Here is a 72,089-nt window from a genome sequence, read left to right on the forward strand (position 1 = left end):
TCGATTATTCAACGGGGACAAGCTACTTATTTTTCTATTAGCGGTTTTCGTATTTGTCTTATTAAAAAAAAGCAAATCGACAAGAAAAAAAAACAACAACAGAAAAAATCACCCTCGGGCTTATTTTCCTTATTTCCGCTATGCCTTTCTTAATTTTCATGGCAAATTACGTCCGAAAATATCTCTCGATTTTGCTAACAAGACAATCTGTCCATCTGGCATTATTTTCTTTTCGAACCGTTCTAGAAACGTCAGGCATTAAATTTAAATTAAACATTAAGGGGAAAAAAATAAAAGCGGACGACCAATTATTGCAATGTCAATGCAAGAGACAGGGGGGGATAATCATCTGTTAAAAAGGTGGGGGACGGGGACTTTTTTAAACTGCTGCAATTCAGTCATTATTACGTTTCTATGGTAAGTGAGCATATTTGCAGAAATCATAGCACTATTGGTAAAAAAGAAGCAACTACCTGTATCACCCACGAACTAGTAGAAAAATATACCAAGGAACTAAAAAACAGAAAAACCCCAGGAATCGACAAATTGAACAACGAACTGAAAAAGTACCTAGGTCTTTGCCAGAAGATCTTAAATGAAACAACTATACCAACCGACTGGAAGAAAAGCATCACTATCCTTATCTTCAAAAAAGGCGACAAAAAACAACCAGGAGACTACAGAGGAATAACTCTCCTAAGCGCCGTGATGAAACTATTCACGAAAGTCATATGCGGTATCATCTCAGAAGAAATACTCATAATGGGAGAACAACAGGGATTCAGGAAAAACAGGTCTACCACCGACGCCATATTTATCATTCGACAAATAGTCGAGAAATCAATCGAATACGAGATATGTGCTTCATAGATCTGAGCAAAGCGTTTGATCGAGTGAGGCTAAATGACATCACACCCATATTGAGACGGGGCAGCATTCCGGAAGAAATAGTTAGAATTATTGAAAACTTGAACACCAATACAATGACCAGAATACTTGTGAACAGCAGCCTGATCCAAGAAGTGCCCATATCAACAGGAATAAGACAGGGAGACTCTCTAAGCCCGGTACTCTAACCTAACCATGAACGAAATAATAAAAACGTTAAAAACTGTGCTATGCGGATGACGCAGTAATTATATCAGAAAACGAAGATGAGCTGCAGAGAATCAATTCTACCTGACAGCGAAACGCTACAATATGTCGATTGCTATAAACAAGACAAAATCAGTAGTTGTAGCAAAAGAACCTAGCTGTTAACGACGAAATAGTAGAACAGGTGATGTCTTTCAGATACTTAGGAGTAGAAATAACCGCCCATCAAGACAGGAGATCTGAGGTAAAGAATCAAATAGATAAGGCCTCTAGAATAGCCGGATGTTTGAAAGACATTATCTGGAAAAACAGGCAGAAAGCCTATTTCAAGAAGAAGAAGAATTTTTCGGGGGTAATATCCCTAGTGCATTTAATTTTTCCGGAAAAACGAGTTTCTAAGTAATTTGTTTTAACAAATAGCATGAGCGAGAGTGGTTTTAAAACTCATCCGAGTCGAAGACGAGAAAATTTACATTTGTTATACTAATTCTTGATAGCGATTGGTCAAAATTGATAGGAAGGAAATAATCATTTTTAATATCTTTGAAACTTAATTAAATCCACCCTGTATATCTAATAAGTTCAAAGATCTCCCATGCTTACAGTCGAAATTGGGACTCCCTTTGTTGTATTATAAATCTACTAATTGAATCAGTTTGAATGTATTAGTTTAGCAGACAAACTGAAAAATGTTCAGAAGTGACAAACTTAAAAAGTCAAATGTTTATTATTCATAATTCTGTGCATCTTCAACATGAATAAGTTCATAATAAAACTTTATAACCTCTATAGGTAAATCACTTCCTCTAAAATACTTGTAGAGAAAAATTCAGATGTCACTAAATTTACTTTAACAAAAACTGGCAACCGTGTATAAATAAAGCCGGTACTACTTCGAACAAATCTAAAACCACATTATTAAAAGATCGTACCGATATAGTTGTGGAAAACAATATTTTTCAGTATCTAACAGTACAACCAAGATGGATGGTGGCATGGTACAATGAGACTTTTCGTGTGCGGATACGCTTGGAAACGACTTTTTTTTTAACTTGTGGCATTTGGAAGCGCAGAAAAACGAGGAAAACGGGCATTTTATTTGCTTATTCGTCCGTTCGCTCACACAATTTAAATAAAATTAACTGATTAAGTTTGTGAGATTGCCCGGTTGGCGTAGGCAGTACTGAAACAGATAAGTAGGTGCTAGATTTTGTTGGGTACTAGTCAACTGCTCATGTAGTGATTTGGTCCAAATTTTGTTTATCAAAGTAGCCTTTATAAGTGAATTTTCATGTTAATCTTTTAGTGATGATTTTTGCTTAAAATTTTTCAGTTTAAAAGAAAGTATACGCAAAAATTTAATATTTTAGTTTCCAGTTAAGACTAGTTAACTGGGAGTCGTCCAACTTAAATAATTAAAGGCTGTTAAACTTGAAGAAATACAGTTAATTGTTAAAAATAATATCCTTTTGTTTCGATAGGATTTTACCAGGCCTGGTTTGCACAATCAGCGTTAAGCCATCTCGAAAATGTTTGATGGCAGTTGAACAAGAAAATTAAGCAATAAAAAACGTTTAATTATTGTTTTGTGCCGGATCCAGTCCCGGTTTCGTGAATTTGTCATTTCCAAGGCAATTGTTTGTCTGGTTTTTGAATTAGTACAATGCACACCTACGTATATCACTACTTGTCTAGAATCCATTTTATTAATTTTTGTGATGCAATACTGTGTTGCGTCATATAAAACATTCGTAATGATTATTTGTCAGAGGCAAAAAGGAATAAACGATGGCAGGAAAATTCACATTTCCATCTTTTGAAGTTGCCTATCCAGACGGCAATATAAAGTTTGCCTGATACAAACTTAGGAAATATAACTACTTTCGGAGAAATACGGAATCCATATCTCGCGACCGAACTTGTGTATTTGATATTTGTTATCCGGAACGCCCGAAGCGCAATTGTCTCTTATACTCTTGATGCAGAATACTTTGAAATTCGGAATTCAAAATTAATATTTGGAAGACGGATTTCGGGATTATTAAAATTTTAATTCGTGTTTGCCGACGTTACGGTTACCCGGGAACGGTTTAATATACAAGAGAATTTCAGCTACGCCTAGCCGCAACTATAAAAATTCGTGTGGTCCTTCGAGCCGGAAATGCACCTTGGTAATTCCGTTCTATAACGGCTAATTACCCATTTGCGGGGCGGTTTTTATTTATACATTTTTTGCTCAAATGAGCGCCGCCATAACGAAAGTGGATCTAGTTTGCATTCGGCTATATTTCGCGCTACTGTTGCTCGTTAGCCCGAAGAAACATTAAACATAACTTACCTGTAGAAAAGGGCTAATAGCGACATAAACGTTAAAAAATTACCTCATATATCACGAATACTGTTGCTGTCTCTGTCTTTTTCTCTCTCAAGGGCGTCTTTTTCACATCAATGAAAATAAACTACAAATTGAGAATAGCAATACATAAATCAAAAGCAAAGTCCATTTTCATTAAAGATGTAATATTATGATTCTCAGATTTTTTAAATATGTTCTAAGTCTACTGAACTTTTTTTTGAAGAATTTTTAAGAACTTCACTAATTAAATTTGATTTTTTTTGACATAAAGTAAAAATTACCCATAATATATGCTATTAAATCTAGGAGCCAACTTGAGTAACATAACCCAACTTTTGTACCTATCAGATTATTTCCATTTATACATTACATTAAAATTTTCACAATCAACAACTATCATCATCATAAAAATAGTAAGTAATTTAATTTTAGAAATACGAGAAACATGAAGAAAAAATTTAATTGATCACACGATCAAATAGGTATGATTATTTTGGGTATGATGCAATATTTATGAAGTAAAACATTGACTTGATTTCAAAAATCAAATCATTTTAAGAAATTTGATCATTGCTTTAATTTATTATAGCATATAGTATATTTAATTAACACTTACTTTATAACGGCAACTACCATGCTAACATGCTAAGTGATATGTGATTTGAATGAAGGATGTCAATTAATTGTTACAACAATTAGATTCTAGTTAATTCATCAAAATACCAAGTGGCCAACTAAAAAACAACTTAGACATTGACTAGGAGACAGGGACAAAATGCAGGGCTAAGATTGACATAGTTAGCTATTAAGTAAAATATAAACAATCACCCTGTATATTATATTTAAAAATGTTTCTCTCAAAAAAATTAAATTAAATTATTTCCATGACCACTATAAAAAGCAATCAAATAAATTGAAAAACAATTAAAACTGCAAGTTAAACATGCCTTTTAGTAAAAATTCAACTAATATCGATTTTACTACAAACTAAATTTCTATAAATAAGTAAAATCATAATAATAACAATATCATCAGTAACATCTTCTGTATGATAAGAACTTAAATATAAAAATAATAATACAAATCCTGTTTTTGGTCCAAACCGAGAAATTAAAACTATAATGTGCTACTAAAATGTTACACGCCCTATTGCTGCTAAAAAAGTATAAATAAATCGCAGACTATTAATATTAGATATATGACATATTTAATAAAAGTTAAAGTGTTTCCTAAAAGCTGTCAGAAGAAAAAATATGCACAGGGTGTTCCATTTAAAAAAGGCGAAGATTTCTCAAGTGTAATTAGACAAAGCATGTTTTAAAAAATTGAGCACGCTGTATATCCAAAAGTAATTTTAAACTATGCATCTTAATATTCTCTAAAACTTTTGTATTTAACATTTTTTTTTTGTATTTTTCAAAACTAATGAGATAATGAACTTTGTTCTATCGTTGATCTTAACTTCAGCAAAATTAGTCTCAAAGCATTAACAGGATTTCTAACGGGTCATTGTCGACTCAGAGAACACCTAAGGAAGCTAGGTCTAGAAGAGGACAGTACCTGCAGGTTCTGCGGAGAAGAACCAGAAACACCCCACCACACTTGCTGGAGTGTTATGCTGTACACCACAGAAGATTAAACACACTAGAATTACACCAGCTGGCTGTGGAAGAAATACCTCAAACAGACCCACTCAAGATCCTGAAATTCCTGAAAGGGTACTAAATCTTGAGGGGCTGCTATGAACAAGGAAACCTTGAGATAGCAGAAGAAAATGGGGTACAATAGATCTAATCAGGTCGTAGTACATCTGTCACCATCAACACCTATCATTACATTACAATATACATAAAAATACATGCTGCTCATAAACATATTAACTATCCAGTCTTACATTCGTGGTTGTATAATTAATGTAAATAGAAAGTAATGTAGTGTCAATCATATAATAAGACGTCACTGAAACGTTATCTTTGACAGACTTTAGTTTTATGCCTGCTTTATACCTCTCAATTAACAATTAAACTAAACTTTCATTTAAACTAAAATTAATTTATCAAAGCTGAAAGTGAACTTACAAGCGAGCCCATTTATACTTTCAATTTACTCTAAACTAAAATTAATTTTAAATTAAAGTTAAACCAACTTTATTAAAGTTCGGATTAATTCGTTTAAATTCGTTGACTTTCGGAACTATCACTGTCATACTTGTCATCACTCATGATGTAAATTGCTGTCTTCTATTGCGATACGTAGTCTAATAGACTTGAATCGTCTATTTCCATAATTGGATTTTTTACCGAAAAAGTGGTTTAAGAACAAATTTTTTAAATTATTTTAATAAAAATTTTCTTTATCCACAAAACCCGCGTAATGACGATGACAATAGAAACGTCAACGTCAAACATCAACGTCGAACGTTCAGTAAGTCAAAACAGTCAATTATTTTTCTAATTATTAATTTGTAGTATAAACCTAAACCAGATTTCTTAGTTTAAATATTAATTTTAGTGGAAATTTAAATTTAATTTAATTCTTAAATGGGAGGTATAAAGCAGGCATTAATTTCGATATACATATTTGACATCGCATAGTAGAAATTTGTTACTATTATTTTAATTTTGCTACACAAATTTATCACACAAGAAGACGAATTAAAAAACGGATAGCAGATTTATCTCATTCGTATATTAATCACTTTTTCGATGTAGGTACTATTCAATTTACTCCACAGTTTGAAATAAATAGGTCAAGTTTTTCAAATGCTTAAAAATGTCCACTATATTCGTTTTTGCCCTACGCTTTTTACTAGGAAAAAATAACTGACCCCAACGAGCAGATTTGGCGCTTGTTTTGACAGGACCATATGGTATTAAAAGTAAGCTTTAAATTCCATTATCAATAGTGCCATAAATTCCATATTTACGGGCTTAAAGACGGGTCCATAAGGTCATAAATAACAATTATTAGTTTAAAAAAATCCGGCCGTCTTTATATTCTTTTATTCAAGACGCCTTTCTTATACTTTCGATTTTTTTCTTTTCTTTCACCGTGGATCGAACACTCAGTTTATGCTTAAGAAATCGAAACGCAGAACCGTATTGTGGGTTTTCCATTTAGTGCAAAAAATCATTGAACGTTACCTAAATGCCTCTAAAAATAAATATGTAACAATGTCCAGAAATGGGACAAGTAGTGGAGTGTTGTACACTTTTTTTAAGAACATCTGGATGTGGGACGATTAAAAAATCCGTCTCTGTAAATATCGAAGAAATCCGCGTCGCGTCCCAACGATACACAAACCGAAGTTAATCTTAATAAATGATTGGGCCCATCATAAATTCCGATTCAGGTAGCCCAAAGGCACAACGCATCAGCATAATGAACATCCTGTGCATTGTACGGGGCAGAATAAATGTTTTTATTGAAAGTCACGGACTCGCCGAGGTGATGATAATTATCGAACTACTGTATTTTTAATCGAACATCTTCAAATGGTCCCGCTGAATCCGGCTTAATTCCTTTGATTGATTCATTAAGGCCGTTTTCAATTAAACCAAAGACATGGCTACCGATTTTATACGGTGTGTCCATAAAGTATAAGACAAAAATTTAGGGAATTATGTTTTACAAAAATTCTCGGACACGTATGTTATGATTTATTAAAAGTTTGATAAAATTATGATAAATGGTTGAAAATAAAATAGTATACAAACCACGGTGGAAAGTTTAATTTCTGTCTCGAGATAAAGTTCCTACCTAATATCTCTACAGAAATCAAACACTTTTCACCCTTTTGAGATAAAAATTAGATATACATAGTCCCAAAATTTAAATACAACTTTCCAGTTGACATTTCACCCCCATTTTTTGTTGCATTTATGGATTCTACGTAAATTTCTGGATATTTTTTGTATAGCATATCCTATGTTGATAATCAGCTGTCTTCGAAAATTAAACATAAACATAAATTGTCAACAACTTTAAAAGGTGGTACCTTTGAATTGATTTAGAACAAATTTTGGAATTTTTAAAATAAACTTCCACTGCCTAAATTCCTTCAGGTTAATGATACAAAAATGACGTAAACTGTCATTTGTAAAAGTGTAATTTTTTTAGTCCCAGTTGTACTACCGTGTTTCAATCATTAAACCTGGTTCAAGTCAGAAACGTCACTTTAACAGCAATGAATTTTATATGGGAAAGTTCAACTATCAGTCGCAGTTCAACTGAACCGGTCTTTGAACTGTGATTGTACAACTGAGCCTAAGGGTGCCACACATTGAAAACCGTCAAAATTGACATCATTTCCAGGTCATTCCCAAAACCGTGACAGTTAAGGAAAAATTAATGTCAAGGTGATACAAGGTGTTTCAGATTAGCGGCTGAGTACAGGGTGTTTCAAAAAAGTGAAAAACAATTTTTAGTTTCCGGGAATTATCTCAAAAACTGTGTTAAAAGCAAACGTGGTTAAATCAATTTAAAGGTTTGTGAAGCTTGACTTTGACGCCCTCTAGCGGCCAAACGGTGCCACTGATTATCTTAAATGGGCATATTTTTGGAAAGCTTACGATCTGAGCTATTTTTTAATTTCAATCACTTTTGGTCGTCAACTGTAAAATAAGCAAGTTAAGAACAATTTTTGGAAAAAATGCACGAACATTTTCCTAAAAATAATATGAAAGGGAATTGAAAGAACACACTGAATATACGTTATAATAACAATATAAATGTAATGTGCGATATAAAAGTAAATATTAACATTCAGCTCTTGTACGAGGCGTGAATATCGCTGTCCGGGACAACAATTTTGCATTTTGCATACACACCCGGTCTCTTATTTGATTTATAGAATAGAGTAAATCCTAGGTTTTGGGGTTGGATGGTGTGTAGGCAGAGCACGATGCAGGATTAAAATTTCTTTAAATTAGCTTTCAGGATTTTTTTTTGTTTTGAAATGGGTTTAGCTTTATAATTTGTTCAGCTTCAACCACAACCAAATATTAATACAAACCACACTAAAGAAAAAATGTTATTGTGGTCAGGAAGAAAAAAATTACAAATAATCTCAACATTTAGATTATTATTGTTATTAAATTACATGTTCCATTTATATTCTAAGTTTGTCTAAGGAATTTTTGTAAAATGGTTCTTACAGCACTAGTTACGTAATATACTCTTTTGTAATAAGTGTCAACGCTACCATCTGTCTTCTAACCTATATCTCCAAACGGAGCTCCGAACACCCTGCATACAACGGTTAGGCTTGTAATATGTTAAGTAAGGTTTTATATGGAACCATTCTTAATTGGAGCTAAAAATTAACTAAAACATATAAATAAACAATCATGCAAATGTAATTAAAAAATAATAATAAAAACATTATAAATTAATCAGAATACAGAAATGAATCGTACTAGAAACGGTATTGACAAACCTATTGATTTATTTAGATTTCTTTTTTTTTGGTTTATATACAGGTGTGGTAAAACTAAAACTGGCCGTAGAAAAACCATGTAACTGATAATTGCATGCGCGACAAAAAGACAGAAAACCTAAAACAAAAAATCCAATTTCACTGCCTAAATTTGAATTTAATTTTGTGACTGTTTTGACAGGTGCCAACTGGTCTTTACAGTGTTTCAAACTGGAAAATTGGATTATCAAAGTCACGTGACCTGTCTCTTACAATGTTCAACATTTGCAACTGTCTAAATTTAATTTATACCAAATTTTCACCGTTAAAACTACATTCTGAAAGTCACGTGACTGATTTTGACAGGTGCCAATAGCCTTTACGATGTTGCAAGCTCAGAACTTCATTATCAACGTCACGTGACGTGTATATTACAATTTCAGACGGTCTAAGTTTCACAACGGTCTAAATTTGATTTAGCAATCTTTTACAGGTCAAACTATACTTTACGATCACGTGACTGATTTCACAGGTCAATCAATAGTATCTCAATCAATAGATAATCTGATTGCTTATGGAATATGTAACAGGAAGCTATACCATTGCATTTGATTTTTTCAAGATACCTAAGATAAAAGTGCAATTTTTGTCAAAACGTTCTCTATCGAAAAGACCGAAAACTAAATGAAACATTGTTTTGGGACACTCTACAGGACAGAAAATGCTCTTTAAAATGCCGCAAAAATAAAGTCTTTACGATTAGCCGTTTTCGAGATATTTCATTTCTTTCAAAGCAAACTTTGGACTACTCCCACCACTTACTACTAATAGGAAATTTCTTCGTAGAGAATAGGGGATACTTTTATGAGATTTTTACTATACCTTTCCATTTAAATTTTCAGAGTTTTTGGACCTTTTTTATTTTAGTAGTAGGTATCGAAACGCCCCCTAGCGGTGGATTTAGAAAGCTGACAATTATTTCCAGCATTTTCCCTTGGCGACATTTACTAATAAAAAAAATTCTTGTAGCCATACTACGTATATTTTCCGAGGAACAGCCGCGTGACGGGACACTGTATGTTACATGTACCAGCTGGCAAGCATTTGTTTGATTTCTAGGATTGAAAGAAATCAAATAAATGACGATTATTGGAAAATTGGGTGTTAGTTGTTGTGTAAGAAGTTGGCGCATAATGTGGGGACTGTATAATAATTGCAGTTTGTACTTATTAAAGATGTGGTTGTTTTGAGAGGAAAAATTATTATATTTATAGAAAGTAAGAATAAAGCAACGCATTATTGTCTAAGCTAAGTAAAGATTTCAGAGTTAAAAATAAAACAAAAGAGATTGCTAATTTTAGCTGACAAACACATTGAACATTATTTTGAAGGTTAATGTAACAAATAATAAACCAAGACTATATTAGTAATATTTACAATAACAATAAAGTCGTTTTGTGGTCAGGGTCAGAACATAGACACATCAACAAGACAATAATCTTTTATGACCACCTAATTTGTGAATAACCAAATGGATGCTTAATTCAAACTAGTTGATCTTGGCTACAACCGAAAGCATTAAAATCAACATTACCTACATAAATTTATAGTTTCAATTCCTGGTGTCTTTTCTCAGTGTGCGTGAAACTCATTGGGTGCCATAAAATATGATTTATGACGGCCACACACAGGTACGTGAATTCACTTTTCAGTGGTTAAAAATCGGCACCCGCATCCTTTTAGTTTAGATTAATTGAACCCAGATCTAGGCTAAATCCATCCAAATTGATAAAGGGATTGTGAAAACCCGTTCTATTCCTAAACGAAATACAGACATTGAGGATTTAAGACTTTCAAGTGGATTATGCCAGCTCGGTTATGTGACGTTTTCAGATAATTAATTATTGTATTCCACTATACTAAATACTAAACTAGATTTTATTCAGTTAGCATATTGAGGAAAATGGTCCTGAATGTTTTATCGTAGTACGAATTTCCACTCGAAATAACCAAACCAGGAATAAAAGATAATTTACTAGTATTTATTTATGTCTTTCCAGAGGTAATGGGGGACGCGGGTTTTTTTGTTGCTTTTATTGGTCGAAACAAAACGTATAAAAATAAAATATTAGCATTTGAGAGTTATATTTTTAAAAGGTATACGGTACGCGCGCACGGTGCATCGCCGAACAAATATAAAAGCAAATCCTTTGAAATTTATTTCGCCATATCCCCGGATATGATAAAAATAAAATAAGTCTTTTTGCATTGGATTTTTATATTTTTGCATTTTTATGCGATTTAATAAAGAATAAGGAGAATTACCAGAGGCGTCGTGCAATGCAACGCAATACACTTCACTTCAGCTGCCACTTGAAAATTTACTTTTTGGCTTGCTGCTTTGACTGACTATTTCGCTAATAACAGCTAAACGTTAAATAATGACATTTAAGCAAGGTTGCCAATAATGCAACTAAGAAAAACACTCCGCCAATGGTAGCAACTCCATTTTACTCGTTAAACACATATGCACGGATCTCTTTCTGCAAAAATGTCTCCATAACGAACGAGCGTTGGGTATTTCCAGTTTGTCGTTGTTTTATTTTTCGTTTCAATTACATCTCGACTTGTAATCTTCCAATTTTAAAGCAGTTTATAAAAAGTTGTACTTCTTAGATTATTATTATGGCTAAAGCCTAAACCATGTCGTTACCATAACAGTGTTGTGGTTGTTTCGAACCAATAAACTGTAAAAGTTACAGCAAATTTGGACGGGTTTATAATGATTATTAAAATTTAAATGTGACCACCGGTTTTTAATCTTTAAAACACAAAGTTAACCAAACTTTATTAGTTTCAAACACATTTATTGTTTTGTTTTGATTAGAAAAATCAACGTTCAGTAGTACCAAATGAGAAAAACAACGGTAAATGTTATTTTATATTTAAGTAAGATTAGTGAAAAATAGCAAATTTGCCAAATTGCTACTTGATCATCCAACTCACAAATTAGTCTGCTTTGAACTGATTAACAATATTCATAATACAAATAAAACTAAATAAAATTAGTTAAAAATGTATGTCATTTTGTGAGATCATAGGTAAAAGAAGCTGAGTATGTATTATACCTTGGCTCAATGGCATAAGTAACTTTTAATTGATTAGAATTTTTTGAATAAAAAAATTACGATTTGATATAAATATGGTTAAGAAAAAATGACTGCGAAACACAAAATACCATAATACAAATCATCAGGGAACAGGCGATATACCAGGTGTCCAAGAGCACCCTGGACATAGGAGATTAACATGGGAAAACGGTTTTGATTTTTTTGCGCCTGTACGGTTCATTTAATGGAAAAACGCTTTAGATAAAAGTTGTAGAGCACATTTTCAGCTATCTACTTGTAATTTTTTCAATACCGTAGATTTGACCATTAAGACGAAAAATGGATCTGAAATTCGGAAATTTTAAATCTCCCGCCAAGCGGTCGTTAAGGAAAGTTTATATCCGGTCGTGCTACCAACCTTTCAAAATCATAACAAATCGTTGTCAGTCATTCTGTAATCAAAACATTCAAAACAAGTTTATTTAGTAATAATTTTGAGTTACTACCCATATACTGCGAAGAAAATACAAATAAATCATGATAAAAACACTTTATCAGGAGCCACAGTCCAAAAATCTGGTAAGTTGCGTTCATAACCTCATTCAATGTCTGTACTAAACTTAGTTACTTTGTAGTAAAATTCTTTAAGAAAACACTGGTTTTGCTTGCAAATATTTAATGAGGATGACCGAATCACCTATCTCAAGCCTCTTTGTAACACTACCAAACGATTTAAAGTGATAAAAACAATGGACTAGGAAGGCCTGCAGATGTTTGAAGATCAGTTGCTTTACTATACAGGGACCAAAAGAGGGTAAATACTTCCCTCAAAAGTGGTGCAATTTAGTGACTGATAGTTTTATTGTATCCTTCTGTTTTGTAGTGTTATCAACACACCATAGTGTTTAAGTGGTTTTACATTGTATGATGTTAATAAAAAGGCATTTTTCATAACTGATTGTCAATGTTTTTTCCCATCTCTTCAGGGTAAGGTAAGTACTGATATTTAATTATCTCCATTAGTTAACTTGAACATCATTCACCTACAAGGATACTTGTAAAATGTCTACTAATCAAACATAGTTTATTTGCAAGTAATGTGTAACTCGAGTTCACATTTGATTAGTAAAGGTATGTCCTGTGACATGGTGTATTGAATTAGAAGCAAATTGTTTCTCTTTAGAGACTTTCAATCACTACATTTCACCACCTACCTTTGCGAATTTGGAACTCCACTATTATCCAAACAAACATTAGGTTAGTAAGACAAAGTTGTTTTTAGCATAGCTTGTATGGTGAAAGGTTCACCCACTCACACTCAATCTGTGGAACAATCACTGTTTATGTGGTAAGACCAGTTTTCTTTGTCACCTATTGTACCTAAGTTTTTCACTTGAAGAAAATGTATACTGTACCTTGAACTGTGAATAAATAATTAATACAAACGTTCAGTGTACAAAGTTTTATTTGGAACAATTGAGTGTGTGGAAAAAAGAACACAATTATAATGTTAATACCTAAACCTAGAATAGAACAGCTCATGTAGATAGCTCAATTGAAAAGTTGGTTTTTCGACAATACCTACCCATATACAAAAAGTTTTGTCACCTGACTGATAATTTGACTGTGTAAGTCCATATTCTCTTCTTAGAAGGGGTTTCTCAGAGGTTTTATAGCCAGTTTAAGATTATTCACATTTCACAGGCACATCAAATTTTGAGATTTAAGTCAGATATCAACACTGAATCATTTTAAGTTTTAGTTGCAACACTGGTGAAGACCCTCGCTGATGATAGTCCATGAGGTTAAGCACATTGAAACTAAATCACACCACTTTTGAAGGAAGTATTTGGCCCCTTTGTTGTTGTCCCTGTACAGTAGGAAACTTATCTTCAAAGATCTTCATTGTCCACTGTTTTCATCACTTTAAATCGTTTGGTAGTTATGAAGAGGCTTGAGATAGGTGATTCGGTCATCCTCATTAAATATTTGCAAGCAAAACCAGTGTTTTCTTTAAGAATTTTGCTACAAAGTAAATAAGTTTAATAGAGACATTGAATGAGGTTATGAATGCAACTTACCAGATTTTTGGGCTGTGGCTACTGATAAAGTGTTTTTATCACGATTTACTTGTATTTTCTTCGCAGTATGTGGGTAGTAACTCAAAATTATTACTAAATAAACGTGTTTTGAATGTTTTGATTACAGAATGACTGACAGCGATTTGTTATGATTTTGAAAGGTTGGTAGCACGGCCGGATATAAACTTTCCTTAACGACCGCTTGGCGGGAGATTTAAAATTTCCGAATTTTAGATCCGTTTTTTGTCTTAATGGTCAAATCTACGGTATTGAAAAAATTACGAGTTGATAGCCGAAAATGTGCTCTACAACTTTTATCTAAAGCGTTTTTCCATTAATTGAACCGTACAGGCGCAAAAAATTCAAAACCATTTTCCCATGTTAATCTCCTATGTCCAGGGTGCTCTTGGACACCTGGTATACTTTACATAACATATTGTTCGTTTGATCATTCTGGCAGTAAATTCGACCAAGTTTCTTCTACTTCAAATGATACTTTGGTTGGAAGAATGACAAAATCTTCCAAATTTTTGATGTCACTTAAATTTTTCTTCCCTTTTATCAATTTCATTTTATTGACTAAAACAAGTATTTGATAATGGTTAAGGTTTGTACCGATTTTTGTTTAGTGATACATTTCACTGCTAATCAATTTCCTTCAATTAAATATCTGTGAACTTTCAGAGTCTTCTTCTTTCAGCACTCTACACGTAAATAACTGTTTTAGCATAAAATAAAAAGTTAAAGATTTAATTTTGGTTGCAGATCTAGTCTTGTAAAAAAAAACAAAATGTTTTGGCCACTTTTGCTGCACAAATTGAATCTTTCTTTTGATGATAGTCTGCATAGTTGTTACTTTTGAGCCATTCTACGTCTGTTGGGATAATATTGGACTCTGAATTTGGTTTGTTCATGGACAATCTGTGCCATATTCTTTTGTGTCAAAACCGGCAAAGACCGATTTCAATGTTGTTCTAGTCCGCATAATTATGTTCTTCAACAAAATTCACTTTCAGGACAATACTAAAACCCTCGAGTTGCTTATAGTTGTAGGTTAAAATCAAATTCGGTTAAGAGAACCATGAGGCATATTAAATCAATTATTTATCAGTGGCTTAATCCATAATGAACGTCTACCGAAAGGGCAGTAAATTCAAAAATGACACCCGCCATATTTTACGATCTGTTACTCGAACGCCGGGTGTCCTGCCTCGAAGATTTGTGGCGGTTTAATACATTGTATTTTATTTTTTCGAACCAACTTTTAATAATATATGGGTCCGTTCCGAATTTTTCCCCGCTTTATCTGATATACTCAGACCGGATCATCTTCTATGGATGGAATGTAATAAATCCTCCTAAAGTGTCTCTCTATGCCATTATTGTAAGGTAAATTTAGGCCCAGATTTTATTACGTCTTCTATGTTTAGAGCATGTGGCAAACAAACAGTAATTACCGCAGCCACTAATCAATTTCTTGCCGACCTGTACGGTTAGACTGGAAATTACTTCGTACCAGCAAAGTACCATCTTCTGCTTGTATTATCGATTAGTAAAGGCTTCGGTAATTTTAGTGTTGGTATCGATTAAGTATCAGTTGCGATTGATTCCAAGTGTCTGAAATTGGTTCTGGTGCGTTTTCGATTACCCAGACGCCTCCAGCTCTACAAAATGCCTCACATGTTAGCGGCCTATAAAATAAAACTCAGATAAATCCTAGTCACAATAAGAAATCGGCTATTAGCGTTCATTCCCATTCTTTTTTATGGCTTTTTATTCGGTTTACGCGTTCCTATACCATTCGCGAAAAGACGGAAGTAATAATCGTATTTCTGCATTACTTAGGTATATCATCGAGTTGCGATTGTCAGCCACCTACCAGGGTAAACCATATGGTTCAACTACTCTAAAAACAACTTTTCATTCGTCTTCACTTCAAATATTTCTGCCCACGTCACATATTTTCCAGTCCAGTTTGAGCCTAAGGAACCTAAAGAGTCTTAAGTCACTATAATGTGAACGACAAGAAGCTTTTCCAAACTTTTTGCTCGTCTCCAGTATCTTTTCGGGTGAAAAGAGCAAGGCGCGAATCCGAGGCAATATTAATAAATTTATTAGATTGAATGGTAGAATGGGTTTTTGGAATCGCAAGAAAGTGGAAAGATGCTCTTTCCCTCTTTCCAGGACGATATTAATGGTCCGACATCTATAGCGGCCCGAAAGGAAATAATCATTCGTCGGAATGGTTATGGCGGTTTTTCGGAAATTAGAAAGTTTTCCGATTGAAACGGGATGGAAATTTCAGTCCTGCAAAAATTCTTTATGTTTTTGTTCAGGTTCGTTAACGGTGAGAGTATGTCAGAACTTTAATCATAAGAAGTCTGAAAAAAATGCAAGTTGTTAGTTCAATGCGTTAATGAAAACATTTTTTGAAACTACCGAAATTAAAACTTTTGAATAGTTTTATTAATGTTTATTTCTGAAGGTTTACAATATTAATTTATTTGAACTAGCATTAGACATTAGAAAAATTAATATTCCAAAAGCAAATTATATTCTGGTATAAAAATTAATATGTTGACACTTTGTATCTTAAAACAAAAGCATTTTTATTGTTTTGAGAAGTTTGGTTAAATCGGCAAAGGTAACATGCAAAATGAATATCATGAAGTTCTGTTTCCAAATTTTGTACGGTTTCGTACTGGATATATTGAAAAAAAAACAAATTTGGTCTAAAACGTTTTTATATTAATAAACCGAAAACCATTCGAGACATTTTTTCATAATTTTAAATGCAAATTTTACTCAAGTACCACTGGAGGATGATTTGTTTGTGCAAGATTGATCGTGTTTGTTGATTCGAATTCATTCTATATTTTGTGTATTCCAATTCCTGCTTGAATTTTATTGTCCATATTCTCTTGAGTTTTGTTGCTCAGCTATGGGTCTAAATCTACACATTTTCGGAAAATTGATTTTCTAGCACTTTTGACAGAATGTTTCATAAGCAGCTCACTTTTCTCGCCTTTGGTCATAATCGCATTGTGTACACTTGAATTCTATTCTATTCTATTTTCTATGGTTACTGGATATTATATAAAATTTACAAAAATGTCTACTTGGATTAAATTAAAATAGTTCAAACGGATTCAAATCTGGTCATCTGTGAGGTTTGCGACTTAATTTTTGACACTTAAAATAGTAAAAAAAACAGGATTTTTGGTGTAATTTTTACTGGCGTTCAATTGTTTAGACTATACGTAGTGTAAAACTGATCATTCAAGACTTGTGAGAGTCCAAATTTGTACTGAATAGTCTAAAAACTTGTGATTTACTACTAGGAATAGTTTTAAAATTCGTTTTTTTCAGACTGCAATCCATTGTCGAGTGTCTGAAACTGAATTTCAAGCACTAAAAACAGTCCGGAAATCAATACAACGACTGTCAATTCAAAAACTCATTTTTTGATACTAAAAATAGCCTAAAAGTTAACTTTTAAGGCTAGAAATGACTTTACTAAGATTAAAGAGAGTTCAAAAGTCTATTTTAATTGGTGTACAACCCAATTTTCTGGATTAAAACAAGTCTAGAATTCAATTAAACACTGGTAACAGTACAAATAAAATTTTCGGACTAATTCAATTCTAAAAATTAGTGTTGAAGACTAATATTGTAGCATTCAGTACCAAAATTTTTTACTTACTACTAACACTGATGAAGAGTCTGAAACTTAACTTTTACTATTATAAATAGTTTTAAACTCGATTTTTCAGTCTTAAAGCACTAAAAACAGTCCGAATTTCTTAGAAATGCTCCAATTTCTTGCACCGATGAGCGTATAAGTCAATTTAATAGTGAGAGCTTGAAATTACATTTTCAAGACTATGGACAGTGTATAAACTGGCTGTCCGGCCTGATAGTCAAAAACTTTGTGAAGATGACTGAAAACAGCCTTAAAGCACTAAAAGCACCTTAGATTTTGAAGAAATACTCGAATTTTTAACACAGAAGTGTCTAGAAGTCAATTTAATAGTGACAATACTTGAATTCCATTTTTAAGCCTATGAAAAATGTAAAAATTGTTTTTTAAGTCTGCTATGTGAAAAACTTGGTGAAGATAGCCTTGAAACTCCATTTTCCAAGCTGAAAGCAGTTTTAAAGCCCCAAAAATAGTCCATAGTTCTAAGAAAATGAAAATCAAAGTCAAAAGACTTGAAAAGTTATTCTTCAAGTCAATTATCATGGATCTAATGTCAATATCCTATTTTCAAGACTAAAATATTGAAAACTTACTTCAAATACAAATTTTAAGCTTATGATATCACTTTTCATTCAGAATCACTGAGGTTCAGAGTCACTTTTCGGTGTCCAGGTCAGGTTTAACATGTGTGAATTTGTAGTCAAAAATTTTAATGAAAGTAGTTTTTGTCTACAAGTCAATTTTTAATATTAAAGTTTTTCAACTTCTGAAAACTTAAAAAGGCAGTTTTTAAGTCAAGTCCCCTCTCAAGTCAATTTTCACCGTTTGAAAGTAAATTTACTGGTTTCTAAGTCAATTTTCAAGACTAAAGTCTTTGAATTTGCCGGAAACTATAAAAATTCGATACAACGACATTTTTTAAGCTTCTTAAATCAATTTTCACTGTTTACAAGACAATTTTTGCTGAATTGCAATAGTGCTGAATTTTGTCTAAACACAATTTAGTTTACGAAGCAGTTTTTGTTGTAAGTTCTTGTCATTAAAATTAGGATGATTCTGTCTTTATGAAAGATCTTTCGTATAAACAGTTAAATTGACATGTGGCAGCTTGTTTTTTCACTTCGGTAATGAATTTGTCTAGTTCTTTTACTTGCTTTACATTATTAAATTTTACTGTTGTTATGGGTGAAAAAACGGTTTAAAACACTAAAGGACTTCATCCAGTTTTTCACTTGTGTATTTCTCAAAGGTACCCCCATTATATTTAACAAAAAATATCGCAAAAAAACTCTGAGTAGAAAGCAGCTGAAAATATCAATTTAGAAATTTAGACTGGATTTAAAATTAGTGGTTTTCTAAGCAATTTCTGATAACATTTTACAGCGCTTTACCTGAAAAAAAAAATTAAATCTGCAATCCAAAAAGAAAAGCGGAAATCGTCCCCCGTTTTTTTATAGACGCCACCCTGGGGTAACAAGTGTATTTAAACTTTGAAATAGAATCTAAAATTTATGACTTTTCGGGCCGGTGGTCGCCTCTGTTTTTACCCCTTTTTTTAATTTAGGACCCCTTTTGTAAGTTCAAGAAGTCGTTCCTCGTATTGGCTTTAGTCGGAGCGTAAATCCGCCACTGTCTCGTTACAATCACTCCAAATATTGTTTACTTAGTTCAATTAGTTTGGGTTGGAAGTTGCTCCTTTACTAAATGCTTTACTTCAACCCCCTTATCGCTACCTTTATAAGGAGGAAAAAAACCACTTAATTTGTGATTTATACTCCGGTTTCCGTCCCTCCAACATAAGAAACTTTTTTAACCCTTTATTTAAACTCCAAATTACTGGCTATAATTCAATTTGTAGCCGATATTATTTTTTTAATTAGACGCTTCGACGCTCAAGAAGAAAGAGTTAAAGCCGCGTTGCCAAGTTGCAACCACCCTCTTTTGATTACCACTTCCAGTATATAAATTCCTTAGTACCTCACAATTTATTTTTATTATTTTTAGTAATCTTGTAGGTTCTACTACTCAAAAAGTGGATGGGAACTATATATCATCACTTGGTGTGGTTTTTGTGGCTAAAATTTGGCAAGTCTGGATTCTTTCCGGTTCTTGATAATTTGATTTGCAACTTTGAGAGGGTCCAGTTACTCTCTCCACTAATTGAGCGGAAGTCTTATTTAACTTTGGGTATTTTTATTGCACTTACACCCCTTTACTTATTACGTATTCACGTACAATACTTCTTGCCCGACATCTTTTTAATGGTTATGCTCGAATGAGCCGAAACAATTAAAGATAGTTTTCCCACAATTTGAAAAGGCATAGTACGCGGGTCAGTGGACCCACAGGTGACCACATACGACCCCTAATGACCATAATTAATAATAATAAAATTACGGACTAGGAAAAATTCAGACACATGTCATGCTAGACTACGTTTTCAACTTTGTTCAATTAGTTTTAAAAGTATACGGGGGAAGTAACAATCTTGACCGGTCCCGAGTTGCTTTAGAGTTTTGCTACTGGTTTTAAGTCAGTACTTTTGTACTGTATCCGGTATAACTACAATAAACTAACAGAACAAGCGTTAACAGGTCTTAAAGCAGGAAATGCTCGTCAGTTTATAGTCTCATTATTGCTTGTTCCTTTTCTTGGTAAAAAATACAATACATAATATTATTAATGATCATTTCCTTCAAAAGTAGAAGTTAGTTAAAAGGTCGTCTACTGCTGTTTTTGTAGTAAAAGTGCTTTATTTTATTGTCGGTAGTCAAAACTCCAACAAAATTAAAAGAGCGTAATAGCCGCAAACATTTGTGGTTAAAGTGTAGAATGATCTAAAATAGTTATTTACCTAACAAGTGCGGAAAATGGTACTTTCCTGCACGAGACTGCAGGTGAAAGGCAAGCAGTTAAAGGGCAGGAAAAACGCTTTCCGCATGTGTTAGGTAGAACATTTTTCCTACGAGTATCATTTTTCATTTAATTGAACGAAAATGTATAGTAAAATTACTGAAATGCAAGCCTCTGTTTGCAAAGATGATTAAAAGTGTATTCTTAACTGACAAATCAAATAAACACTTATGGTTTTTTTGATTTAAATGTGTTTTTTTAAATAAAATGAGTGCGGAAAAGTGCACTTTACCGCACCAGAGAAGGAAAAATAAACCAACTATTTAAATAATAAAAAAATCTAAATCTAAAAAAATAATATTCTACCAACTATTTGTTAACTAACCCAGACACTTTTAATATTTGCTAGTTGCTTCCAGAATCGTTTTGAAATTGCCAGAAGCCTCTAAAATTCCTCAAACTATCCAAGAATGTTTTAATATTAGCAGATGACTCAACAATCATTTACACAGTCAAACTTCTAGTTAGTGTTCTGTTAAGGAACTGTTTAAACATTTAACTATAGCCTATACAACCGACCCTAACGAGGTTAAATTGGCATGACTATGTCTAAATGTGTATATGAAAATCGTGTTGATAACGTTCAAATGTGCTTGAAACAAACCTGTTGTACAACATATTCTGGTACCTCAAGAGTGACTATAAAATGTTACTAAAATAATGTCAATAACGCAAGCATTACACAAAGTAAATATTTGCTTAAAATCAAAGCAAATAATTGCTTGTCCGTGTAATAATAAAATATTTGCTTTGATTATTTATTGAAACATGTCTGGTCACTGAAAACTGTCAGGTCACGTTAATTTCACCTTAAAAATAGTCACGTGATTCAGTGTTTAAAACTAAAAAAAGGGTCACGTAACCTCTCAAATACGATTTCGCCATTTAAAACAGTTACATGACTTTTATGATTACGTTTTGACGTTAAAAAAAGAGTCATTAGACCTTTTTTAAAAATTGATGTAAAAAAGCATTAGGTGTCTTTAAAAATATCAGTTAAACTGAAAAGCTGTCACGTGATCTTCAGAATCGGTTTTGACGTTAAAAAAAGAGTCACATGATTTTCAGGTCAAACTGAAAAATGGTCACGTAACCCTTCAAATAATATTTTGAGATTTAAAACAATCAGGTGACCTTTAGGATTTCGTTTTGGTGTTAAAAAAGTGTCGCTAAACCTTTCAAAATTACTTTGATGATTGAAAATCGTCACCTCAGCATTTGCACCTTAACAAGAGTTACGTGATTCAGTGTATCAGTTTAAAACTTAAGAACGGTCATATGACCTTCAGGATTCTGTTTTGACGTTAAAAAAGAGTCACGTGACTTTGAAAATGTCAGTTTAAACTGAAAAGTGTGACGTGACCCTTCAAGTAATATTTCGAAATTTAAAAATCACGTGACATTATAAATTCCATTTTTAAGACGCGTGACCTTTAAAATTAACTTTGATGATTGAAAATATCACACAACCATTTTTACTTTGAAAACAGTTAGGTGACTTTAAAAATATCAGTTTAAATTTGAAAAGGCCACGTAACCTTTCAAATTAATTCAAATACGATTTCGTCATTTCAAACAGTTACATGACTTTTATGATTACGTTTTGACGTTAAAAAAGAGTCACTAGACCTTTTTTAAAAATTGATAATTGAAAATCGTCACGTGACCATTTTCACTGTAAAAAGCGTTAGGTGACTTTAAAAATATCAGTAAAACTGAAAAGCAGTAACGTGATCTTCAGAATCGGTTTTGACGTTAAAAAAGAGTCACCTGATTGTAAAATTAAATTTGATGATTGAAAATAGTCAAGTGACCGTTTGCACCTTAAAAGGAGTCACATGATTTTCAGGTCAAACTGAAAAATGGTCACGTAACCCTTCAAATAATATTTTGAGATTTAAAACAATCAGGTGATTTTTAGGATTTCGTTTTGGCGTTAAAAAAGTGTCGCTAAACCTTTCAAAATTACTTTGATGATTGAAAATCGTCACCTCAGCATTTGCACCTTAAAAAGAGTTACGTGATTCAGTGTATCAGTTTAAAACTTAAGAACGGTCATATGACCTTCAGGATTCTGTTTTGACGTTAAAAAAGAGTCACGTGACTTTAAAAATGTCAGTTTAAACTGAAAAGTGTGACGTTACCCTTCAAGTAATATTTCGAAATTTAAAAATCACGTGACATTATAAATTCAGTTTTTAAGACGCGTGACCATTAAAATTAACTTTGATGATTGAAAATATGACACAACCAATTTTACTTTGAAAACAGTTAGGTGACTTTAAAAATATCAGTTTAAATTTGAAAAGGCCACGTAACCTTTCAAATTAATTCAAATACGATTTCGTCATTTCAAACAGTTACATGACTTTTATGATTACGTTTTGACGTTAAAAAAGTTACTAGACCTTTTTAAAAATAAATTGATAATTGAAAATCGTTGCGTGACTATTTTCACTGTAAAAGGAGTTGGGTGATTTTAAAAATATCAGTTAAACTGAAAAGCAGTAACGTGATCTTCAGAATCGGTTTTGACGTTAAAAAAGGGTCACATGATTGTAAAATTAAATTTGATGATTGAAAATAATCACGTGACCGTTTGCAACTTAAAAGGAGTCGCATGATTTTCAAAATACAAGCTCACACTGAAAAATGGTCACGTAACCCTTCAAATAATATTTTTCACGTGACATTATAAATTCCATTTTTAAGACGTGACCTTTAAAATTAACTTTGATGATTGAAAATGTCACGCACCCATTTTTACTTTGAAAAGAGTCACGTGATCTTGAGGATTCCGTTTTGACGTTAAAAAAAGTGTAACGTGAACTTTAAAAAATAAATTTGTTGATTGAAAATATGTCACCTGGCAGTTTTCGCTGTAAAGAGAAGTCACGTGACATTGAAGATATTAGTTTAAACTTAAAAACGGTTACGTGACCCTTCAAAAAATATTTTGACATTTACAACAGTTACACTTTTTTGAACTACATAACTCTATTTCGACTGAGCGTAGCTCCGTTATTTAAAGAGCTACTTAAAAGTGTAATTAAAGTTGTAGGAAGTTTCATCCTCTACAAGATTGTTAAGTTTTTTTTCCCTTAAGGACCTCCCTAAGGAGTTATATGGCAAAAAGTGACAGGGTGTACCAAACTGGTTTTTTTAAACTAACGCCATTTCGACCGAAAATGTATGGCTTAGTGTATTTTCGCCTGTTTTTCCGCTTCATACCGCATTCAAAAATTTACTGCTTTTAGTACTACCAGCACCCCCCTAAATTTGGCACTGATTACAAGAAGCAGGAAAACAAACTATAGTTACAGTTGAAGAACTGGACGTCTTACGACCAATCTTCATTTGTCAAAATTAGAAAAATATGTGCGTAGCAATGAAATACGCATAACATCCTCATTGATTATCAAACATTTTAAAATTCAGTTTCATCTTCTAATTTGAATGTGACCTTCATCAGCACACCAGCCTTTTAAGTATTAATAAATGTATTGTTTCATTATCTCGACAGTCGACAAGCCTACACGTCACTTATCGATTAAAATGGCCGCCCAAGTAGTCGTTTATAATTAATATACACGGCGTTAAATGCGTAGGCGATGTCGCGATTTATTAGCACCGAAGATTTTTCGGCACCGCATCAACACTCGTCAAACTGTCAGTCCCAGACAAAGCGAGAGGAAACTGGCAGCTTAACAAAAAACAATAAAACTCCAATCACCTCTGATATTCATAACAACAGCCCTACCGTCTTCTTGTGCTTTGCCGATCTTACTAAACATCAATCTTAATTACTAGCTGTCAAAAAGTTCAGGGGATGATCAGTGACGACTCGTTATTTATCAGTTTTTTCATAGACATTATGTAATATATGAATTCACTCCGTACCGGAGAAATACATTTTTGAAGTTACTAAACTACAACTCTAAACACAATCAAACAGAACTAGAGTTTTATGACGGTTTAATTCGGTAGTGGAACGCCACTGGTAGAATTCCTTAATATAACAAAATTTCAAAGTATCAGGATTTATCAGCAGGCTCCCTTTATTAACCGCCATCTTGATTGATTGTAATTAGCTCCCAACGATGTTTGTTTTTGATGCGCGCCTCAAAAGCTTGCATGTTTTGTTCCCCAAGACGTTCGGCTAAAGGCTTAAGAAGCCCCTTTCTTACACCCTTTATTTCTCTTTCTAGCCTCCATTTATACCGCATATAGCCTATTTAGCTAGTTACTCACCAACCAAAAATTGTGAATTAAATCACTAAAGTAACAAATGAAAACCTCTACAAATTTTTCCTCGCAAAAATTAAACGTAAATGCTAATTAAAGTGTGGGGTATTTTAGGGACGTAAGTCTTGACTAACTTCCTAGCTTTAGGGAAAATTTGTAACAAGTTTTGTTGCCTATATTAATACTCGCTAAAAGTTTAGTCATGCATAGACTGAAGTTTTAACGATTATATGGAAAATAATAATACTTCTTATAGGATGAGAGACGAGGAAGACGGAGCCCGCTTTTAAAGATGGCGGACGGCTTTTAGTTAATTATTTAATTAAAAGCAAATGTGCAGGAAAAATTTGTAATTAATCACGAGGATTTTCCTGAAAGGAGTTTTCCTATTTTATAGTATACGGTTTAATAAAGGCAATCAAACGCATTCACCGAGTGGTAAACTAGCTATAAAGTACGCAACGCGGAAAAATAAATAATTTATTCGCTATCAACGTATAAGATCTGGAGGAAGTACCACGTATTTTTATGTAGGTACTGGTTTAAATGCGAAGCGAAACAATGCCTAGAGTAAACTAAATGCTGAAAGCGCGATCCGTATCAATAAAAGTAAATTGCGTTTAGGCGATGATTAGTTAACGTCGCTTGTTTGACATGAAAACAAAAGCAACAACGAAACATTGTAAAAATTAACCAATTGCGATGAATTTTTAATTTTTGATATAATTACATGTTGCACTTTACGAGGTTTGTCTTCATGTTCATTTGCAGCACATCAAAGTTAATATAGTTATAATTATGAGTACCCAACTGAAAAATTATATACAGAAAACCAAACCAAATTAACAATAGATTTAATAAAAACCCAAAACACATATTTTCATGAAAATTATATTTACTTAAGGTCATATTCAATTTAACTTGATTCTGAACTGTTCCTTAACATACCACTATACTCTGTTCAGTGACTGTGACTGTTGCGTCACATCCCTTATCTCATTTCATTAGACAAATATCGAACAAGAATATGTGTTGTGAAAAAGGAACCTTTCTTGTGTGTGTCAAAGAGTTATACGTGTAAGTGTCTTAAACCTTTCCAGATTGCCAGAGGCCTCTAGGACCATTTTGAATGTACCAAAGACCTCTAAATGCTACTGAAAACCTTTTAAAAAATGCCATGGCCTTCTACAAGTGTCTTAAACGTTTCCATCACTGTTTTAAATTTCCAGAGGCCTCTATAACTATTTTGAAAGTGTCAGAGGCCTCTAAATTCTACCGAAAACTTTCTAAAAAGTGCCAAGTGTTTTAAACCATTCCAGAATTATTTTAAATTTCCAAATGACTCTAGGACCATTTTGAATGTGCCAGAACCCTCTAAATGCTATTAAGAACATTTTAAAAAGTAGCAGAACCCTCTACAAGTGTCTTAAACCTTCCCATAACGCTTTTAAATTGCTAGAAGCCTCCAAAACCATTTTGAAACTCTCAGAAGCCTCTAAACTCTACCGAAAACCTTCTGAAAAGTGCCCTAGTCTTCTATAAGTGTTTTAAGCCATCCTAGATTTACTTTATGTTGCCAGATGCTTCTAGGACCATTTTGAATGTGCCAGAGACCTCTAAATGATATTAAGAACCTTCTAAAATGTGCTAGAGCCCTTTACAAGTGTCTTAAACCTTCCCATAACGCTTTTAAATTGCTAGAAGCCTCCATAACCATTTTGAAACTGTCAGAACCTTCTAAATCCTACCGAAAACTTTCTGAAAAGTGGTACAGTCCTCTACAGGTGTTTTAAACCATCTTAGAATTCTTTTAAATTGCCAGACGCCTCTAGGACCTCCTTAAAAGTGCCAGAGTCCTCTACAAGTGTCTTAAACCTTTGCATAACTGTTTTAAATTACCAGAGCCTTTTTATATTATACCGAAAATCTTCTGAAAAGTGTCCAGACGCCTCTAGGACGATTTTGAAAGTTCCATAGACTTCTAAATGCTACTGAAAACCTTCTTGAAAGTGCCAAAGGCTTCTACAAGTGTGTTAACCTTTCCTAGAATAGTTTTATTGCCAGAAGCCTCTAAAAGTGTTCTAAACCTTCTAAGAATTGTATAATTTTTGGTATATGAAGATTGATTTGTTTGGTCATATAATATATAATTTATTGTAGCCTCTGCCTCAATTTGACAATCAATCCATATGACATTTAATCACCGACATACGTTTTTTTGCTGGTCAACAGACTATAACTAGTGGTTTGACTGTGTAAATTGGCACATACCCAGTTTTAAACAATGTAAATCAGATTTGACTTTGCTTCTCATCACTGTTCGTTACAATGGAAAATCTCGTTTTGCCAGTGATGCGTTTTCAACTAAATTTGTCCTTATTGACATGATTTTAGTAAAATTTAACAGCCTTTCTGTTTGTTTTTTTTTTCTTGAGGGTTCCTTTTCTTTCCTTTCGTGATAATTTGTATGTTTTTTTCTTGTTTTTCAATTAAAGTAACTTTCTAAATATCTTTTAGTAGCTCTTCGATAACCTTCAGTACCTTCGGTACCTTTTGGGCTGTACTAGACCTTCCATCAATGGTGATTTAATTTTCAAGTTTCACTACACTTTCAGGTTGCTTACCTTCTTGTTCTGTTGTAATAATTGTGCTATTTTTTTCTCATTTTTAGTAGTTTTGAAACGCGCTTTCGTTTTATCTTTTTTACAGACACCCTGTACTTCTTCAGGTAGTTTTACTACAGTGCAAATACTGCCTCAACTGCTATCTTTTCTTCAACTCCAGTAATTGTGTTTTTCTTTCTCTGCTGTGACAAATTGAGTGCTCTTTTTTAGTTTCTTTACGTTTTTTGATTACTGTGGACTATGTGACTGTTTCTTCAATTACACTTAAAATTTGTTTTTTTGATAGCGTGAGGTGCGTCTGGAAATTAAGAAGGTTATGCCTTTTTTAAATTAGATTACCTATAAATGTTATCTTAACTGATGATGGTGTTTATAATTAAGTAGATAAACAGATAATTCAAAATATTCAATAGATTTACAGGTATCGTTCATCTTATGTTCTGTAATATGAATGGGATGGAGAAAAATCTGGAATGTTGCTAAAATAGAGAAAAAACAAACAAAAAATAGAAACTTAAAGAACTTTGTTAGAAGCCCTTTTAAAACTTCAATAACTGATTATTTTGTAAATCTCCCAAGAATATTAACAAACTTTTTTTATCTGTCAAAACTTTCAAAACTAGTCATCCCAATGTTGTTTAAATTGTGGTATATTATATTGGCACTTTATATCAACATTATTCTCCCCCTAGAGGGACTTGTAATATTGCATACCTTAAGTGATGTGTGTGTATAATATTTTGATTGTAAGGAGTGACAAGTATTAATAAACACGGACAATAAATAATAACACGACAAAATGAGAGGGGAGGATGGAGGAAAAGTCCCTTGTCCCTCATCGGGACACGCACCGCGTCTTTACTAATCATTAGTTATCCCTTTACAAGCCAAGATGTAAACCCTTCTCGTAATTAATCACATAAAATTTTGATCCTCACAGATTGAGCAAACATCGGTAAATCTCCCTAATATATGTACGGAACAGGCAAAAAGTGACGTCGTCTGTTTGGAGAAAGGCAACAACTCCTTGTTTATGGAAGTCGTTTTGCGGTCCAATTTTTTTTTGGTCGATTTCTTCAGTTTGGGAGGCGATCGAACCAAACGTTGGTAAAATTAATCCTCTACGTGGTGCCCAGCTGGTACCGACCGTCTTTTCCTTAACAAACCAACCTTATAAATTTCCCTTTGACACGTAAATAATTGCGCCCGTTCTTGAAATTATATTAATACTATCAGTAGTTTTGATTTATAGGGGCGTCCCGTCGGGCAACACTCTGTAGGAGGTAAACCACTGGACTACGCCCCTGAAATCGATGTTTAGCTATTTTAAAGTAATGCAAGGAATACATTAATCTTTCACCGTTGATACCCCGTGAATTTTGAATAAAGGTGGCACACTTTCTGTTCATCCTAAAATAGTTAAGAATATCATTTACATTCAAAACATTCAACATTAAAATTTATTTCCAAATTTGCTGAAGTATATTAGAGAATGTATGAACCTAAAATTCAAATTAATCAAGTGTTGCACATCATTTAAATCAAAAAACAAAGCAATTTCAAAATCTGCTTTAAAAAAACAGGGTCGCATTTAAAAAAATTAAGTTGATAATGAGATTAATGATAATGAGGAAAAAAGTTGCAATGACAAAGTGTCAATAAAATTAAATTAACTCATCAAATAAGCTTACAATAAAATATAAACGTTTTTCCAAAATTTCGTATTTTTTGGATATTTCCGAAAGTGATGTTTTTAAATGTTAAATAATTCCTAATTCCGCAACTTTGCCTCGCTTTAACTAACTCTGTATCTCTTACCGTTTTCGAGATCCCCATACTTAGACACGAATTTGTGGCAACCTGTATAGTCCCTAAACATTCATATGTTTTTTTTTTTAATATAAGGGAACCCTGAGAACTTAAGTTGCAAATAAAGATAAGAAGAGAGAAAAATTACAGTAGTTAATGTTTGTCAGCTAATTTAATTCCTTGTTATTTTTTACTCTAAGTTTTAAATATTATTTCAGCCCATTTAGTAACAGCCTAATTGGATCATAATTTATAATTGATAACAAAAAAAGGAGACAAAACATAAGTGTAAGACAGTGACAGGATAATACCGGTCGAAAATCATTCATTAAGATGACAAGACTGGTTACCCGAAGCTCCGATAAATTAGTTTTCAAAGCGACCTCAAAAGGAAAAGCTATTAGCACTTTCATACATCTTTTCTTTTTGGTGAAAGTCACGTCACATATATCTTTTCCACGCCGACTGGAAATCATAAAGGTCTCTTTTAATATATGCATGAGTTATGGACATGAGCGCGGACCGAATCACGTTGGAGACACGAGATATATGGACGTCATCTAAGGGAGTGCAAATGGCATAAATAAGGGTAGCCGAAAAGGTGGGGGGGAACAGAAATCGGGCCCGAAGGGTTGAGGTGATTAATATCCGAAAATAAACGTGAGGAGGGTGGACAATAAATTTTATTAAAGGAGATCAAACATTGACAATATTTCGTAAAGGGGTTGCTCCTGTAAGAAATTCTTACAGGTTGTTAGTGTATACAACATGTGATTTTAATTTATGCCCTTAATAGAATCACGCACGGCATTAACAAAAATAAACACCACTTTCGAGGCTTTACGTATCCAGAAATAAATATTTATAATTAGGCTTTCGTCTCGTTTTATGGATTTATGGGGCCCAACGATAAGGCCTTACAGTTCGAATCAACAACCGGGTTAGCCGTTTTTATTTGGCTTTGGCACACAAGCGCTTTGTTCTCTATTCCGCACAATGAGGCTCTGGCGTAGAGGTACATATTTTTTTAATTATCCACCCGCAATTTTTCCATCCCCCCATGAAACTTATATACCTGAATTCGGCGACTCAAAGACATCAAAGCCCGACCGGAAAGTGCTCGTAATCTACGTAATTCCGACGTCGAACGGCAATAATCGCGGTTAAATATTAATTTTTCGCATAGTTCGAAGCAAAGACCGCTTTGATCCGCTTCGTGCTTTGTCGAAAGGGTGCACGTTGGAATTCACAACTTTGCTTTAAAACGCGAACTCTTGCTCCCTTTAACTAACCTCCCAACCCCACCCTTTACTTTACCACAACACTCAACCTATCCTAGAAAATACTAGAACAATATCTTTAACATCTTTAGAAATTCAGTTCATTTTCAACTATACCAGGTGTCTCCCAATTCCCACCCCTCCCTTGGGTTTTTATTATACTTAACAGAAAATACTACATTTTCAACTGTTTATAAAATACAGTAAATATGACGTTTTCGGAACAGCGCACGGAAATTTTTTCCCGATCCCTCTTTCCGTGCGCTTAATAATAAACATAGATATCCATGATACTAGATATCCTATGGCAACCCGAAGAAAAAAAAGAAACGAGTAATGTGTCTATAGCAACGATTTATTTATTAATGACAAATTTTATTTTCTGTCAGTGAAAATTAAGTATTTATGTATTTATTACATTTTGCAAAAATGAATTCAGATTGTGAAGAAAATCGGGATATTCCCGAAAATATCTTACAACGAGCGGCAGGAGTGAGTGCAGATTTATTACCAGTGAAGTCCAGGTTGAGATATGAACAAGAATATAACAGTTTTACCGAATGGCGGACTCAGAAACGAATCAAAATTGTGAGTGACGATATTCTTTTAGTATATTTTTCTGAAAAAGCCAACACTATGAAATCCTCCACTTTATGGAGTCGATTCTCTATGTTAAAGAGTTGTTTGGCAATAAAAGAAAACACTCACCATCAATATCCAAAAACGATTGTTTTTTTGAAACGACAAGCTGTAGGATATATACCAAAGAAATCCAAGATTCTTACAGCAGAACAAGTAACCAAATTTTTATGTGAAGCTTCAGATGGAGAATATCTACTAGCAAAAGTAATTTTAGTGTTTGGCATCTTCGGTGCATGCCGCAGAGATGATTTAATACGTTTGAGTTTAGATGATGTGGAAGATAATGGGCGTTTCCTTGTCGTGTTCTTACGAGATGGAAAAACTCACAGGTCAAGAAGTTTTACCATTACCAATGAAAATTGCAAATTCGATCCCAGTACAATTTACCGTAAATAGGCAGATCTCCGCCCTAAACATATGGAGAGTAGAAGATTATTTGTTGCATACCGAAACCAAAGATGTTACGCTCAACATGTTGGGTGCCATACTATCAGTGGTATTCCAAAACTTGTTGCAAAATACCTAAAACTAAAAAATCCCGAAGAATATACCGGACATGGGCTAAGGCGCTCTTCAGCAACCATGTTGGTGGAAAACGGCGGTGATTTGCTCACTTTGAAAAGACACGGAGGATGGCTTTCTTCCAATGTAGCAGAAGGATATATACAAGAGTCCATACAAAGAAAAATTGAAGTATCACGGAAGTTGTTTAGCCCTTGTAACTTAGAAACTACAACATCTGTAACAGTCAATCAAGAGAACCAAAGCACACACGAACACTCCGCTTCAACATCTTTAGTTCAACAAAAAGAAATGCGAAAGGGATTGAGCTTCAACAATAATACGAATTGTACAATAAATATTACTATTAATAATAACGGTTCTGTCCAAAATTAATTTTCTTAGAATTACCTACTTGTATTTTTTTTGTTAATTTGAGTTGTATGTACTTACATTTTTACTGTTTTAAAAATAAAAATAAATATTCCCGATTTTCTTAATAATTTTTTGCGATATTTTATTTTTTGTTTATGTTGATTTCAGGTACCTAAGTATAATAAAAAATATCGTTCATTACTCGTCCAGAAATGGATTTTCCGTTCTTTCATGACTTCCCGTGTTCGGCTCCGCCTCACACGAGAATTTGTCACGCGCGCACGGAAAAATCCTCATTTCTGTACTGGTAATGAAATATACTATTCCACCTCCCTTGTGTTTCGTTTCCGATGATTTGTCCTGTCTCATCTCGGCATAGGCTAGTGCTTGGCTGGAAACCTTTCGTGAATATATTTATTTGCCTGTATGCTTTTCTGGTGTCGTTGTTCTTAAAGTCCTCCTCTATTTGTAGCAGTGTTTTGTTAATGGCCGCTCTTTTCTTTCTTCGTAGCAGTTTATGAGTTGCTTTTCTAGCATCCTCGTATTTGGACAGATTCTCCATTTGTTCGGCATTTTTTCGGTTCACCATATTTCTTTGATTAGGTCTGTTACCGCTTTTGCTAGTTGTGGTACTCCATATTTTATTAATTCTGACGGAATCTTGTCCATACCTGGTGATTTGTTGTTGTTTAGCGACTTGATTGCTTTTCTCAACTCTTCTTCAGTTGGTGGGTCGTTGCCTCTCGTTCGTCTCCTGTGAGTTCGAGTGCTCTTTGGTGTTTGGGACACCTGGTATACAGATGACATAAACATATTTGTAAGAAACCTAACATCAATGAAAGAAACCTACATACAACTAGAAGGCGCTGTTGAAGAAGTGGCCCTAAAAGTGAATGAAGATAAAATCAAAGTATTAATACAGACCCGAAGCAATAGGAGGAGAGGCCAGAACATGACAATAGGCGACCAAAACTTTGAGGTGGTCAATGACTTTACCTACCTAGGCTGTAACATATTCAGCAAACGGGACGAGATGAAGGAGATCCAACGACGAATCAGTAATGCCAATAAAGTATACAACCACATTTCGGCCATAATCAGATCAGGGAATGTCCACAGGAAAACAACAAACTGATACTTGATAAAACACTAATACGCCCAGTGTTATGCTATGGAAGCGAGACCTGGAATCTCTCCCAAAGAGCGGAAACAATGGTGAACGCATTCGAAAGAAAGATATTACGCAGAATATATTGACCGGTCCAAGAAAACGAACAGTGGAGAATAAGATACAACCACGAGATCTAGCAGTTCTTTGTAGAAGCAGATCTGGAAACAACAATAAGATTACAAAGACTTAAATGGGCCGGACATTTGCAGAGGATGGAAGAGTCAAGAGGATTTGCAACCAAAAACTGGAAGATGGAATATATTGAGATTAGAACTTGAATGAGTATGTAAAAGTAGTTGTGTTTCGGAGTTGTTTTTAAAGTTTTGTAGTGACAATTTAAAATAGATAACGTAAAAAAAACATCTAGTCATTTGTTTTACTATATCCGAAACATTCCGTGGAAAAATTCGTCTATGTGAACCTATTTTCACTGGTATAATATTGTTTATTCAATTTTTTCTAGGTATATTTTTTTTTCAAGTTACGTGCGAAACAGATATTTGATTGTAACATTTTTTAATTTGAATTTGTATATCCTTAAGTGAGGGCTAGTTACAATGACAGTTGAATTCATTACTCCGTGTAGATTAGGGATGGGATTGTAAAAACACCTGGAACATATTATTGCACCAGGTGCATTTATATGTCAATTGTCAATTGAGGAGGTTTTTTAAATATCATTTGTTAACAGCTGGAGTCAATGACTACTATTTGTAACTGACTTGAAACTCAATTTTTTCCACTTTGGTCTTTGACAGCGTCAATTCGACGTCCCAGACAATTTTCAAGTTCAAAACTGTATTTATTGGGGTCACGTAAATGTTTTGATTGTTTTTTATTCTGTTAATATTGGAATTTTTACAGTTTTCAATTTAACTTATCATGTTAAGGCTCTGTATACAAACATCAAAAATGTACAAACCAACTGTTAACACATTTAGTTCTTTACACCTCTACAACTACTTATTTTACTCAATCTTATTATAATAAAAATAGTTAAATTTAAAATCTACTTTCCAAAAAATTATTCCATATAACAGTACAGATTCAAAATTAGCATGATATATAATTTTTACGCAGTCTCAGCTTACATATTGCCAGACTAAGTGCTCAATATGCCTATCCAATGACAAAAATGTATCGAGACTATAAGAAATTACACGTTCCAAATCATTTAATCGTTTTTTTTTTTTATTTAAAAATTACTAACTTTGTTTTTTCTTTATTGAATATTAGCTGTTTCTCTTTGAGTCAATTAGCTGTTTTGTAAGCCTTTTCTGTTTTCAAAAAGAAGTTAGCCCTAATATGTTACAATCCGCCATTAATCTAACCAAACGATGACCAAATTGATTTAACTTTAAAAAACGAAAAACATAAACTAAAATTCAATTAACGGTTTTGGCAATATATGACTGGTTTCTTTTGTCTGCTACACTCAGTGACCGTTGATAAATAAGAAATCTAGTTTATTCAATACCTTTCAGAACCTGGTAAGGGGTTGAAAAGAAAACTTGAAAGGGTGGTTGTAAACGTTTTTTTTTATATGTATGCGCTTCTTTGTATTGTTCAAAGATAATCGATTAACGGTCATTGCAATTGAAACTGGTTTGCCTTTGTCCCCGCTCCCTCTTACCAATTCCCGAAGATTCAATTTGTCATCGAATAGATTAATTCGGCTGTCCAGTTGGAATTTTGTCATTAATCCAGCATTGAATCGATTAATTGTGGCCACCCATGCGACCATGTTGGTGTATATGCAGGCATAAACGTTACCGATGCTACTCTATACAAATCGATAATGATGGAGAAACATTTTATGAGACTTGATGCTTTCGTGTCCCGAGAAGCTATAAAAACGGTCAAGCTTTGGCTCGATGTTCTGTCGTTTTAATACTAATGATTATCGCGCAGAGGCGCGTTAAAACAATCGGACATCGGCATCCAACGTCTTATCTCGATTTGTATCGACAACTGACTAATGAGCTTTTAAAGGACATTCTACAGTCACCTCGAATTTGTTTGTTTTTTACCTTTTTTTAATGGGGTAGTTAACAGTACAATAACCCTGAAAAATTAGTGAATTGAATAGTATTTTTTAAATATAAACAAAAAGCAAAATACTTTATGCAGGTACAGTTATCAAACTTAAGAAACTCAGAAGATTTATTATTAATGTTCTCCTTTATTCATGCATGTAAGAATATTGGAATTGTTTGTGATCTCTTTGCTACTTTTTGCCAAGATTCTGTCTTCATCACAAGTTATCTCCGAATATACATATTTTCGATGCAGTTTTGTGAATTTTAGCTGTCTTTTTAAATAGTGAATAAAAACCACTAAAAAATAAAGTATACAAACCCAAGAGCTTCAATCTCGAACAGTCTCGATTGCTTAAGAATCCTAACCAAACCTAAGCATTGTGGCCTTGTTTTACCTTTAAAATCAGTACACTAATACCAACAACATATCAACAGTTGTTATTTACATCAAGTAATACTTACCGCACGCATATCAGTGCGGTAAAATACACTCTCTAAAATTTTCACTTTGAATTCAGAGATGCACGTACTTTTTACTTTTGTAGACCAAAAAATGAATTAAAGGAAAATTTTCGAATCCAATTTTTGGTCTTGAAATGACGTCTGAAGAAAACCGGCGAAAGTATATTTTTCTTCTTTGTTCTTGGTAAGTTTTGAATCAGATTATCCTGGCAACGATTCGTCCCCACTCCAAGGAAGGCAGTTCCTTGCAGGAGAGTGTAGAGGCCGCAAGAAAGCGCCTCCTGATAGACGACCAGCAATGGCAGACCTACTTTAGATGATATGATGTTTCCTCCGCCGTTCCACAAAGTGGCCTGGCAGGACAGCAACCAGGGTTTTTAAGGCCCAGCGACTCCTTGACATCAACAATTTGGATGTTGCCTTGGTATCACTTGGGATTTCAATCAACTCCTTTCTGCACTCTTTCTCCACGTCTCTGTGCTACTTTCAAGCGCCTTTACCTTAGTGCGCTTGCTGCCTGTCTATTACTTAATCCTATGTAAGGTTCGGGATGTATCCTACAATCCACACTAGTTTTACCTGCTTCTACTCTGACACTTTCGAAATGTTGCCCATCTTGGCACTGCAAAGTGCCTTTAGGACGGCTTGACTGTCGGAGAAGATTCACTCCCTAAAATATGCCCTCTTGTTGGTGTCCTGTCGGTACTTTTCCACTTTAAACTTCCTTTCGAACCTAAGTCTGCTGTCAGGTGGAACCACCTTTGTCCTCAGGACTGTAATATCCCGAAGCATGGCGGTCGCAATACTTGCATGTCCTTGACGCAGGTGGTTGTCATGCCTTGTGGAGCCGAATTCCATCCTCTGTAGCGCCTCAGTGGCCTCCCTACGTATCCACAGAGGTAACTCAGGAAGGTCCAGAAGGGCGTTTAATGCGAGACTCGGTGTCGTCCTCCTTGCGCCGGTTATGGCCAGACAGCTAGTCTTTGCAAACCCGCCTGTTTCTGAAATACGAAAATCTTCTCCACCGCCGGCCACCAAACCAAGGAGCCATAACAGATCCTCGTTGCCTTATAACGACAATGTATTTGGAATATCTTCCTTACAGTCTTCTTTTGACGACTATAGTACATGCATTTAGCACACCATTTCTTTAATTTGTTGATTTTTTCTAAGAGACAATCTTGGTCCCTTTGCTTTATCTTCCTTTTGATTTATAGCCTGTCTCCCATATCATTTTTTGGTCTTGTTCCTAGGGTGGGTTATGGGTTTCCTCATTGTTCCATAGTCTAATAACTGTCTTTCAACCTGATATCTTCTGTTTTCTTTTCATTAATATGTTCAGCTTGTTGAAGACATGAAGCCAAATGAGTTGGAAACAGATAGTTTTGGTTTGTCTCCAGTTCAATACGGCAAATTTTGATTGTTGAAATTGAGGTATATCTACGTTAAACATCAGCTAATGTCACCTGACATTTCCAATATTAGATTCCAAATCTTTGATCTGAACACTGCCAAGTAAAATATAATAAAAGGTTTTCTTGTTAAACTTTAGTTCTATTGGTTATGTTATGCAGTATATAAATTGACTATATATTACGAGGCCACCCGGTATAATGGAAGGCGATGTCCTGTATAGAGGGCGAATCAAAGCAGAGATCTTGCATGGTTGCACGTAACCGACTCTATAGGCCATAAGGAATAAAGAAATATCATAAAACACAAGGAATAACATTATAACCTCTTACTCAGGTATTTATTTTTGATATTTATGGGCAAAGATGCGATCTCGCACTTCTTGGTCGGGGCAGGCAATTATGGTCGTGATGTAGTACCCGCGGTACCGCCGCAGTAAGGACTCTTTGGTTTGTGTCGTTTTTGCTACCTGAATAGAATTGTTTATTAGTCAAACGGCTGCGTTCTGGAATTTACCACCCCCAATCAGATCGAATGTCCTGTCGAATCTAACAAGCAATTTGATAAAAAATTTTTGTTATCTCACTTCCTCTAAGTCTGTACAAGTTGCAAAGGCAAAACAATTTAGACACCTTCTTCCAGGAGGGAGACCAAACAGACTAAAAGGGTATAGAAGGTGAATTTAGGAACACAGTTGGTAGGTAAACTTTTGAGCAGTACGACACCATATCCAAGTAGACCCGCAATAAACCTAAACGGTGACTTCGTGCTGATGAAGATGTTAAAGCACTGAAGATTTGTGTTGACGTGCTTATTGTTTTTTAAAAATTATTCAACCTCTCCCGCTTGGTAACGAAATAAATGTCGGTTTCCCGATCGCCGATAGCGATAAGCTCCGTAACAAAATTATGAGACGAAAAGATCGATTTTATCGCACACTAGTGTGGTTGTTGCGGTTTCGTGAGCAGCCTTTTTCTTCTTCTACTTCTTCTTCTCGGGTTGCGGACTGCGAAATAATGTAGATCTAATGAAGATCGTTAATCAAGGGACGTATTTCGAGTCGCATTCCTAAATATATGGAACGCGTGCGGCGTTAAACTTACACTACTTATTTGCATTCCGGCGTTGTTGATAGATTTATCCGGTACGCGTATCGAAAATCAAACTTATTGCCGCCGTTTACGAAATTAAATTGAACGAACCCCGTAAATTTCTACTAATGGGTAGTTTAGCCGCGGAATTTATACAATCATATTGAAGAAATTATTTTGGCCTGTCAGTTTTAACGGAACAGTGGCGCACGTCTGGGCTACTAGATTATAACGTCAAACCATAACTTGTTTATATTTCCAATGACGTCAAAGCTGTTATGAATTATTTACATCGCCAACAGAAAAATGTAAATTATTTTGATAGCATCAATATTAATATTGTGGAATTTGTTGAAAGTAAGGCAAATTTGGAGACAGTAACTGCGTGCATAAATCATTTTATCTTAAAAATTACACTAAAAATAATGTAGAAACTTTTTTTTGTTTTTTTATTCATATATTCTTCCTGTGCCTTTCATATAGTTTTAAATTTGTTCTAGTGTAGATTAGTTTAGTTGATATGTTTTTGAGTTTGATGATGGTCGGAAGTCAAAACAACACCATTTACACATGTAGTTTAGCAAGCGTCAGTTGAATTTTAGAAACCATAAGATGGATTTGAAAAATATCACTTGTATCTTGTATTTCAGAAAAGGTACTTTCAATTTTAGAATAATAACTTTGATTTTCGAACACTAGTATAGAAAAGAGCAGTTGGATTTTAGACATGGTCATTTGTAATTTGGAAAATTAAAGTGGAACAAAAAAAGTTAATAAAAAAAAGTAAATAAGTAAAAAAAGTACATTGTGGTTTAAGCAGTTCAATAAAAAATCGATTAATCTCGAAAACCGTTTATTTTATCGAAATAAAAGAAGAGTACAATTTTTCGATAAAAATGTTAAGTGGATACTCTAAATTTAGGTATAACTAGCTATTACAAGCTAACTATTTTTTTAACAAATAATTAATTAATAATTATTGTTTTTTTTTATAAAAAAAAAAAATTTTAATAATCAGTCAAAAAACGGTAGATCAAAACAAATTCATTAATTTTACATTATTATACAGAGTGTTTTTTAATAGTCGTCAAAAATTGTAATCAATGATTCTTACTATAAAAGCCGTACTTCAAAAATCAGTTTTTTTCTTCATTAATAATTGTTTTTTAAGTTTTGACATTAGTGACAGATCACCTGGTTTTAAAGGATAGTTTAGCTAGGCAGTCACGTGACCATTGTCAAAATTCATAAAACTCAAAAACAGGCTTTATATCGAATACCTACAGCAAGAAAAAGTTTCTGAATCCTGATTTCATGTGATTGTAGAACAATATTTAGCTAGACGATCACGTGATAATTGTCATAATTCTCAGAAACACGTTGTATATCAAATACTGTGAGAAAACGTATCTAAATCCTGATTTTTGCAACTTTAGAGCATGGTTTGACAGTTTTGACGTTAGTGACAGTTGTCACGTCATTGTAGAACACTATTTAGTTAGACGATCACGTGACAATTGGCAAAATAACTGCCATAAATCTCAGAAACACGTTTTATATCAAATACTGCAAAAGAAGGGTTCTAAACCTTGATTTTTGCAACTTTAGTGCATGGTTTAACAGTTTTGACGTTAGTGACAGTTGTCACGTGATTGCAGAACACTATTTAGCTAGACGATCACGTGACAATTGGCAAAATAACATTCATAAATCTCAAAAAACTGTGTTAAAATGTAATTCTTGAAAATTCTAGTAAAATTTTGACAATTGTGACAATAGTGACAGACATCACGTGGTTTTAGAATTTTTTTAGAATCCTTATTAAATTTCCTATTCAATAAACTGAAAAAGTATATGAAAAGTTCCACAACCAACATAATGACAATAGCGTAATTAAAAACGTTAGACTATATACAAAAAACAGGAGAACGGTAGAAGAACTACAAAAACGGTAGATATACCGTTTTAACGGTAGACCTGGCAACATTCAGTATAGGAAAAATTCCTCTGCCTTACTACTGGAAATGTGCAACGTTGCCAAACCGAAGGTTCAAGAGAACGATATAAGACGTTTAACATGAAGGGTTTAATCGTTAAATTGCTTAAAAATTAGTAAATTAAATAAGTATTTCTAGTTTTTACATGCAAAGTGACACTTTACTATCTATAATTACTGTTGACGTTTGCATATGGACTACTACTTTTCGATCATTGCATTTGTTAAAAACTGCTAACAACACTTACTTTTAGAGGAAAAAAAATTGCAGAATCTATTTTTGTGTATATAAAGCAATGGATATTTAAAATTATTAAAAATTATTAATATTTAAAAAAATTAAATATTCTAACAAATTGTTCAAGAATCCTTGTTGTTTCAACACGATGGTCTAAAATAGACAATACCAATATTGTTCGTGTACATTTTCTTGATTTGTAGACAATTTTCTGGCAAAAAAGTGAAAAAATTGTATTACCTCCTTCAAAAGTCTTCGTCATCAAAGCCAAATTTTTTTTGTTATACTAATATACCTAAAGCTAATAATGCTGATTAATTCAAAAAAATCAGGTAAAGTAATTCCGGATTCTGGAATAATTTAAATGTTTCAAATTAAAGTTATACGCCACTGGTAAGCTCCCCCGAGACCCCAAAATAAATACCCATTCAGTTCGTTGGTTTTGTTTTTGCGTCTGGTCGGTTGTCTTATTTTGCTAGGTTCCCGTGCCAAATTACTATTGATTTAAGATAATCACCGGGATTCTGAAATATTAACGGAATTAGCCGATGCTGAACCTGACTAATGAGATGCAGCTTTTTCATCCGTTGACTTTATTTTCGATCGGAAATTACACACTGTATATTAATAGCAGACGACATCGCATTAGTCGCGGAGCACTGTATCTTCGCCAACCATTCGCTTCCCTATAATAACATAATTCATTTGTTTCGAACTTACTGAGGAAGCCTTCTCTATCTAGTCGAACGTAAACAATCGAAACGTCGACGAGATTGTCTCCATGTGGGTAAACATACGAACGTCTGAAATTCTAATTAAGCGATATTGTGATCGGGGAATAAAGTGGCAAAATTTAGAAGAAAATATTTTGGGACTGCGAACCAAAAATCAACAAAGATCCCTTATAAAAATGAAAAGTACAAACAAGGTGCACCTTTTTAGAGGGGTGTTTATAGATTTCTTCTGTGTGTTCTACGAGATATTTAGCTTTTATTGGACAGACCGACCGTGGTTATGTTTAACCAAGAACCCAGATACATTAATAAACAGGTGGTTGCGGATGAAACGGTTCCATTGAAGGCAAACTTTGTTTATTCACTTTATTAATATTTATTGGTTGGGAACCTGTTGATAAACCCCCAGAACCACCAAATCGAGGGTGGTTACAGGTGTATAAGAATCGATTTTATTGTCTTTTTCCGCCTGTTTCGTGTACATGACTCGACATCGATAAGCATCGAAAACACCTGTAAAGAATCCGGTAGAATTTGGTAGTCGTTTGTCCCGGTTTGATTTACGTAATACCCGATGATAAAAAAATCTCATCTCCGCGTCTTTGGGTTCCGAGAAAACCCATGAATTTTTGTTTTCTGTTTCGAGAACCCATAAAGACGATATTGATTAGACGAAAGGAGATATTTTAAATGGCCCTCGAGGTATTCAGATTGTCATCTGGGAAATTTATGCCCTGCGAGGTTGTGAAATATGGCTGTTTTGACGTGAATCCTAAATACCGTTCTTGTCTTAAAATTTTATGCGTTTGCTCATTAACTTAACCAGTAAAATATTGCAAATTTTCAAAATTTCTTTTATAGAAAATGTGGACATTTTACCCTAAGGCTTAAGGTTCATAAAAGGTTTAACGTAATAATTTTTTTTTATCGATTATTTATTGTTATTAGGATTGAAAAAGTATGAGAGAAAGTGATTGGTCTTCCTGTCAGTCAGCGGTAACTGAGCAAAATATAAGAAAAAGTAAAGCAAAATCTACAGTAAATATAGCTATTATAGTTGCTGTTTGTGATGCAAAGTTGGTACACATTTTAGGGTCTTTAAAAAAAAGAAAAACCAACCCTTCTAGAGTAGAAACATTGTTCTAGATGCAGCGCTTTTATTAAGACATTTATGTCTGTTTCCCCAACATTGGCGCAGTTGAGTTTAAGAACCGCTTAGATGTTTAGTTTAGATTTTGTTATTTTGCACCTAATTTGTCACTTATCAACCTAAGTTGTAATTAAAATTGACTTGAAAATGTAGGGAAAACAGGCATTAGTCTACAGTAGACACTAAAATATCCACATCTAAAATTTTAAGACTTCAGTTACCCTAGATTTGTTTGCACGGTTTTGATTTGTTTTCTTCAACCTTCAAAGGTATACCTTGATGTAAATACACCTGCGTACAGCACCCCCTTCCGGCCTCTAAATCAGTGTTGCCAAGTCAAAATATTTATTGACGGTAGAATAATCGGTCAAAAAACGGTAAAAAGAGGAGAGTAGAGATAAAAAATAATGCTAGTTTGATAAACCATACTTCAAAAATACAGATTTTCATTGTTTCAACACGTCTCGTTTCGAAAACTGTGATTTTTGCAGATTCTAGGCCAATTTTGACATTCGTGACAGATATCACGTGGTTTCTTCATCTTCTTCATTCTCCATCTAAAAAAAAACAAAATTTAGTACAGTCAGGGAGAAAAGTGGTGTTAAACTTTGCACTGCCAAAAACACAGTTTGAAAAAACAGTCAGGGACAAAATCGCCTGTAAAACCCTCTTGGAGTAAAAAACTCACTGTTTTAGGCACATTTTTGAAATTCTCATTAAATTCTCTACTCGATAGCCTGAAAAAACAATACAAAATCTGGTATAGTCAGGAAGAAAAGTGGTGTCAAAGTTGCCAGAAGCAAAGTTTGAAAGGACAGCCAGATACAATATCGCGTGTAAAACCCACTTGGAGTGAGAAAATCACTGATTTAAGTACAGTCAGGGATAAAAGCGGTGTCAAAGTTTGAACTGTCAGAAACACAATTTAAAAGAACAGTCAGCGACAAAATCGCCCTTTAAAACCCACTTGGAGTGAGAAAATGACAGTTCTAAGCACATTTTTGAAATCCTCAATAAATTCTCGATTCAATAACAAAAAAAAACACTAATAGATTTAGTATAGTCAGGGAGAAAAACGGTATCAAAGTTTGAACTGCCAGGAGCACAGTTTGAAAGAACAATCAGGCACAAAATTGCCAAAATTGCACTTTTTGCAAAAGCGGCATTTTTTGAATGATTGTAACTTTTTTATTTGAACTCTTATAGATTTCACTAAAACGCCATTAGAAAGAGGATAAAAAATACTACAAAATGAGCCAAAATTGGCCTCTCTAGCTTTTCATGTTGCCGAGATATTGAATTTCAAAAAGTAGTAAAAAAAGACCTTTCAATTTTTTTGAAAAATGATATTTTTGAAATTGTCATTAAATTTCTTACTCGATAGTCTGAAAAAACACTACAAAATCTGGTATAGTCAGAAAGAAAAGTGATGTCAAAGTTTGAACTGCCAAAAACACAGTTTGTAGAGACAGTCAGGTAAAAAATCGTCTGTAAGATCCACTTTGAGTAAGACAATTACTGATTTAAGCACATTTTTGAAATCCTCATTAAATTTCCTATTCAATAACCTAAAAAAAAACTACAAAATTAGGTACAGTCAGGGGGAAAAGTGGTGTAAAACTTTGAACTGCCAAAACACAGTTTGAAAGAATAGTCAGGGACAAAATCGCCTGTAAAACCCACTTGGAGTGAGAAAGCTACTGGTTTAGGTACATTTTTGGAATCTTCATTAAATTTTCTATTCGATAGTTTAAAAAAACACTACAAAATTTGCTGGAGTCAGGGAGAAAAGTGGTGTCAAAATTGCCAAAACACAGTCAGAGACAAAATCGCTGGCTGAAACTTGGAGATAGGAAATGATTGTTTTAAGCACATTTTTAGAAACCTCATTAATTTTCCTATTCTGTCGTTTGAAAAAAACAGTACAAAATTTAGTACAGTCAGGTAGAAAAGCGGTGTCAAACTTGAAAAAACACTGCAAAATAAAACTGAAAAATGTGGATTTGGCAATTCGCAATATATAAAATGTTTTACAACCCACAATATGGCAATGGTGTTAAAAACTGTAGATTATATAAAAAAAAAAACAGGAGAACGGTAGAAGAACCACAAAAACGGTAGATATACCAACAAGGATGATAACCCGGCGACACGTGTTTCTGCTTTTTTGCTTCATCAGGCATGTAACTCCATCTGTATGAAAGGAGGTTCAAAAACCAACTGACATACGTCACCCGTGCTGAAGCGAGATGTTGTCCACGATTTTGTGGATTGTGGATTATTATTATTATTTGGACATTCTAATTTAGCTAACCCTTATTCGGTTTTGGAAGAAAAACGCCGTTAATTACGCGTTCATGTTTGTATAAGTTCAAAAAAAAAACGTCAACGTTAATAAGGCGAGCGGCTCATGCCCAATCTAATACGATTGTGATTTAGAGAGGAAGTCTATAACTACGCCGTTCCGTTGAATGACTAAGAATCATACTCATACGGCCATTATGACAGTTTTTTTGTTGATTTAACCAGTACGAATCCGTGGGAAGACTTTGGTCTGATAATTGCTGAAATGGGTTCAATGCGATATAAATGCGACACTCGTACACTTTACCGTTTTTGGTTGGAGATGGAATTCCACACGATATCCCACTTGGCACTAATATGTTCGAACCCTTTGTAGGTGGGTAATTTGCCAAAGGGCAATTTGCAATAAATTTGGGAAAGTCGAGTGTAGGTCCCCCCATAAGAATGCCAGTCCATTAGGGATGGAATTTGTTATTTCGTTTACGAGATTGTCGTTTCTCGGTCTCTTGGCTTGAACACCAGCAAATGTTAGGAAATTTGTATTGTAAAAGTTTTAGCCAAAAAAACTTATTTAATTTAGTTGTAAGGTTTAGAATGATAACCTAGGATTGTGTAGCGGTCTTGGTGAAGCTTTCTGCAGAGCCTCCGTGGCGCAATTGGCTAGCGCGTTCGGCTGTTAACCGAAAGGTTGGTGGTTCGAGCCCACCCGGGGGCGCAACTTTTTTATTTTTTTTTCTGTACAAAATCATAAAACTCAAAAAAAATTCATAACCTAATATTATTCTAGTATTACGTCAAAGATTATTAGATAGAAGAAAAAAAAAGTAAAGTATTTGGTATAGTAAAGATTTTTATTAAATTTTGTATTATTATTAGTCAATTATTCAACGCTTAGCAACGATTTAACCATTTTTTTGGCACTAGTGCAATAATAATTGCCTTGTTGTACTCATTACATCACTAGTGCGATAATGACTGATTTTATCGCACTAGTATGGTCATATCGACCATTACGTAACTCAAACATAATTTTTAAGAATTAAAAATCAGATACACCAACCTTTAATAAAGAATTAATGACTAAGGAATACGAAATAAGTATTAACAATGAAGAATTAACAATACAGAGTTAAGAATTTGGGTAAACTCGGCTATTTCGGTTAATCCACTTCAACACTGTTGCCACATTGCAAAGTCAAAAACTAAACCAAAATAATGTGCTTTTCTTTATGGAAAAACTTTATGGATTTTATATCATGTTCTATGACCGACTGCACTAATTAGGCAACCATGTGGCAAATTAAACAAACATAGGAAAAAACAACAATGTAATATTTGTAGTGAATGTTTTGAATGTGACGTTTGCACATTTATTTGTCATAAATGTAGTACTCATAGAATTTTAATTACATTAAACTTTTTCCATGTCATCAAATATGCATAATGTGCATTTTGAAATGATTAAGCTAAACTGAAAGCACGACATTCAGAACACATAACAATTTCCGATATTTGCGGAATAAATGTGTTATTCTTCTTCTTCTAAACCTAATCTAATCTAAAACTTTCACGAGAAGAGCGGCCGACTCTGTTAAAATAATTGAACTGGATAAGTGTCCAAAATTTTCAAAAGAAGAGTAGAAGAATATTGTTGTATAAAATTATTGTACTGGCTAAATGCCCAAACATTTTTAAAGAAGACTGTCAGAAGAGAAGAGTAAAAGAATATGTAAAAAAAATTGTGCTGGCTAAGTGCCTAAAATTTTGAAGAGAAAAATAGAAGAATATGAAGAAATGATTGTGCTGGCTAATTATATACAATTTTCAAGAAAAGAGGGTGCTGAAATTATTGTGCTGGCTAATAGCCTATAATTTTCAAAAAAAGTGTAGAATAATGTGTAGAATTGATTGTGCTGACTAATTGGTTGAAATTTTCAAAAGAAGAACGGTACAATGTTTTAAAATGATTTTGCTGGCTCAGAGAGAGAGAAGAGTGTTTTGAATGATCTTGCTGGGTAATTGCTTAATATTTTCAAAAGAAGAACGGAAGAATGTGTAGAAATGATTGTGTTGGCTAATTGTTGGGAAACCTGATTTCTGTCAAATATGAAAAGAACCATTCGGGACAATAATTGTCTGGTAGTCTGTTTCACACGTCCACAATTTGAGATGCCAATTATTGAGACATTTTGTTTCTAATGTAAAATTATTTCTTATACTTTTTTTAAGTAGTCGTTCTGGCTCTTTTCTGAAATTTCAGTTTTAATGTATTAATTTGTCTGATGCTTTCAGCTACTTTTTAGGATTGCTTCTCCTAATGAAATTTTTACTGTCGGCCAGACTACCGAAAACCGAAATTTGGATGCCCCCAAGCACCGTATCCTCTCTGTCATCATCAACTGCGTGGAAAAGCTGCCAATGGCGATGCTCGTTTTCCATCCCGAACTAATTGCTTTAATAATAATTGTCTTTGAATACAGGAACTCGATTTGCCTTTAATAGGTTTTTAAGCATTTTGAACTGTAGCGGAAAATCGGGAAAATCGAAACTGGCCTCCAGGGCTGGATGGGCTCCTTTGTTTCGAAATGTGTATTCTCGCGAATAACCATAATTGCGCGGTGAATTTCCGATTATATCAGGGTCGATATTTCTATAGTTTATACACGAACATCAAAAAAGATGTATAAGGGTTCGAGACCCCTTGCGGGGCAGATCGAAAATTCAGTAAAAAAACTCCAGGTCGGGCTGAACCAACCTTCTGGCGTTTTCATTGTCTGGTTTGACGTTTTTATGTCATTCCGTGGCAATTCCGAATGATTGAAACGGAACCTTTGAATCGATTTTAATGAAATTCCGAAATTATCGTCTATATCTTGACAAAGGATCTAGGTGTTAGACCCCGCATCAGGTGTCTATGATAGAACGCCTTTTATTCGATCATTTTCCAAAAAAAAAGGGCCCGATTTGTTATAAGTCAGTTGGGGAAAAAAACCGTGCCAGAATAAGGGCAAACATCACTGATCCATTTCCTCTTATGTTACATTAAGCAGACAGTTTTTGCCTCGGTCTTTAAGAGGCATCAGCCATAAAATTCGCTCATTTTTCTAACTCTTAAGACGTCACTATTAATGACTTTCGACATCATTAAGGCACGCCTCGACGCCTGTTTCGTTTCAATTCGAATTGATGATAGATTTTCGGTCATTTCCTTACAACTTTTGTATACAAGCAACAATGACAGAACGAAGTTCTGCTTTCTTATATTTGGATTACATCAGGACCCTATACATGTATGAACCGAACTTTTAACATTGAATAGTTTGGTAGTTTTAATGTGACCGAAACATGGAAACATGGATCAGTAAGTTAGAAAAAGTATGTATAACAATTTGATTTGATGACTTTATAAAACAATAAGACATATTTATGCATAAAACAAATAAAATAATATATTATTTTATATCATTTTTGTTGCTGGTTTGTCCATCTAAAAGAAGTAATAACAAATCATTTTTCCTCACTAAGAAATAAAGTATTTAAGAACTCCTATAAATGGCACCATAATGATTGTATGCTCCCTTTCTATTTAGATTTGCAGTTGTATCAATAGTTATTTGCGCAACTAGGGTGGAAAGTGCAACTTTTGCTCCCTAGTTGCGCTCATACAACATAAATACCTGGCTGAAAAAGATGAAGTTATCCGATGTTCTATAATAATATCTGTTGTTGTATTGGTCTTTATCTTGGTTTTGCGTAACTTAATCTTTAATTCGACCAACATTTCTCCAAGCTCATTGACATCACTCGATAGGCTATATCGCCTGCAAAGCGCAGGTTGTTTAGGTAGTATCCTTCTCTCCCTTTTCTGACATGATAGTTTCTTAAAAATGCCTTCCAACGCTAAGGTAAACAATAGTTTTGGGGTTCGGTCTGTAACGGACTACTCGCTTCTTCGTCAATTGTAACATGACTGTCACAAAATAAATTTGGGACTTTTTATAGGTTCTCTGTCTTTGTCTCGCTCATGCAAATATCAATGTTTGTCTGTCAGTGACATGGTTTTCTGACGATCGGCTTAAGCTTTACTGCACTTGTATATTCATTTTAAGTTCTCTAGGGGAATTTTGACATTTTCTTATAATACAGTGTAAAAACATAGTTAAATGTAATGCCCCATAAATTATCATCTTACTTATCATACTCCCATAAACACTAGTATTACTACTTAATAGCAGTAACTTACTATTTAGGATCAGGGATGTTTAAGAGTCATTAACACACTAGTAATTTTTCTTATCAGTGAAGTATAATAAGTGAATAATTAATAAGTTTGTTTTAATATATAATTTTCCCTGTCAACAAATATAAAAAAATCATTAACTTCCAGGTCTGTATTTTTTAAAATAGCGCTCTGTAAAATATTAATTTTAGTTATTTAGGTCCAATCTTAATTAAATAACAATTTGGAGAAACGGCATGTCGGACTGTTTGTTTAATTTATTAGGAAGCCATTTTATGTTTTACTCTTTGCTAGCCAGATTTATGCAGTATACATGTATGTAACCTCCCCAGTGTTGCCACATATAGCGAAGCTAATTTCACCCAGAATGGCTGGTGATAATTTATAGGCAGCAAATGTGAGGAGAATCGCCGATTCGATTTCCAATATCGCGCTTGATTTTCGAATAATTAGAATGGGTTCGCTGGTACTGGACGGACCCAGCACGAGCCCGAACCGGTCGTTTATTTATTCCGGCGTTTTACATGTTCACACCAGTTATCGATCCTCTCGAAAAGCGACCAAAGAACGCGTGAAATAACGTTTCTGGTTCGCGAAACGATACGGAACACCTCAGGGCCGGCCGAACGTTACAAAGCGATGGTAATCTTCAAAGCCAACAGATATTATTTCCTTTAACACACATGATAAAGCATTGTTTAACCCAAAGACATCTAAGAGCCTATAAACAGGGGGGCCAAGAGTTAATAATTAGCCGAACACAAAGGGCGCTCGCAAAAGCCAGGAAATTTGACGTGGGGTCAAAGGTACAAAAGCCACGAGGATATTAGAGCCAGTTCGTCTCTATCTTTGCTTTTAAATTTGTTTACCGGACATTGAAAAGTTGGATAATTCAGTTTCAGTTGTATTTTTAATTACTTGCAAATATTAAGGATTTAAAAATGTGGTAATTGAAGCAGTATGGCGATTCTTTACTAAAAGAACATCAGCAGGTGAACACCAAAACTAAATTTGACTGTCTATATTTAAATTTTATCGAAATTGTTAATGGTAAAATTATCACAGAAATAGATGGAGTCCTTGAAGTATGGCGAAAATACTGTAAAAACCTCTACAAGGAGGATGTAGGCCCTGAGGAAGAACTAAAACAGCTAAAACAACTACCTTCCATCAAAGACGTGTCACAGAAACTCGATATTTTAAAAGGTAAAATTCAACGGGCTATTTGCTATTTAAAAAACAACAGAAGCACTGGCAAGGACATTATAAATGCTAAAACAGCTTAGTACAAAAGGTATTGATCTCTTGTGGAGGATATGTAATAACATATAAATAACAGGGCAATGGACAAATAATTGGTGCTTTATTACTCTGCATAAAAAGGGTCCAGTCAAAAATACAGCAACTATAAAACAACTGTACTGATCTCACATCCAAGCAAAGTATGGATCAGATTTTTTCTTCAACGACTTAGATATTTTCTGGAATCCCACAGGAACAAGCTGGTTTTGAGAACGGTAAAGGCACAAGGGAACAAATATTGAACGTGAGACTAATTTATTGAAAAAGGAAGAGAATTTGGAAAACCAACATATTTGTGATCTCTAGATTACAGCAAGGGTTTTGACTGTGTTAACTGGCGAAAACTGTGGAAAGACTTTTTAGCAATGAGAACTCCTCAACACCTAGTCCTTCTCTTAAAAGACTTATATGAAATTAGCAAGGCAATGGTCACAGTTGGTGATGGGAACTCTAAACCATTCAATATACAAAGAGGCGGCATCCTATCACCCTTGTTATTCAACATCTATGGAGAATACATGATCAGGAAAGCAGTGAATGGTTTGGAGAAAAGTATAACTACAGGTGGTAGGAAAATAAACAACCTACGTTATGCTGATAAGTTAAGTTAGTTAGTTTGCTACGTTAAGTCTGGGTCTGTGTCAATTTTGGCTTGAAACTAAACCGACAAAAAACAAAGTTAATGGTAATAGCTCGCACCTACAAAGTAGATATTTGAAGTACACAATGTAGAAACTCTGAAAGAAATAATTGATCTGGCAGTTTATTTAAATGGAGACGGCACGTCGTCTACAGAAATTAAAAGAAGAGTAGCGCTGGCCAAATCGCCATGACCAAATTAAATAAATTTTGGAAAAACAAGCAAATATCAACGCCAAGTACTTTGGATTTGTGAGTAGGAAAGAAGACGATAGGTTGTAAAAGCTTATGATTCAAGGGAAAGTTGAAGGAACGAGACCCAAATGAAGATGTTCACTGGAAAGTCGAAAATATAAGATGCGTTCCTGCAGAGCAACATGAGCGACAGGCATAGGATCACGCCACTTCCAGCTATGAAGTATACGACTGTGATGAGTTGCAAAAAGTTTTATTTGGTCTAACGACTGAATGTTATATCAGTTATCAATGTTATCATTCATCTGTATACAAAGTATAAACATAAATAATGCGCCACCACTGAAGTGAAATTTTTGGCCCCCCTATCAAAACATTATTTACTCTGAAAGTCGCACACCATGAATCAATAGGTTATATGGTAAAATTGAGATAAAGGAGGCGATTTCAGTGTGGGCCGATGCCTGTTTCGCGTTGTCCTCGGTGATGTATGTCTCCAGCCGGCCGATTCCCTGTACTTATTTGTATTGTAAATGTTTCTCTTTGACTTACGGTCCTTCGGAGCCAATTTATCGTTCACCTTTTGCGTCATTATTTCGTTGCGCCTATCGGTCGACTTAAATCATAATTCCGCGGGACTATAAAAATGATACACAATATAAAGGCCTGACAGGAAATCCAAGATGGCCGGCCAGCATGAATTTATTGCTATTCGTCAGCGGTCGTGAAATAATAAACTATCGTCGGTTGAAATCAAGACGTCAGTGTACCCGGCCACGATTTGAACCGTTTTCTCGGAAAGTTGCGGCCGCCATCTTGACTGACTTGGAGGGGTCACGGGTCAACCTGGTAGCCGGTGGATTTATTCCCTCCCTCCGCTCCTCCCGGACTAATACCATAACCCACCGGCACATATAAATACCACGACGACGTGGGATTAATCGACCCCGATAAAATCAATTATTCGTCTTTGTATCTTTTATAAGTTACGAGATTTATCAGCGCGAGACGTGCGATTCCATAAATCACACACCTAAGCTAATATGTCTCGTTCAAATCGAGCGCTTTTCTTAAGTTTAAATCCGTGTTCGGATCGGATATGTCATTTGTCCGAAGTCACCGAAGACCAAATCGGGTGGGTTTGGCGGCCGCCCGTTCGATTCAGCGCTCGTTGTCTTTTTTCTTCTGTTTTTTGGTCGTCGAGTTCGCCCTAGAAAACAAATTACCGAACTAGACGAATTTTTATTGTATTTGTCCGCCCGCGAGCCAAGCCCGTTTTTATCTTAAATCGGGTTTTTATTGTCCAATCTCCGAGAGGTTGATAAGTACCCAAAAAGCAACAAGTTCTTGTATGTACGGCGAGACGACGGTACCGTGTGCCCGCTATAAAATGTTTAAACATCATAATTTCGTGGTCTCGTTGCTTGTTGTCGCCCTTATCTATTTCTAAATCGAAGCAATCACGGAAACGCAAATACAACGTCGGGTACACAAACGAATATCGTAAGGCTTTTTTATTGTTATAACTTCGTCACGATTTCAGATTGTCTTTGAATGTAAATTGCCAACAATTATAATGTATTCAAATTTTCCCATGATGCCGGACATTTATTAGTCTCGTAATTAATTCCACCAATACAGATGACTTGTAACATCATTTATTACCACGTAAAAGGATACTAACCAATCCTCAAATAAACAACGATATTTATGAATTCACCACGTGTGTTTATCTGTTTGTTTGCCAATAAAATAGTAAAAGCAGAATATGATTAGTCTCAAATAAAAGTGAAACTGAACAGTTTGAATCCACTATGTTTCTCGGATGTTTTGGTATTTGACAGAAGCAGCAAGTTGACAAAAATTCAATGCAAGTCCATTTATCTCATTTGAATCAGAATTGCAGACAAGACTAGTTCATAAGTAAAATCAAACAAAAAATAAGATACCAGCTGAAAATTTATTGAATTGACTTTGTGATTTCATTATGAGATCATCCTATTTTTGGTTAATTTTCCTCATATTGTAATCTTCATCAAACTGTACAGTGCGTTTTTTTTAACGCGCAACATAGGATTTTACGTGTTAAATTTTTAAGCCCATGTTAGACCATGTTATTTTGGAACTGCAAGTCTATAACTTGACGGGTGTGTCTTTAGTACCCTGAAGCTTAAGTAAGTCTACCAATTTGGTCTAAAAAGTGATTAAAAACTGGAAAAAAAATATTTTTTTTCGAAAAGATTTTATCGTTTCATACTCCCTGTATGCATTGTTGTTCCTTGTTGTTTTTGATACTGGCAGGGCAGGTAGCAGGTAAAGTGACATATTTTGACTGCATCACGACCCGACATCTTTTGAACGTCAAAAGGGCATTTTATGATTGTTTGGAATACTGTTTGGCTTCAAACGGAGGTCACTTTGAACAATTCACTTATAAAAATACTTCTTTTGTTCTTAACTTTCTTGATATAAAGTTAATGATCACCCTGTTTTACTTTCTACGCCAAATTTTACCTGCTACCTGCCGTGCCAGTATCAGAAACAACAAAGAACAACAATGTATACAGGGAGTATGAAACGATAAAACCTTTTCGAAAAAAGATGATTTTTTGCAAGTTTTTTAACACTTTTTAGGCTGAATTGGTAAACTTACTTAAGCTTCAGGGTACGAAACAGCCACCCGTCAAGTTTTATACTTGTAGTTCCAAAATAACATGGTCTAACATGGGCTTAAAAATTTAACACGTGAAATCCTATGTTGCGCGTTAAAAAAAACGCACTGTATATAAATTGCAGAAAGTTGCATTTCTTTTGTCTGTGTTTTTTCTTAGTTTAACCATCAGAAATCATTACTAATTTTTGGTAAAGTCATGAAGAAAAGGTGAGATTGATGGGTCAAGCAAGACTACTGCTTTTTTACTCTCCTATCGCTGTAGACCAAAAGGATAGGTCTGGAAGAGGAAGTCGCTACAAGTCCAGGAATTTTCCCTTTCGGTAAGTTCCCAGAGTTGCTTCGGCATCCTCTGTCCTGGGAAAAGGATGCCCCCGCTGACAGAGGAGCTCTTCTTGTTCTCCATTTCTTCTTTCTTTGTCAGCTCGTCCATCTCTGGTGGTCCTGGCAAACTCTAGGATGTCCAAACAGCCGGCTTTCGGCCGTCTGTTTTTACAGCCTAAAGTTTTTGAGGAGATAGGGTATGGTGAGTGGGGGATGGTTTTCCCCCTTTTGCGTAGGCAAAGAGGGGAAAAGTGCCAGGAGTGCAGTCAGTGCCCAGTTAGCACCGGGATAACTGCGGAAATATTCTACCCAGATTTTGAGAATAAAATTCTCGACACCCGGGGGAAAGGTCTGGGGGAAAATCTTGTCCTCTTCTTGGCTGGTTGGTTCTGAATTGTCGTCTATCTGAAACAGAAAGAAAACACTTATTAATAATTACCCGTTATCCAATAACTGGTATCGGGGGCGTTTGTGGGGTGTGTTGTGAAACCACAACAATTATTCCTAAAGGTCACGTGACAGTTTTTAATCATCAAATTCAATGACGTGACCATTTTAAGGTATAAAATAAGATATTGATCGTCACGTAGCTGGTTTCAATGCCAAAATGGTATTTAAACTATCACGTGACTGTTTTCAGTCATCAAATTTAATTTGAAAAATCACGTTACTAGTTTTAATGGTTAAATTAGCATGTTTAAATCTATCGGAAATTCCTTTTAAAATGGCAACTCGATTTTTTGATAAGCAAAATGACTTTTAATAATCACGTGACTGTTGTCAATTGTCAAATTCAGTTGCAAAGATCCCGTGACTTTTTTAAGACTACACTGGATTTTCTAAAGTGATGTGACGCGTTTTAAATGTCAAAATTACATTTCAACTTTTCAATTTATGATTAAATCGATATAAATGTAGAGCATTTTCCGGTAGTTTTGGATGATTAGTTTAAAACATAATAACAAAGTTAAGTTCAAAAATTGAAATTCGCTTAAACTTGTTTTGGTTTAGTATGTTCTTCCTCTTCTAATAAATCTTCATTTTATGTTCGTATTTAATCCGCTTATATTTAATTATTCAATTTTTGTATTTTCTCAGTTTAAGAAAATAATCGTTGTGTTGTTAAGCACATTTAATCAAATTAGAGTTAAGAATTAAATTAAATTTGTGGTTCGACTAAAACAAGTAAATTTAAGTTATTTAGAGTTTTCATCGAGTTTTATAGATCTACTAATACTAGTTTTTGTCTTTCTTAAACATCCGTAGAATTTTGCTTACTACTTACTGCTTGTACGAGTACTTAGTTTATCACCCATTTGTGTGTGTTTTATTCTAATAGGAATTATCACACTTTTTCCTATCACTTTCATATTTCATCAATTCAATTTCGCATTAATGTCAGACACGTTAAAAGACACATTCTATATTTATGACGTTCATAACCACAAAACTGAGTATTCATTTATACAATTTTACATAATCAACTGACTGTATGGACGCCACTGAAAAAGCAATATGGTACTGTAGGCAATTTGCGAAAATTCGAGAATATTAGTCGATATTGTACATCGGATACTCGACAAGACATGAGATACGAGTTCGCGCTAAGTTGGCCAATAAATCTCTTGTTAAGAGTATTTTAGTGTCGCGGACAAGACGCGTAAATCAAACTAGACTGGCTATTGATCAGTTTTGCACTCCTAAGAATGTCGTCTTTGGTGTGGGTGGATAAGTTACGGCCGGAAAGATATTTGCACCTTTTTTTAAGCGCTCCCGATCGCCGATTCTTCTGCAAACAACAGGATCGCCCAGAAAGAAACAACGATAATTTTTACACCCATTAAGCCAACGTCATACAATTATTAACCGGCAGTTAAAAAGGCCCTTTCAGCTAAAATTATCCTTGCAAAGGACTACTCAAAGGGCATTAATATGCATAATCAGGCCGCATAAAAAATCCATTAACTTTTATGGACTGCCAGGCCACGTTACTGAATGACTTAAACCGACCATTTTTCACTTACATCAACGTGTTATTATGTAATAGCGAAAATGCTGTCCGAGTGAAAGGTAGGCGTGATTGTCGTGATATCTTTCGATAACATGAGGAAAAAAACGGCAGGAAAAGTGGGAAATTCGAGTTAAATGCCACCTCATTGACAAGACCACTCGACGACCATAAAAATCAAATCCTTCCTAAAGCACTTTATGTGTTTGTGTCTCTAACCCCAGAACGAATTTACCCCGTTTTACATGGGTCAACCTTTTATCGAGGGTGGACTTTTACGCAAACCTGAGAGTAATAAATCCTGAACCGTTTGAAGATTTGGCTAAATCTGTAGGTTTTATGTTCACAAAACAGTTTTTCACTGCGCTTTTACAATAAAAGAGTTGATCTTTTGATTGTTATTAAGGCATCAAGACTTAGTTTTGTGGAGAAAAGCTCTGATAACATATTTTCATAACACATAAAACATGGCAATAATTACACATAAAATTGTGGAGAAATTAGTACACTTTAAGATCACAATAAGCAAGAAATGTCCTGAGGATGCCTTAGTCGAAATGTTGACTATTGTTTCTCTAAAATTTTCTTTATTAACTTCATTACAAATTTTAATTAAAGTTATTAGCTTTAATTTAAATATTTGTTATAGGCTTTATATGATTTTCTTTTGGTAATTGACACAATTATGTTGCTGATGAATGCCAGATGATCAGCTGGCAAATATTGCGAAAGAGAAAAAACCAAATACATCTCGACCTCCTGGACGACCACCTACAAGATAGTATGAAAGCTGGTTGTCAGCATCCCAACTGCTCCTAGCTAATCATTGATGAAAACACAGAACTCAGTTCTAACGTAAGAAGAAGAAGGAGAAGAGAAGATCTTGCTGATGATTTTGCTTTCGTTAAGGTAGTATAATCAAACACTTTCAAAAAAGCAACAGTAGAAAGTTTATAGTAGTAGTAGTTAGTATATATTATCACTTATGGTGAAAGTGGAAGATAATAAGGCTCTTGATGAGCAGGACATTAAAATTAACAGTGTGACAGTAAATAATCTAAGATACGCGGACGACACATTTTAGCTAGAACACATGAAGATCCACAGACACTTATTAATAGAACAGTCATAATCAATGAAACATATGAACTATCACTAAACATAAACAAAACAAAACTTGCAATAGTCGTTCTCAATGCTGAACTGAGCGAATGTTTCTCTTGCGTACATTTTCGCCTAAAAATACGAGAGTATGTTCCCATTCGCTCCAAATTTTTGGTTCTTGAATCAAACACTTCTGCTCCTGTTCTCTTGTGTGTCTTGGACCCATCTTCGTATCATTTAATGGAGTGTTCGCTCAGACGGTAAGTAGCAGATTCATTACATTAGTCCACTCTCTCTTGTTGCTTAACTTAGGGCAAAACGTACTTTCAAAAAAATTCCCTGATAGTTTCATTTTTCGGATACATGTGGAATGCATGCAGAGATGTTCAAGCCTTACCAGCATTCCCCCTTCAACTCTGTTAGGTGCAAGAGTGTGAGGTTAAGTATGACGTCCATTGCCGCTCTAGCACATGTCCTCAAGGCTCCTGGGCCCTAATTCTTGAAATCAGGGAACGGAATTTTCAAGAGAAGTGTTGATAGAATGTGACAGAAGAGGCTGACAATGTCGGGTTCCTGTCACATTCTTCAGACCTTTCTCTTGATAACTCCCTTCCCTCTTTTCAAGGATACGTACCCTGGGATCTAATTCTTGAAAGCAGGAAACGGAATTCTCAAGAGAAGTGTTGATAGAATGTGACAAAACAGTGGACAATGGCAGGATCCTGTCACATGCTGCATACCCTTCTCTTGACAACTCCCTTCCCTCGTTTCAAGAATACACATCCTGTTATGCCTTGTACTTTGCTAAGGGTAGTCCTAGCAGTACCTTGTCTGGTTTTATTGCATCAAGCAGCCGCCCCATATACGTAATAATGAGTCTAATCATGGTGGTATACGTCCATCTCAAAATGCTTGGGTTACAACCCCAGGTGTTGCCTGTCAGGCTTCTACACATCATTGTGGCTTTGCTAACAGTTTCTTGAAAGTGCCTCTTCCAAAGAAGTTTGTGATCTACTGTTATTCCCCTAAAATCTTCAAGAATAAAGAGCTTCCTGCTGTCGAGATTTAAACCTTCAGCTAAAAATATATGAGGAGACTGGAAATGTTTGATTTGAAATGTTGATGCCTGAGAAGTATGCATAAGAAGAAATAAATAGTTCCAACAATACAGAGAAGAGAATTGAAATATGTAGAACATGTCAGGAGGAGAGAGAAATATTGGGTATTACAAACCATTATGCAGGGAAAACTCCAAGGAAAGAGATTCATGGTATGGAGACTATTGCTGAAGAACCTTAGGAAGTGGAGTTTGGATGCAGTAACAACAAATTATTTACAGCCGCAGACTCGAAAGTAAATATGGTTCTGATGATTGCCAACCTTCAAAACGGATACTAAAGAAGATTAAGATACCTACATTCCTGTATAGGTAATTTTGTCACTGATCACAGTTATATCTCAAAATTCGAAACAAATTTGGAGAATCTGCATTGATTAAGTTACTGAACTGAATAAGCAATACGGTCTACAGTAACGCAAATTACTTAAAAGAAATTAATTCTCATCCATGAAATTGCACTTTATTGACCTGAAGGAAAAGACTCCCCGGGGATGATGTGAATCGCAATTATCGCACAGAGCAGCCAATGCTGGGTAGATAATGACAACCGGCTGTTATTGGTTTCGGAACGTTTAATCGAATTTCGAATCGAGTAATCGCAAATAATGACCGAATATAATCTGCTCAATAAGTGGATCGACTCGGACACCCAGAAGGCCCATCATTTGTCATTGCGCCGTGCTTTGTAATTTCGTGGTGCCGCTGAGTAAATGCGGTAGTCACGTGCTCCGAACCAACGTAGCTGTCATTAAAAGCCTACTTCGAGGAGTTTCGCGTCACGTCCAGGTCCTCGTCGCGTAATTTCTATCGGATTTCAATAGCTTCTGTTGAACCCCGCAAAAAAAACACACAAAAACACAAATAAAAGGGTTTGATTAAGAATTTAATACCGTTGATTTGTTTCGCGTCCGGTTCTTTTGATTCGGACGGAATGAAATTTTTAATTGAATCGGAGCAAAGAAACCGGCGGTTAGGAACAAAAAACGACGCCATATTTCCATTTCAATACGGTAGCAACAACGAAAGACCGTCAAAAGTCGGAAATACGATTATAATACTGCACGTTCACACATATCAGGAAAATAATGTTTTCTGTCAGGCCGTCCGTTTGTTTAAGTTTGAATTTCCTGGTCGTGTCCAGGAATCCCGAATCCCGCACCGTCGCTCCTTATTAGCGAAGCGTGTTTCGAATCAAGGACCTGTCTGAATGCCCCTAACAAATTGTTAATCCTGTTCCAGGATATTAAGGGAATATGTATTCCCGTTTATTATTAGATTACCTCTTATGAAAATAGCTGGGGATAAGGGAGCTAACTTTTATTTGAGAGTGATGGAGATCACTATCGATGTCTTGGATATATTTTATCATCAAAACGATCAGATAACGATTGCTACGGAGCCGTATTGAGTCGATCCTTCAGATTTGATAAAGTCGTATAAAAAGATCATCAAGGCCCGGGCGCTAGACAATGAGGTACAATGAAGTTATCCGTCATTGATAGATTACTGGCCGTTAAACTAATAGCGGTCTAGCTCTGTTCCTGCTTCCCGTTTTATTGACTAATATTAGTAGGATCGTCGTCAGAAGATGAAATAATATAGCATTGTTCGAACAATGTTAGTGTGTCTTAAATTTAATTTTTATAAATTCTGATAAAACTAGAAGGAATCATTTAAGTATTACAGTTTAATGCTATAAGTTTCAAAATTGGATTTTAATATAAAATATTTACGAAATAAGACTATTATTCAAAATAATTTATTAGAATTGATAATAATGGGATAGTCTACCAAAAATTTTTTTTGCTAACCAAGGCTCTAAAGAAGCAGTGTGAAAAACTTTGGTACTTGTGTCATCCTGTGCAAACTCAAACTTTGTGATGGAGTGGCCAAGTGACTAAACTGTCAAATGACCACACAGTCACTCAATTTTTATGTATTTATCTCCAGTACTGGTTAGAAATTGAAATTTCCTAATACTTCCTTAATTTCCTCTACTTTCCTAAGACTGGCTATCTCTAAGTTAGACAACTACAATTGAATGTTCTCCAATTGTAATTTTCTAGTACCGCTCTTAAATACCTCCCACATATTTTCTTTACATTACCACCAAAAAGTCATGTTCTGTATCTGGGTTCTGAGCTTCATGTACTTTTCTTAGTCTCTATCCTACCTCTGGTCTATTTCTGCACATTTTAGCAAAATTATTGTATTTTCTCTAGACTTTTTTGGCCAAGTTACTTGATTCTGCGCCTCCTGTAGGTTGTGGTCACTAGGGTTGGTCTATCCATCTCTTAGGTCATCTTCCACGTGTTCGTCTTCCTTCTACTTTCTTCTCTATCATCCGTTTTTCCATTGAATTGTCGTTCCTATAGCAATACCTCCAAAACATCTCAGCATTGATTGGTTGATTTTTGTGACCATGCGTGTCCCAATTTTTAGTTCTTCGATAATGGAGATGTTTGTTCGGTGGGCATCCGTCGATATACCCACATTTTCCAGGCGCATATTCTCTGTTTATCACCTTCCTTTAGAGTCCAAGTTTCGGAGCCATACATGTGCCAATAAGGAAAATGAGGAAATTTCAAATGAGCAGTTTAGTGTTTTGGGTGATTGCTGTAGCCTTCCATATTTTAGTCAATTTTGTCGTTGCGTCCCTCACATTCTCCAGAGTTTGTTGAGTAGTTGAACTGGCTTACAACTTCGTTTCAAGCCACGGTTTGAACACCAGGTTGATCGTTATGAAGGCGTTCTACAATCATGATCTTGGTTTGTTTGTTTAATTCTTTCCTAATCTAGCCATAATCTCCTTTAGTTCTTCTTTGCTGGCAACGATGATCACAGTATCATCCGCATATATCATGTTATTCTTCCTGCTCCAACCGACATTCCACCGGTCCATTGTTCCATTACATCGCTTGGAGTAGTCCACGAAACATAGATACATTTCAATGTTGTATTTCCTCGATTTCTCTATGATTGAAAGAAAGTGTATCACAAATCATCAATAGTCCTGGGTCTGAAGTAATAGTTCAAATAACCCAATATATTTTCCAGTCTTTTTTGCCATTAGCTGCAATATCAAGTGGCATACTCTTTTTGTGGTTCAGGTCTAATAATGTACAGTAATAATGCAACTTTTCTGTCTAATGACACATAAGTCCTATGTTTTATTCCAGAACATCGCCTTCAAAAAGAAAATTTACTTGAGGGCTTCAAACTGCCCATTTTTATTTCTAACCTCTCACAAATAGCTCCTTTTCAAGTAAATTACTTGTGTTAAAGGGGATGGTTCTGCTAATTTCCTAGTGACATATATTAAATTAGGAACTAGACACTTTTGGCAGCCAAAATTACACTTTTCCTAGCAATTGTTACATGTAACACGCAACATTACTAGATTGTCGGTAATTGAAACGTCCAGGGGCCTCCCGAAAATATATTATTTAATCGAAAAACACCCTCTTCGACCTTCCCAAATAAATAAATTTTGGGAAGGGTGAGTTGCGCTATGCGAATAATTACTAATACCGTTCTATGATACAATAAACTGGCTGTCGACATGCAACCCTTCAAAGGAAATTCCGTTTGTTGTGTCAGGTTGAGGAAAGAGAAAAAAAAAAACAAGAAACAAATGAGAAACGATCGGATTTGCGCGGAACGGATTTATAAAATATTGAAAACCCAAAAAAGTGGTATGGGATTGCGGTATCAAGATATGCAAAGTCGCTTCACAAATATGCTATTTAATTACCGGTTGAATATTAAAGTGTCTTTTATTTTGGTCTATATGAGTTGGATTTAGTCAATACGACTTGATTTTTATTACTGTGCACTTTGCACGAAACAAACGAAGTTTGAAATTTATTGTGCTACTGGGATTTCTAAACGTTGTTTCAACAGTTTAAATACTTTATTAAGGAGGCTGACTAAATGTGTTTAACTGTATGAAAGGCAAGGCGAATTTACCAAGATCCGTTAAAGATATGATTGTATATCCATAGAGGCAATAGTAACCAATCATGTGTATCGCATAAACAATCATAAAAAGGAACATTACATTCGTAAAATCCAATAATTTCGGAATTAATGGTCGAGACGGCCCCATTATCATATCATTATATGAGGAGCGTTTTCGAAAAAAAGAGCATTATGGTTGCCGGGTGCCGCTTATGGAAATACCTTTTACGACTGTAAAATCAGGTAAAATATTCGATTTTATTGTTTTTTGGAAAAAAGGTACAATACCGATACCACCGCAGGGAATTCTGATGGGGTGTTTTTTTAGTATTATTTTAGGCCTGTACGCTGACGTATTGCGTCACAGGACACGCTAAGGAAAAATAATTAAATCCTATTAAACATTTTGCCCCAAGTGCTTTACACCATATAATTAACGGATATTTAGTAAGTACAAATTTATTACATTATATACCAGGCGATTTTCGCCGACCAGTTGATAACAACTACCCTTATACCGACATGCAACCCCCGGCCTGTCACTTAACCTGTTTGCATATTATTTAAATTAAAAATAAAATTAAGTTGTATGGGCTCTAACCATGAGAACACCATAACTTACAAGGAGATTTGTGCGTATTGTTGATTTATTACGGGCTAATTACCTGCCGGTTATTAGGGGTAGTTTTTCTATATTTAAATTTCTTAACTTCCAGATGTTATTCAATTAATATCCCTTTCTCACCCGCTCTGTAGGAAAATAAATCCGTACTTTGGCAAGTTGCGAATTTAATAAAATCGGGTATCGTCGCGTCGAATCTACCCCTTTGGTCGGCCGGTTTTCCACCCTTTCCGAAAATGGAAATACGATATTTCACCCTCGATTTTCCTTTCGCCAATAATTAAATGTCTTGATTAATGACCGCTTTTTCCTTTTAAAGTATCATTTCTTTCGGTTATCTTATCGCGCTTTTAGAATCTTTATTAGTCGAGGGTTTTTTTCTCGTGCTTCGACGGCTATGATATCTCTCAATTACGATCTACCCCTTTGTTCGTTCTTGATTTCGATTTAATTTCTAACCCTGTGTTGATATTCGGACCTATGTTATCCAATTCAAGTGAATGTCTGTTGGTGGATTTACTGGAAGTGCTTAATCCTTATCTAGAAAAACTCGTTTTTTTTTTCAATAAGAGCTAAAAGGCTTCTGAATCTCTAATGGCTGATTGCAGCAACGTATTTTCAAGCTTGATTGATTACAAAATCCAGCCATATTTTAAAGAAGAAGAGAGGTCTATCAGAATTAGGAGAGAAGAGCAGAAGAATGTGTTGATATAGTTGAACTGGCTTATTGCTTAGATATTCTTAAAGAAGATTGACAAGTTGATTACAAAATACAGCCATATTTTAAAGAAGAAGAGAAGTTCATCACAATCATGAGAGAAGAGCAGAAGAATGTGTTGATATAGTTAAACTGGCCTTTTCTGCTTGATTACAAAATCCAGACATATTTTAATAAAGAAGAGAAGTCTAGCAGAATCAAGAGAGAAGAGCAGAAGAATGTGTTAATATAGTTGAACTGACTTATTGCTTAGATATTCTTAAATCAAGCTAAGCGGAGTTTAAATGTAATAGTTCAGGTGCAAAATGTAAATGTATTAATGTTATGTTATGCAATCCACCATTAGTACCTTCTGAACGAATTTTATTCTATGTTTTCTGGATTAGAACCTCATCTGATGTCAGATTTGTGGGAGATACCTATATTTTTGTTCAGTACGGTACTTTTAATAAACAAATTTTAACGAATTCTTAGGATCTATAGATGAATAGTATTAGTGTCATAATCGGTTCACCAGAAGCTCAACTTTTTAAGGCATCACTTTTAAGGTTGTAGGTGTTTTGTAGCGAAAATCACAACCATAAATCGTTAAAATCCATAAAAATTTGTTTTAGTTGTTGAAAACAACATATTTCATACATTCACAAAATATATTAAATTATCGAAGTTTCGGAAACTTTGCACATGAAACTCTCAATAATGGTTTTTCTAAATGAACACTACGTAAACCGAGACATCATTAAATCGACCAATTATTTTGGAATTCCGGCAACCGAGCATTGTTAAACACTCAAAGTACTGAATAATATATAACATTTCTCTCTCCGTGTATTTATCTAGGTGGTCGGGAAATTTTAATTAATATTGTTAATTGGAAACGTCTAGATGGACAAAATAATAACCGGGCTATATTCACTAGGGAATACTACGCGGGAAAAGGATAGACCGATATCGAGGGCAAGATAGATTAAATTCACGTTTCATAATAACAATAACAACATGACTTACACAAGTCATTGAGGAGTTTTGGTTATCTTATTTCAATACTATTGGCGCCTGATTTATGGCATTTTAATCCACGTTATTTATGAAATCACGTTACACGACAAAATGTATATTTTATCGTGATTTACAACCTTCAATAAACCAGTATTAAATCCCTTCAAATACTAATTCAAAGCAAATATGAGTTCAACTTTGGATTAAGTTCTTAGGTAATCGTTGACGTCTGTGGGCGTTGACGTGTATCTTTTTTATTTCAAAGATATTGGCGCCATCGATCTCAATATAGGGAACAACTTTATGGTTTTCTCTACTGTTGGGCGACAACAGGCCATATAACACACCCTGATTTTATAGATCAATAATGATCGGATAAGGAGCCTGGCTGCGTTTTACAGCTTTGGAATTCATATATGTCGTAAAAATCGGCGCCAAACTCTTTTAAACGCATATAAAAAAACCCTTTGTTTTGTTTACTACCTCACAGGATACGAGGTATAGGAAAAATCAAAGTAAATTAATATGACGTCATAACTAAAAAAAGGCCTAATGTCACTACAAAGTAGTGCACTGTTAGTATAAAGGTAAGTACTAAAAGTATGACTTAATTGAGTCATACATTAAATAAATGTCAACAAGTTTTCTTTAACTGCTAGTTTAACCATTTTTTCTGAAATTAGGTTGGGTTTTCAATTACAACAGATACGACATTGTTGTCATGTGTCTTTTTTTTAGAAATTGACAAAAACATTTATACAAAGAAAACACCCAATATATCTAGCTATCCGCTAGAGCCTACCCATGGATACATGGAAATCCCCAGCAGATTCAGCGGTAACACTTGTAAGAAACCAAATTAATTTCATCATGATACCAAAACGAATAGATGAGATAGAATGACGTTAATATTGGACCTAATCAAAACTTATGACACTTCTCCACAGCCACTTTTAAAGCTCTTTTAAGTTTTATTATTAGTTTTTCATTCCGACGTTTTGTTTTTGCGAAATCATCAACTTTATTTTTTTAAATACGGTCCTGATGTTTTTATGTTAGATTCTGAAAGCTTTATTTTATTCCGATTTCAATAATGTATGAAACTTTACTTTTTCTTATTTTTACTTTTGGAATTGGAGAAAATTGTTTATTTCTTATTTTTTATAAAATCATGCAAGAAAGTACACTTTTTTTAATGATTTGTAATTGAAAAAGTTCTACTATATTGCACTAGTGCAAAAAAAGCTTTATTTGCATTGTTTTAATTTTTTAATGATTTTTAGTGCAAAAAGTTTTTTTCCACTATGTTATATTTGCTGTACTTTTGTCATCAAACAAGTTGATTTTATAAAAAAATGTTTTATGCAACTCATGCATAATAGTTATTTTTATACCAAAGCGCCCGCAAATGGGGGCGTAAAAGTACACTTTTACGCCCGGAAGTACAAAAAATTATTTTTTGCACTTACGTGTTATTAAACTCGACCTTTGGTCTTGTATAACAACTTTCACTTGCGTGCAAAAAAGATGTACTTTTTGCACTTGTTGCATAAATAACTATTTAAGTATAAATTAATAATAACTATCTAAATAACTTAAACAATTTATTGATATAAGCTATTTTTAAATTCAAATAATAACAAAAAATAATTTTCAGATCCGTAACAGGACATTTTTATATTAAGCTCAAACAACAGACTAAAACGCATTTAAACCATAAATTGTCATACATCATTGAATTTGGAATAAAAATGGCTCTCAGAATCAAATATTAAAAACCAATAATCACATTTAAAAAAATGAGGGTGATTATGGTTCCACAAAGACGAAACGTCAGAATGAAAGACTGATAATGCCACTTTACAGAGCTTTACAAGTTGCTCTGGAGTGTGATTAATTTTGGTCTAGGTCCATATTAACGTCCCAAAAAAATTGCAACTTTTCTCCCATTTAACCCAATCTGTATCTCTAACCGTTTCCAAGAACCTCATAGTGGCCCTCCTTACTTTGGACACACTGTATATCTGAGTAATCCAAGTGAACGATAGCAATATCCATCATGTCTCCAAATTCAGATATCTCGGAAGCTGGATAACTGAGGATCTCGACCCGGATACGGAGATACTCAGCTACAGGAACTCAGAAAGTGGGCATAGTGGCATTTACAAATATGAGTGATGAATAAAAGCTAACGTCATGAATCGACTTGAAGCCTTCGAAATTCCGTGGCCAGATCATAAAACCAATGCTGAGGTAATTTAATGGGATGAGAAAGACTGCAACTGCAAATAGTGAAGCAAAGGCAATTTCAAGTATTAATTTCTGTAGCTCATTATGAAGAGAAAGATCAAAGGAAGAGAGGCATGGGGAGAAAGAAATAAAGAACATAAGAGACTGGACAAACCTCGACACCCATGTACTTTTCAGAGCCGCACAACACCGGAACGAGTATGCCAGAATTGAACATTCAGTAAATGAATAAGACACCTTAAGAAGAAGAAGTTTTATAGTAGTAATTTTTTATGCTTGGCATGTTTCTAATTCCGATTTAAGTAAATTTGATTTTTAGGTAAACAGCAGCCTTTTATAAGACTTATATACATGTCCGTCTTCGAGAAACTATGAGAGGCACTTAACGATTCACCCCCAGTTACACGATCACCCTTTGACAAATGACTTTCAACATCGGATTTCAGGCAATATAGCCTAAATAGACTAAACACCGAACAGATCCGATATAATTGATAGAGTTAGAATGATTTGTATTCAACAGCCGTGCCTGTCATATTTTGCCTTCAGACAGCTTGCGAACGGATGTCTTGTAAATTTCGGAGGTAAACGGGGGAACGGACGGGGATCGAAGGGTTGATTGGGTTAGATTTGTCACTGTCTCAAGTTGACCGAAAGTTTTGAGTCACTGATTTATTCCGCTCGATAATATACAACAGTAACTGACTGCTTTTTGCTCTACGCCCCAATATTTGCTTATCAACGAAGAAAATTCTCGTGATACTTGAATTTTTTCATTACAGATCGCAAACATGAATTTTCATTAAGCGCGACGAGCTCAAAGAAAACCGAACGCCAAAATGGAAAAAAAGCCTGGACTCGCGTTCTTAATTAAATAAACATTATTTAAAAAAGTGGGAAAAACGAAAAAAGGACGGTTTTTCGCCGGTCGGCCAACAGTTGGCGTCGACGTTTTCCTATTGAGATTTTCCGCGGACGAAAAAGCAAACTATGGAAAACCAAATTGAAAATGGGCGAAAATAATTCTTAAGGCCGTACGAACAACCATCCAGTGTTTTCTCTAATTGTAACGTACCCATTTGGTGGAAATTTTAGAACTTTTAAATCACAGCTTCACATACAGAACACTGGTAAGACACTGCACTGACCGCAACAAGTTTAAGACAGGGCTAAAAAATACGAGAACGCGTTCGATCGCTCTTAATAAAGCGCAAACTATCAAAACCTAATTAACTATTTTCCCTATTTTTGCTGAACAGGAGTTTCAGCAGTATATGCAACAAATTAAACATTTTGTTCGGCAAAAAGGATAATTAAAAGCATTTCTGTAATTATTGCTCTACACGCAAAATAAATACGACTTTTTTTTATTAGAGGTTGTTAAAACTCCAAAAGTTATTGAAATTTTGAATGTTTTTGAAATTTGAATCAGAAAAGAAAAACTGGTTAGGTTAGGTTAGGTTAAAGCAGGATTTGAAAGGTGAAGGGGATGCCACACGGTGGGATTAGTTAGAACTAAGCCTGGTATTTGTAGAGTTATTCAGAGACACTCAGTATATAAAAACTACCTATTTTAGGCAGAGGTGATCCTACAGTTTCAGTGTCGTGCAGTGATAAATTAGCTAAATGGACACACTTCGGTGTACAAGGAGCTTTATTGATGCATTTTCTAAAACACCCTGTATACCTGTCATCATTTGTCATATTAAGTAAAACCCCGTTTTGCGCCTATAGAGATAATAGAGATAGCCTAATAGAGATTTAAACGGCATAATTACAGAAAGAAATATAAGAAAGTTACAGTGCAGTATTGTTGACAGTAAAGTTTGACATTTATAAAATGACAATCCTTAATACTTCTATAACACTAAACTTAATGAAGTATCTGCTTTCTATATCTGTCTTCTGTCACATTCAAACCTCAATATAGCTAAAGTTGTCCTTAAATCAACTAAGAGTATCAGAAAAACGGACATTATTGTATTATTGAAAACTTTTTTTTATTCTGTTTAACTTTAATAAAATTGACAAAAATGCATGCATATTTTTCATTCAAATAAATAATCGTAAACAACTCAAATCATTTTTTAATTTTAAAAATATCGAAAATTTAATAAAGACAACTAAGCAACCACAACAGCAATGTGGCATTGGTCAAGTTCTACGACAAACATCATGTTAAGGCTCATTAACCTGAGAAATCCCTTTATTGAGGGACAAAACGTACCAGACCAAAACATTTCATAAGCTCATTATGTGGTTTTGTACCTGCAATGGGAAACACAAGTACCGAATATCTGAACACTTTGTTGTTATATTAAAATTATCCATGCATTCAAATATAAGGTGTGTGTCATGGTAAATAAACAGAAAACAATTTAGATAAACATTTCAAATTTGGAGAACTTTTCGAATATTTTAAGACAGAAGACAGTCTATATGCATGTACCGAAAACAGAATCCATTCCATCGTCCTATTCGCGATGTATATTCGCTAGAAACCCCTTTCTTGTAATTTAGCGAAATAAACATTAACGCTACTAAAAGCAATAAAATAAATCAAGCCGCGATCCGAGCGAGAGCAGAAGATACTCTTTCCTAAATGGGAATCGGGTGAAGATAAAGGGGGAGGAAAGTGTTGCTTGTATCGAAGGGATAAGAAAATACTTATTTAACTTTAGCAGACGAGATAAGGCCCCGGTTTTATAACGTAACGTTAACCTGATCCGGCACTTAGCCAAACAAAAAAAAATGATTAGTAACTGAACTAATTAAGAACTGTCCATGGTTACCGCCGAAATATTCACTAATATAAACACAAGCGAGTGTTACGAGTGTTAAATAGATGTCTCCAATATAATAATTGGACGTTTCCGGACTATAGACATAATGCAGCCGCACATGTGTGGGTTTAACGCTTGCCGGTAATTTGTTTTAAAATTAATAAACGAAATATGCCTTCCATATCTAAATTTGTTCGGTGGTAATGTTCTTTTTCCTTTCGCGATGACTCAGGACTTTGGTTTGGATAATTCTGGATATTTAGCTTGTGAAATTATCAGTAAACGCGGAAGAATTACACGTCAAATAGGTCACGTTGATGTGTTTTGCCATTGATTCTAATGATCTGATGATGATTGATGGACGGACGTGTGATCCATTTAAGTTTGTTATTTAGGTGTTCACTAATTCCTCAAAATAGTACAGAACTAAGAAAATGTATAAATGTGCAAGTAATAATTACACTCATGGTTTACCAAAAAAACTGCAATACAAAAAGGTTTTTTTCTTCTCCGAAAAAATCTTATTTCACCGAATTAATGTCACGTTAATAGCTGCAGTCAGACAACTATACGACCATTCTACATCTAAGATCAAATTGAAAAACAAAAGCTCAGACAGCTTCCCAGTTACGAAGGGCTTAAGGCAGGGCTGTTGTCTCTGTCCCACACTCAGATCAGAAGGGATGGGCATATGAATAAGTGATGACAGAACCTTATACACCCTGCACTTTGCAGATGATCCGGTTTTTATCGCACAAGACAAAGAGGACTTCGAGTATATGACAAGAAAGCTATTAAAAGAGTACGAAGAATGGGGGCTGTCGGTAAACCGTTCCATAACCAAATATCTATGTATTGGAGACGACAGAGATGACCTTCACCAACAAGAAAACGAATCGATAAGCTGCTGTACTGAATATCCATACCTGGGGACAAAAATTGATAACGAAGGTCGTAGAGAGAAAGAAATAGAAGAGCGAATTTTAAAAGGGAAAAAGGTGATAGGCTGCCTCAACTCGATCCTGTGGTCCAAATGTATCTCTCGAGAAAAGAAGCACTTCTTATACCACTCAATATTCAAAAGTATAGTACTGTACGGATGTGAAACCTGGCAATTAATAACAAATTTAGAGCGCCGGCTACTATCTTTAGAAATGAACTTTTGGCGTAGATCAGCAGGAAGGTCGAGATTGGAAAAAATAACGAATGATAAAATTAGGAAAATTGTGAAGGTAGAGACAACTATAGTAGAACGGAACCAACGTAGACAACTAAAATGGTATGGACATGTGGAGAGGATGGAAGATTCTAGAATACCTAAGCAGATCCTCAAATGGACGTCGACAGAAAAGAGGAAAAGAGGAAGACCTAGGGCGACATGGACCTGCGGAATAGAGAAAGCTATGTCGGAACGAAACCTGCGACCAGGGGACTGGGAAGACACAAGAGGCTGGAGGATAGGAACCGGAAGACGCAGGACGCTATGAAACCGGCTATATACAATCAAATATTTCTCATTACATATTTGTGTGCTTTATAACCTCGAGAATGGAAATGACGATGGAGCTTTATCAGCCAAGAGAGCAGGTTGGTTTCCGACCTGGATAAGCTAACGACCCCCTCCAAAATCTTATAGAAAAGTATATAGAGAAAACTATTGAGTACCACCGACCACTAGTTCTACTGATCATTGACTTTCAGAAGGCATTTGACATTGTGGAGTTCGATGCAACTATGAAATGTCTAAAGGAATCACGTGTGGACTACACGTATTGTAAAATTTTCCAAAACATCTATAGAAATAAAACAACTACAGTCAAACTCCAGGTCAACAGCAGACAGATTGATGCCAAACGCTTTTGTGGGAAATAGGGTTTTTCTGTCAAAAAAATCCGGACACTGTACAGAGTGAAATCAGGAAACAAGGAGAGAATTTGACCAAAAAACGGCTGACATGATGATTTAATATTTTTGAAATTTTATTATACAGGAAGCAATCTACGGATAGAGTAATCCTTCCCTTCGATTGTGAATAGACTATAACTAAAAATCTTCCCCGTCAGTCCAATGAATTCGAATAGAGTGCAAATTTTAGCAAAAAAGTAATTTTTTAACACCTGTATCTTGCAAATCAAAGCGCAGATAGAAAAATAGAAGAAGAAAAAGACCCTGCAAATATCTAAAAAACACCCTTAAAATTTTAAGTTGTTACTACTACCACATTTTCGAAACGTTATATAAAAAGGACTTTAAAATCTCTTTTGTTAAATTTGATGATCGGTTTCGTCGCGTTTAAATTCCTTTTTTTCGTAAACACCCCCAGTGTTTAGGGGGGAAGCAACAGGTAGCCAGGTATCGATATCAGTTTATTGGAAAATGGGGTGTTTTACAGGCCGATTTGGAATATCC

The 72,089-nt window shown here is 34.6% G+C and overlaps 2 long non-coding RNA genes and 1 other non-coding gene across 4 annotated transcripts; 1 reads left to right on the plus strand and 2 right to left on the minus strand.

Annotated features, from left to right (window-relative positions):
• Window positions 1–13,424: 13,424 nt before the first annotated feature.
• On the minus strand, window positions 13,425–14,474 carry LOC145726244 (uncharacterized). Its single transcript, XR_014177543.1, has 2 exons — window positions 14,059–14,474; window positions 13,425–14,002 (listed from the first exon to the last, which is right to left on the minus strand). It is a non-coding gene; the product is annotated as an uncharacterized LOC145726244 (long non-coding RNA).
• Window positions 14,475–37,327: 22,853 nt separating this feature from the next.
• On the minus strand, window positions 37,328–38,518 carry LOC145727187 (uncharacterized). Of its 2 annotated transcripts, none has more exons than XR_014177800.1 (3): window positions 38,336–38,518; window positions 37,558–37,701; window positions 37,328–37,501 (listed from the first exon to the last, which is right to left on the minus strand). It is a non-coding gene; the product is annotated as an uncharacterized LOC145727187 (long non-coding RNA). The 2 variants fall into 2 exon arrangements; XR_014177799.1 differs by having other exon boundaries at window positions 37,329–37,501; window positions 37,565–37,701.
• Window positions 38,519–45,386: 6,868 nt separating this feature from the next.
• On the plus strand, window positions 45,387–45,460 carry TRNAN-GUU (transfer RNA asparagine (anticodon GUU)). Its single transcript has one exon. It is a non-coding gene; the product is annotated as a tRNA-Asn (tRNA).
• The last annotated feature ends 26,629 nt before the right edge of the window (window positions 45,461–72,089 follow it).

Source organism: Ips typographus, linkage group LG3, assembly GCF_016097725.1.
Source record: "Ips typographus isolate SLU linkage group LG3, UJ_Ityp_2.0, whole genome shotgun sequence".
NCBI classification, from domain to species: Eukaryota; Metazoa; Arthropoda; class Insecta; order Coleoptera; family Curculionidae; genus Ips; species Ips typographus.